Source organism: Panicum virgatum, chromosome 5K, assembly GCF_016808335.1.
Source record: "Panicum virgatum strain AP13 chromosome 5K, P.virgatum_v5, whole genome shotgun sequence".
NCBI lineage: Eukaryota > Viridiplantae > Streptophyta > Magnoliopsida > Poales > Poaceae > Panicum > Panicum virgatum.
In genome coordinates, this window is record NC_053140.1 from 13,305,206 (window position 1) to 13,376,159 (window position 70,954).

General features: G+C 48.5%; 3 protein-coding genes, 2 long non-coding RNA genes and 1 pseudogene across 7 annotated transcripts; 4 read left to right on the forward strand and 2 right to left on the reverse strand.

The window, feature by feature from the left end:
* Nucleotides 1-11,662: 11,662 nt before the first annotated feature.
* Nucleotides 11,663-12,231, reverse strand: LOC120706464. Its single transcript, XR_005688304.1, has 2 exons — nt 12,017-12,231; nt 11,663-11,941 (listed from the first exon to the last, which is right to left on the reverse strand). It is a non-coding gene; the product is annotated as an uncharacterized LOC120706464 (long non-coding RNA).
* A 1,338-nt stretch (nt 12,232-13,569) lies between these two features.
* On the forward strand, nt 13,570-16,962 carry LOC120706467 (annotated as a pseudogene).
* A 2,565-nt stretch (nt 16,963-19,527) lies between these two features.
* Nucleotides 19,528-21,659, forward strand: LOC120706468. The gene is made up of 5 exons (XR_005688307.1): nt 19,528-19,582; nt 19,664-19,757; nt 19,885-19,960; nt 20,129-20,554; nt 20,642-21,659. It is a non-coding gene; the product is annotated as an uncharacterized LOC120706468 (long non-coding RNA).
* Nucleotides 21,660-23,017: 1,358 nt separating this feature from the next.
* LOC120706465 lies at nt 23,018-29,451 on the reverse strand. 2 transcript variants are annotated; one of them, XR_005688305.1, is made up of 15 exons: nt 29,297-29,451; nt 28,090-28,341; nt 27,882-27,924; nt 27,296-27,322; nt 27,115-27,213; nt 26,540-26,730; nt 26,158-26,332; nt 25,959-26,078; nt 25,690-25,806; nt 24,745-24,765; nt 24,418-24,476; nt 24,169-24,259; nt 23,918-24,041; nt 23,406-23,419; nt 23,065-23,290 (listed from the first exon to the last, which is right to left on the reverse strand). XR_005688305.1 is itself a non-coding variant. In XM_039991125.1 (14 exons), exons 2-13 carry the CDS (start codon nt 28,326-28,328, stop codon nt 23,961-23,963), a joined length of 1,263 nt encoding a protein of 420 aa, XP_039847059.1. In that variant the 5' UTR covers nt 28,329-28,341; nt 29,297-29,451; the 3' UTR covers nt 23,018-23,419; nt 23,918-23,960. The 2 variants fall into 2 exon arrangements, 1 of the variants encoding a protein (XP_039847059.1); XM_039991125.1 differs by having other exon boundaries at nt 23,018-23,419.
* A 4,886-nt stretch (nt 29,452-34,337) lies between these two features.
* On the forward strand, nt 34,338-49,754 carry LOC120706466 (26S proteasome non-ATPase regulatory subunit 14 homolog). 2 transcript variants are annotated; one of them, XR_005688306.1, is made up of 7 exons: nt 34,338-34,579; nt 34,686-34,863; nt 36,211-36,292; nt 36,843-37,019; nt 37,105-37,272; nt 37,390-37,642; nt 49,629-49,754. XR_005688306.1 is itself a non-coding variant. In XM_039991126.1 (6 exons), the coding sequence occupies exons 1-6, from the start codon at nt 34,453-34,455 to the stop codon at nt 37,579-37,581; spliced, it is 924 nt and encodes a 307-aa protein (XP_039847060.1). In that variant the 5' UTR covers nt 34,338-34,452; the 3' UTR covers nt 37,582-37,768. The 2 variants fall into 2 exon arrangements, 1 of the variants encoding a protein (XP_039847060.1); XM_039991126.1 differs by lacking the exon at nt 49,629-49,754 and having other exon boundaries at nt 37,390-37,768.
* Nucleotides 49,755-56,512: 6,758 nt separating this feature from the next.
* Nucleotides 56,513-57,889, forward strand: LOC120710533 (the record flags this gene model as incomplete). The annotated part of the gene is made up of 2 exons (XM_039996195.1): nt 56,513-57,490; nt 57,677-57,889. Coding segments are annotated over exons 1-2 (1,182 nt in total), but the record flags the coding sequence as incomplete, so codon positions are not given.
* Between the last annotated feature and the right edge of the window lie 13,065 nt (nt 57,890-70,954).

Consider the following 70,954-nt stretch of genomic DNA (forward strand, 5'->3'; position numbering starts at 1 on the left):
GAATGCCTTACCCACGTTTGTACGAGCTATGGACAAAACCTTCTGTAATCTAATTAGAGATATTGTTGAGGTGTATGTTGATGACATTGTGGTCAAGACTAAGGTAGGGTCAACACTAGTTGAGGACCTGTCCCTCGTCTTCGACCATCTACGCGCCACGCGCACGAAGCTGAATCCCGAGAAGTGCATCTTCGGTGTCTCGGCAGGGAAGCTGCTGGGTTTCCTGATCTCACATCGAGACATCGAGGCAAACCCAGCCAAGATCAAGGCGATCGAGGTGATGAGGCCTCCTGGCCGCATCAAGGACATCCAGAAGCTTACTGGATCTCTCGCCGCTCTTAGCCGCTTCATATCGAGGCTGGCTGATAGGGCCCATCCCTTCTTCAAGCTATTGAGGAGGTCCGGTCCATTCTCTTGGACTGAAGAGGATGAACAAGCCTTTCAGGAGCTGAAGCAGCACCTCACCTCACTGCCAGTATTGGTGGCTCCAGAGCCAGGTGAGACGTTGTTTCTGTATCTTGCTGCGTTTGCAGAGGCGGTCAGCATGGTACTGGTCGCCGAGAGGACAGAGCAAGCTCACCAGGGGGACACCAGGGTCTCCCCGGCCAAGGATGGTGAGCCGGACCACGGACATGGGGTCCGGCGGCCACTCCTCTGTCTGAAGGTCCGGACCCCGGACAAGGGGGTCCGGAGGAGCCTCGTCCCAGTAGGAACCCAGAACCATTGGGGGCCCAAGGACCTGACGTGGTGGATAAAGGCGAACCGGACCCGGTCGCCAGGGTCCGGACCGTCCAGAAGCCGGTCTACTACGTCAGTGAAGTCCTCCATGAGGCGAAGGCCAGGTATCTTGAGACACATAAGCTTATCTATGCCATACTTATTGCGTCCAGGAAACTGCGCCACTACTTTCAGGCACACCGAGTTGTCGTAGTGACCTCTTACCCGCTAAGAGCGATCCTGCACAACTCCAACGCCACGGGCAACATCCCCAAGTGGGCAGCAGAGTTGGCTGAGTTCCATCTGGACTTCCAGCCTCGACATGCAGTCAAGAGCCAAATCCTGACTGATTTCATAGCGGAATGGACTCCTTCCCCAAGCAATTCTGGGGGTCCGGACTACAACACCGGACCCCCGGAGCCGGAAATCAGGACACCAGTCTTCACCGAGCCCCACTGGACACTCTTCTTCGACGGGTCCGTCCGCAAGAAATGGGCTGGAGCTGGTGTGGTCCTCATCGACCCAAATGGAGATCAGATGAAGTACATGGTGCACCTTGAGTTCAAGGCCACCAACAACATGGCGGAGTACGAAGCTCTGATCTTTGGCCCGACACAAGCCCTGTATCTAGGGGTCCGGCAGCATCTGGTGAAGGGGGACTCTCAGCTAATCATCAAGCAGGTCCGAAGGGATTGCAGCTGCAACAATCCCCATCTCGCGGCATACCTCATCCACGTGAGGTATGCCGCGAGATGGGGATTGTTCCCAGCTCGAGGACTTCGACGCCTTGGAACTGCAACATGTTCCCTGCGAACTCAACTCAGCAGCAGATGATCTCTCCTCGAGAGCATCAACTTGGGCATTCGTGCCCGAAGGCGTCTTCGAAAGACGGTTGCTGAGACCTACCGCCCAGCCTGCCGATCTGGGTGAAGGGGATCAAGCTAGCACCTCGAAGCTAGCGGTCCCGGCGGCATTCCACCTGTGGTGCCCGCCCTGGGTTGTGAGCTCTGTCGAGGATACTAGGACCTCATAGAGCCACTCCCACCTGCTCAGGGAAGTCCCGATGCATGGATCTCCGAGATCCCGGGCTACCTGAAAGACAACATCCTCCCTGATGACGATGTGTCCGCTGAGCGCATAGTACGATTGGCTAAACACTACGCGGTGGTAGAAGGGGATCTCTACCGCCGTGGCGCCAATGGTATCCTCATGCGGTGCATTTCCCAGGGAGAGGGCCGCGAGTTACTCGTGGAGATCCACGGAGGCGAGTGTGGAAGTCATTCCTCATCTCGCACTCTTGTTGGTAAGGCCTTTCGGCATGGCTTCTACTGGCCGACAGCACTCCAGGATGCGGCTGAGCTGGTAAAGTCCTGGAAAGCATGCCAGTTCCATGCAAAGCAAATACACACACCGGCTCAAACTCTGCAAATGATCCCGCCCTCATGGCCATTCGCCGTATGGGGAGTGGATATCCTGGGGCCGTTCCCCCGGGCCGTCGGCGGGTATCGTTTCCTCTACGTCGCCATCGACAAGTTCACAAAGTGGCCGGAGGTTACCCCTGTGGTGAATATCACTAAGAAATCAGCAGTCGCATTCCTCAAGTCCATTGTGTGCAGATTTGGTGTCCCAAACCGCATCATCGCGGACAACGGGACCCAATTCAAAAGCAGACTCTTCCAAGAGTATTGCGAGGACATCGGCATCCAGCTATGCTTTGCGTCCGTGGCACATCCCCGCAGCAATGGACAGGTTGAGAGAGCGAACGCAGAGATCCTCAGGGGACTCAAGACCCACACCTACAACTGCTTGAAGAAGCATGGTGCCAAATGGGTTGACGAGCTTCCGTGCGTACTGTGGGGCAACCGGACCACACCCACCCGAGCAACCGGGGAGACTCCATTCTTCCTGGTCTATAAGGCTGAAGCATGCCTTCCCCCAAAAATTCACCTGGGCCCACCACAGGTCCAGACTTTTGACGAGTCCATGCAGGACCAACTGCGGCGTGACAATGTGGACTTCATCGACGAACGAAGGTGGCGAGCAGCAATCCGAAATGCACGCTACAACCAGGCGCTCAGGCGCTATCATCAATGGTTCGTACACAGTAGGGAGCTCTGGGCTAGCGACCTCGTCCTGAGGCGGATCCTAAACCGAGCAGGGCTCCATAAACTCTCCCCCCAGCTGGGAGGGGCCCTTCAAGGTTACAGAAGTATGCTGGCCCGGATGCGTTCGCCTTGCCACAGAAGATGGAGTGCCGCTGCCCAACCCATGGAACATAGAGCATGTACGTAAGTTTTACACTTAGGCAGAGCAGGGAAATGAATTTTTCCTTTGTAATAAGAAAGAATTAACGTGCGGCCAGAGTGGTTGGGGTCTACCCTCGTAAACCCGGCCTCTGGCATCCATCGCACCGTCGGCTAGCATTAACGCGCGGCCCAGAGCGGTAGAGGTCCGCCCTCATAAACCCGGCCTCTGGCATCCATCGCGCAAGCCATGTATATCAAGTTGCAAAGGAAAGATTTGCCCCAGTCCTGTTTTTGTGTCAAAATTTTAGTTCGCTTTTTGAATCGCGAGATTTTACCTTTCTAACCCCCGCGCGGACTTCCACTCTGGTCGCTACAGCTAAGATCTGTATTGAGTTGCTGGACTGCCGTACAGGTCCGGACCATCTTGCTGCTGGGAGAGGGGTCCGGACCCCTAGGGACCTGTTGTGGAGAGGGGGTGATTGTTTCCTGGGGTGGTTCGGAGTCCTGTGTAGCCGCTTAGCCGGTTCCGTACCCAAAGCCTACACACTCCACCACCCTGTAACAAGTGCTCTAGTCTGGGGGCTGGTCTAGGATAGGTCCCGCGGGTCTGCTACTAAGCTGTGACTTTGAGTGGTACGCAGGTTAAGCCTTGACTGGTGGTAGCTAGCCTCAAATCATTGAGCCTACCTACCAGGGGGTCCCGGCATCCGCTTTAAGGCTTCATGTAGATCGAGGTCCAGTCTCTATGGTAGGCAGACTCAAAACAACTGAGCCTGTCTCGCAGGGGGTCCGAGGCGTTTGCTTTGAGCCAGACACAAAGGATCGATCTGAGCCAGACACCAAGGATCGATCCTGTATGCGTCAAATAGCTAAGTTGCAGTATCATTACTACCATACAAGCGAGTTTGAATCTCCTCTCTGTAGTTCTTCCTGCTACACAGGGAATAAGACGCTCGTTCGTTTTGCAATCTATGCTACACCTATCCCCAAGGGCGCTTGCTCAACCGCATACGGGGGTCCGGAGTGTCTTCTACGGCTCGGATGGCAGATAGGTCCAAACAACTGAACCTATCTGCCAGGGGGCCAGGGCGCCGGAGTGCTGCATACCGCAAACCAGCAATTGACAAACAGCTAAGTGGAAATTTTCCTATATTTAAAATTTCAACAAGTACAGTACAATGTTTTTTACATAACATGAAAAAACAAAACAAAAGTACAATGTCCAGCTCAGGAGTCTGCAGGCTCCCGCTTGAAGTAGACAGCGACGAAGTCGACGACGTCCTGCACGCCTTCCCGAGCAGCGGCCTCCGTCTCCGCCACTGGACCATCGACCACGGGCGCTAGCGAGATGTCCGGGTCGTGGCTCCGGAGGCAGGTCAGGATGTGCTCCGCCACCATCCGGATCAGCTCGCGGCCCTCGGCTTCAAGCTGGCCAGCAAGGACCGGCTCCAGACGCCGGAGCCTATCCGAAGCAGAGTTTAGCACTGGGAGAGCATCGGCAATCGAAGCTGGCGACTCCGCCACTTGGATTGGGCTCATTCCAAGTTGCACCAGCGCTAAGCTCGCTTCGCTCGCCCAGTCGACGATTCACTGGGCCCCTACGCGTTGGTCCTCCTGCAGCTTCCAGACCGCTTCCTAGACCGCCTCCTGCACCCGGGTGTCCAGCGCTGCCTTGGCCACCTCCACCTCGCGGGACCTCTCCTCGAGCTCGGCCTTCCTCTTCGCCGCCGACTCCTTCAGGGACTTGAGAGCATCGCGCTGGCGCTCAAGCTGGAGCTCCATGTTGGCGGTGAGGGATTCCCGCCTCGCAAGGGACTTCCTATCCTCCTCAAGCTCCAGCTCGGCAACAGCTTGCTTGCTGGCGGCCTCCTGCAGCTGCTCGCGCCATCCTTGCAGGGTCTCAAAGAGCTTGTCGAGCTCCTGCTTGCGGATCTCGAGACCCTGGCTGCGAGTCTCAACCTCGGACTACTGAGCCGCGAGGCGAGTCTCCAGCTCGGACCGCTGAGCTGCGAAGCTGACCACATCCTTGCCAAAAACCTCCTCCCACTGCGCCAGGGCCTTTTCCCGGCTCGCTACCGCAACCTCCCGGTCGAACACCTTTCGAAGATGTGCGCGCCTCCAGGCGGGTGTGCCAGTCACCGAGGCGCTGGCGCTCGCTCTCCAGAGCAGCCCAGTCCCGCCGGAAGGCCGTCTCGGTGGTAGAGGTCGCCTCCTCTATCGACTGCCGGATCCGGACTAACACCTGGGGGAGGGGAGCCGCTTCCTCTTCCGGGGGACCCTACAGGGGCCGCCTGCCGCAGACCTCCTCTAGCTCTTCCTCTGCCGCAGGGTGAGCAGTGGGGGAGGAGACGTCTGGTACAGGCGTCGGGACCTTAGGAGCCAAGGAGCTCACTGTTGCCGCACCTGCTGCCGTTGTGCTCGCCGTTGCCACGCCCGTCGCCGCTGCGCTCGCCGACGCCAAGTCCGGTGACGGCCCAACTGTCGCCGTAGCCGAGGCCTCAGGGGCCACCGCGTTTGGTATGGCTGCGCCTGACACTGGCGCATCTGCCGCCACCGCGTCGGGTGTGCCTGCGCCTGGCACTGGCGCATCCGCCGCCACCGCGTTGGGTGCGGCTGCGCCTGACACTGGCGCATCCGCCGCCGCTGTGTCGGGCGTAGCAGCGCCTGACGTTGGCGCACCCACCGCCGTCGTGTTGGGCGCTACCGGGTTGGCGGAAGCTGCTGCACCCGGGCTCCCCGCACCCGCCGAAGCTCCCACCGTTGCGTCGGGCGTTGCAGCGCTTGCTATTGGCGCACCCGCCGCCGCCGTGTTGGGCGCCATCGGGTTAGCGGAAACCGCTACACCCAGGCTCCCCGCACCGGCCGTCGCACCCGCCGTCGCCACCGAGGCCCCTGTCGCCTGGACCCCCACTGACGAGCCAGCGGCGGTGGAAGAACTGTTTGGGCGAGAAGTCTTGGCAAACAAACAGAAGAAGCTTTCAGCAAAAAGCGGAGCACCGAGAATAAAGGGATTGAATAGAATAACACTAACCCTGAAGCGCTAGGTCTCCAGCGTCCACGGAGGCACAACGACTGCTTCTGCTGCTCCCGTGGCGGCGACGGAGGCACAACCCGAGGCTGCTCCCGTGGCTGCCGCTGCTGCTATTGCCGCCGAGGGGAGGCATCTCTCGGCAGTGGTGGTGGCGACGCGGGCACCCCGGAGGTCCCGCAAGGGCCGGGGGCCCGGGAGCTACCCTGGCCCGCGTCCTCAGCGGTCCTCTGACGCTTCGCGGCGGACTCCATGACTGGGGTCCCGTCGCCCCGGTGCAACCTGCGCCGGCCTGCTTCTCCCGACGACGCGCCGGAGCTGCTCCGGGCCTGGCTGGGACCGCTTGTGGCGGCGCTACCGGCCACAGCCTGCTTGCCCTTGGCAGTGGGGCCGGACCCCGCGGTGCTCGGCACGGCTTGTTCCCCGACACACCAGGGATCCGGAGCCCACGGTTCGGGTCACCGCCAGTCTGGCGCGCCGCCAGCCCAACGTCGTCGAGGGTCGGCAGGGTGGCCAGCACCGCGGTCCTCAGGCGTGAGTCCCCGCAGAGGGGGACGACACCCTGAGGGAGGATCAGATGCTCCGGGAAGAAGATTTCCCCCGTCACTGCCCGCACCAGGACCTCCAGGGCTTCCTGGGTCAGGACGCTCCCCTCTCCACAGTGGGTCCTGCTGCAGTCGTTGAGGCCGGTGAAGCTCCAAGCAGGGCGCGGCCGCTGCTTCAGGGGGGCGATCCGGCGCTTCAAGAAGTCTCCGAGCACGTGCAGAGAGGTGAGGCCGCACTCCGCCTGCGACCGGATCTTGCTCAGCACGGAGTCGAAATCCGGCGGCAGGGACGGCTTGGCCCTCCAGGACAGACGGTCGGAGGCAGGCCCCCCGGTCGGCATGACCAGGCGCTCGTTGGCTTCGGTGGCGGCGATCACCCACTCCCGGCGCCACTCCTCCCACTTTCCGCCAATGAGTCCGGGGATGTACGGCGTCCGCAGGTCGCTTCTCGACTGGAAGTAGTACGCCCCCACTTCGTCTTTGCCCTTCCCGGACTTAACCAGGACGAAGAAGTGGCGGAAGAGGACGACGCAGGGCTGCACCCCCACGAACATCTCGCACAGGTGCACGAAGATGGCCGTCAGGAGGATGGAGTGCGGCGTGAGGTGTTGAAGCTGGAGGCCGAAATCTTCCAGCAGCAGTAGAAAGAATGAGGAGATCGGCAGCCCCAAGCCGGTGGAGATGTGCGAGATGAACAGCACAAACTCCCCGGCGAGCAGGTTGCCGAGGGGAAGCGAGCCTGTCCGAATCCCCCAAGCAGTCTCCTGTGCACTCCACCCAAGCAGGCGGCGCACTGTGTTCAGCTCCTCCTCAGTCTGGAAACGGCGGGGACAACCAAGGGATGCCATTTCGCTATGGAGGCGGGGAGCAATCTACGCAGGGAAGCAAGGTGTGAGGAGGCTCGAAGGCAAAGGGGCGCAAAGGTTGGAAGGAAGAAGGCGAATGCTTGAAAGTAACCGCGGTATGCGGTTCGTCCCTTTATGAAGCCTGACCCAACCGGCGCGCCCCGGAACCGTCGCTGGAACCCAAGCGACGCTCACTCCTGGTGTTGATCGCCCTGTCCGTGACTGGGGGGGGCCAGGCCCGCCTGTCAGGGAGGGCTGAGCTGACGTGCGCGCATCAAGCGCTGGCATGACCAAGCTTTTCGGGAACTGCGCCGGTGGTAAATATCCCGTTTACTCCAGCCGCAACAATGCCAAGTATCGCACGCGTGACTAGGTGAACCACTGTGCGTGGGGGCCACTAGTCAGTAAGCCGTTACGATGTGATGAGGCAGAGGAAAACCCGATAGTTGGTCAAAGCTGGACAAGACTCCTGCAGTAAGAGGCTCCAAGTTATACAGAGCCAAATCGCAGTAGTGGCCCCACCTGCGGGTTCGTCACCTCCCCCGAGGTGGGCCCGGGGGCTACTGTCGGTACCCTGTAGCAGGGATACCACTCTTATTGCAGCAAGGCAGGACTCGCGTAGCCATCAGTAGCTACGACATAAGGGGTGGAGCAACCGGGCTCTACAGGTCAGGCTCTTTCCTCACCAGGCCAACGGCCCCGGACCCGCTCCCCACTCTGGGAGAGGTCCGGTGACGCCACGTGTCCCTGAGGTGGGGAAGCTCCGAGCCAACAACCGAGGGCTCGGACCTCCCCGCACCCGCCGGACCTCCCGCGCACGTAGAACCAACATACCGCCGGAGGAGGGTCCGGAATCGCCACGTGACCCGCAGGCGCGGGCGCGAGTCTTCCGCTGGAAGACTCGCCCACCACCACATTCAATGCGGGTGGTTGAGGCGTGTTCTGCCGCCGCGGCACGCGGGGCAGCCTTTGCCAGGTCTCACTGTAGACCGCGTATTACCAAGGTACACAGTGCAGCCGCCTGCGCCGCATCCGCACAGAGCCCGTCTGGCGCATTAATTGGATACGAAGGCACGGCACTTTTCCATCATGCCGCCTACGCCGCAAGCTACACGGCCCGTTCAGCTCCGTGGCAGGTGACGCCGCAATCTACGCCTGGCGCCGTTTCGACAAGACAGCGCCTGGACATGCTGAACGGGGGATTCCAGGAGCAGGCAAGAAATCCAGGAATGAGATCCCCTTCGCCTGCGACGCCATAATGTATGAACTGCAGGTTATTTTATACTACACCGTTTGGGCCCACCTGTCGAGTACCCAACGGCCATGTACGCGCCTCCTTTGAGATATAAAAGGGAGGCGCTCGCTGTATACACAAAAACACACGGAGACGCACACTGGACTCAGCTCTGAGCTTTTCCAGACTCAAGCAATACAACATACAGTGGACGTAGGGTATTACGCTCCGGCGGCCTGAACCACTCTAAACCTGCCGTGTTCATCGAGTTTCTGAGCGAGATCGAACTAGTCCTAGCTAACACCCGAGTACTCACCCTCTGGGCTTAGGCGGGTGCATTCCGCCACCCGGCTGTGGTTTGCCACACCACGACATTGCGAGGTTGGCTACTGTTTAGGTATACCTGGAAACTCTGGATATACGTCCGGATTCTCCGGACTAGGGATCCCGGAAACTCAGGACATTGTGTCCGGAGAATCTGTGGTAAAACCCGGAGTCTCCGGTGGTTGGTTTTTTATTTTTATTATTTCAGCGAAAACTTGCAGGTTGCCTAATAAATCATAGAAAAATGATAAAAATACGAAGTTAGTTTTGTTAGATTGATTACGTCCGTATCTACAAGGGAAAAATGTTTATTCTTGCGAAATGTCCTTTTTGCCCATAGTAGAGTTTAAGTGGTGTTTAGACTCATTTAATTAGTTTCGGCAAATCTGTTAGTCCAAAAATTATGAAACCGAGGCAGTGGTTTAATTTAGGCCTGTGTAGTCCACGATACAAGTTTCCGGCCTAGAAAACATAGTTGAGGTGTTAGTGAATTCTTCATGTGTTGGTTTATTTGGAAATTAAAGAATAGTTTACAATTAAGAAGAATCAGGTTAAATTAAATTAGAGAGCTAAACCAGTGTTATATGACTTAGCTAGGGTTTATTTTTGGCCAGCCGGTCTGACCGGTGCTTGGACCAGTCTGACCGGTATGGGTCCGGAGACTCCGGCCATTTGTCCGGATACTCCGGGTTTGTAGTGGTTTAGCTACTCCGAGTTTATGTCCGAATATTTCGGGTTTGGGAGTCCGGATACTCCGAGAATACGTCCGGATACTCAGAGAATACGTCCGGATACTCCGGATTTTTGGTCTCGAGTCGCACACAGGCCAGACCGATCTGACCGGTATGGTATACCGATCATACCGGTAGTAGTAGGGCCGACAGTCGTAATTATATGAGAATCGTAGCGCTTATTCTCGGTCAATAGTTGCTTCGTGTTTGTAAAATTATATCCGCATTATTTATATGCATGTGCATTAATTAGCATTTCTTATGCATTCGTATAGAACACGTGGTGAGAACGTCGACTACAGATGGATCGTGAAGCTCAGGATCGGTGAAGCATGATTGAGAGGGAAATTCGTGAAGACCCGGCCCAATGGTCGGAAGGGCCCAAGGCTAGAAATAATATTATCACTGACTTAGTGTTATCCTCAGGCAAGCCCCGGTGTACATCCTACTATTTTAAATTATGTCACACATATATGTCTCTAATAATTGTGCATTAGATTTAGAAATTGTTTAAAACCTTAGTTGCATGACCTCTAGGTTTTCCTGGGGCTTATACTAGTATGAGTAGGTCGTTAGCACTGCTATGCTTAATAGGGCTCGTTAGAAGTCGCATGATAATTCTGTCACCCGCGAGATATAGGATGTCTTTATATTATAGTATATGAATCATTATATTCAAGATGGAAGGTATGGGATGGGAGACTTGATGGGGGAAGGTGTAGCCCCATCTGTGTTGATTAAGGACCGTTCCGTTATCGGCTGTGCTGATCGGGGATTGAACTGTACTAGCCGCATGCCGAGAGTAGGAGGTAGTCGAAACTGGTAAGCCGAGTACTGTTTTGCTTCGAAAGTACAGAACTTCTACCTACCCTTTAGGGCGAGTCGAGTGGCCTCAGAGAATTGGGATGCATATGTTTACTTTTGGTGGTCTCTCGTAAGGCTCGGCTGACTATATGTAGGTGGGGCGGTTCTGTAGTTCGAGACAGGGAGGGAAAAGGTTGGTGCATGAGGTCCGACGGGGCTTTTACGTGCCGTGTTGGTTAGGTCCACTTTGCAAGATTAAATCGGATCGATTCGCCGTGTCTCGCGGTTATGAGAGTCTTGATCTCTTGGTCACATCGTAGAAAGGAAATAGGATAAGAATGAGATGAGATGCAATGAGGACTGATATTATTTAATTAATGATTTGCTCACCTTACTTGTGGTAGCTTTGCAAATCCTAGATGGATAGTAAATTTATTGATATAACTGGAAGTTAAAATTGGAAAAATAAGAACTCACTTCTAGTGCTTTTTCTGCAAAAATCAACCACCAGCCAAAAAGCCTTGCATGTCTAGATATGTGGGCTAAGTTATACCCACGGGTCGGGTAAGTCTTGCTGAGTATTAGTTGTTCAGGGTTTATTGTTTACACTATTTTAGGTATAGGAGCTAACTGGGTTTCACATCGGTGGGCTCGATGTGGCGCCTTATCTTCACGTCTCAGTAGTTCACGACTTATTTAGTTTGTTTTGTTTATTCTTTTGTAAAAATACTCTGTAAGTTAGATTCTCTTCTGCTGCTATCTTCTCTTTTAGAAATTTTAAATTTTAAATTGTTTTGTAAAAGTCTTAATATTATTTACTATTTTTGTAAGATTTTATCATGCTGATACCTTCTGCGCTCGCCTTCGTGCGAGACTTCTGGTGTGTTTCGATCGGCCTGTGAGTTGAAAACAACCTGTTAAATTATACTTAATTAAACTAATATGCCTAATGGATTTAAATGATGGCGGTTACGTTTAATTAAGGGTTTTTTGCCCGAGGGACACTACGAAATGGTGCTTTTGTGTGCAACACACTTCACATTTTGATTTAGTCTTGCGGACACCTCAAAAATGTGGCTGTCTGAAACACACCATCCCCATTAAATTAGTCTTTTTCCAGCTTGAGGAGCTAGAGATTGCCTAGTAAAAAGACTAAAATGCCCATGACCATGTATAATACACCAAAACTAGGGACGCAAGGCCACTGGTCATCCTTGCAGTGCAATATATTCACATACATAATAATTTTTTACACCACGTAACATGTCACAAAATAATTAGTATGGAACAAGTGACCATCATGTCACAAAGCTTAATCTTAACATCTCAAATTACATTAATTTAGCATCAAAAGGCTTTACGCGGTTTGCTTGCACACAAAAGCATAATAATCAGAATTGCATAAGATGCTCCAGCGCCATTCTACCATGCACCTCGGCCTCCTCCATTGCAATTTTCTTAGCTCGACTATAGAAGATAACAAGGATTAGGAAAAATTAAAAAATCTGGATATTAGTCAAAAGAAAATGTGTACATATTTACCTCCGAGTTAGTGCTCCAGGACTACAGTTTAGGTCAAATGGGCTTGATGGTGTTGCTGGTGCATGTTGCAACCTAAGTGGTGTACATGGGCTGGGCATTACTTCTGTTATCACTTCCTTCATCTTCTTGGCCTTCTTTCTTTTAGATGTACTTGGACTAGGCCTAGCTGTTGCTTCCTTCTTCTTGGTTTTGTTTCTCTTAGATTTTGGTGGTGCTGGTGGAGCATCTGAGTCATACACAGTCTCATTGCAAGTCTTTTGCATGTGTCCTAACTGACCACATCTCTTGCATCTCTTCCTTTTCTTGGTGCCAACATACTCTGTTTCATCATTTTCACCCCAAGGATCATCTGCAGCCCTTTCCTCAGTGTCATAAGCAAGATAATTAGTAGGTCTTTCCTCGGTGTCATAACCAAGATAATTAGTAGGCCTTTCCTCAGTGTCATATAGCTGACTTGTTTTCATATCAACAATAGTAAGATCAGTAGCTGACTTGTTTTCATGACATGGCTGGTTAATCACGGAAACTACTAGAGGAAGCTTTCTGATGTCCCAGTACATATCAATTGCAGCAAGCAATGATGAGTCAGAATCAATATCCATATACTTGCATGCAACCTTGTCCCAAAAACTCACCGATAAACTTTGGATACTACCTCGCTTTATCTCGAGATCTATATCAGCATAGAAGTCCATCCATGAAATCGTATCCTTATCGCGAACCCAATTTTTATTCCAGGTAACATGATAAACTTGTGTACCATGCTCCTCATAGCCTGGTATGCGAATGGCAAGTATACAGGCTGCGTTACGGTCCATCCTAATGCAGGAAAATGCAAAAAGAAACTAAGACAAATCTAATATCACAGACTAGACCGTCAAAAAAATATAACAGACTAAATCGACCTAATGTAGGAAAATGCAAAAAGAAACTAAGACAAATCTAATATCACAGACTAAATCGAAACAAACAGGTCGTGCAAATCTATATCCCAAATTCACCTTTTTCTTTGAAACCTAGACCTGAAATCAAAGGAGGATGTGCAATAAGAAGGGTAATCTTACCCATCTGGAACCCATGACAGATCCAAATTTTTTGTTGGAGATCCCACACTGTATAGCCCGCCAACTCGACGAGGATTTGGGGATCGATTTGATGGCATCAGATCCTCCAAGATCAGGAGAATCGCTGCAGGTTAGTTGGTGGATTGGGGCGTCGGCATGCTCACCTTGTCCGTCACCTAGTGCGATGCGCAGGAGCAAACCAAAGACGCGGCGAAGCGCGGCAGCAGCCTACGAGCCAGAATGGCGGCGCAGCCCAGGAAATATAGCAAGGGCAGAATCGTCCATTTACAAGGCATGTACTCTGCAAATTCTTTTTTTAATGGGGCTGGTGCTGCAAATTCTTTTTTTAATGGGGCTGGTGTGTAACCAGCTAAACGCTACATTTAGGGTGTTCATCAGACAAAATTGAAGAGTGTAGTATGTTGTACACAAAACTGTATTTTGGGAGTGTCCTCTAGAAAAAAAAAACCCTTTAATTAAGCGTTTTAACTCGACCTGTTTTCACAGAACCCAAGCGCCGAAGCGAGAGCAGAGCGAGGCGAGGCGGCGGAAGCGGCGATGGAGCGGCTGCAGCGGATCTTCGGCGCCTCCGGGATGGGGCAGCCGCCGACGGACTCGCCGCTGCTCGACTCCTCCGAGCAGGTCTACATCTCCTCCCTCGCGCTCCTCAAGATGCTCAAGCACGGTGCGTGGATCTCCTCCCTCCCTCCCCCCAACCTCCCCTGTTGCCTAGGGTTAGGGTTCGTCTCCGCTCCCCCCACCCCCTCTCGGGCCTGACGCGCGGTTCCGGTCGCAGGGAGGGCGGGCGTGCCCATGGAGGTCATGGGCCTCATGCTCGGCGAGCTCGTCGACGTCTTTGCCATGCCGCAGAGCGGGACCGGGGTCAGCGTCGAGGCCGTCGACCACGTCTTCCAGACGAACATGCTTGACATGCTCAAGCAGACCGGCAGGTACGGTACTCCTGATGATTTTCTAAGTGGATTTGCAGTGTATGATTTGATTAAATTAGTCGATAAAATTGGGTAGGACCATGCTCTTGGACTGCACCAAGGTTAAGATATGCGCCTATTTGGATTAATGCGAGGTTGTTTTGCTGGTAGTGCGTAATAATTTTGAAAGTATCACCCGTATTGTAGCTCCTTATAAGGATTATAAGGAGGATAGGAAAATTTTCAGGATAACAATTGGCATGGGCAATATCATTATTCATAGTTATTTGGCAAGTACAAGTTACAAATTTCTTTAGGCAGCAGTAAATCCTCAATACTAAATAGGCCCAGAAGAAAAGATTTTACTTTTTCTTTGATAATAAGGAATGATTTTACTTTGGTTGTTGCTTAGCACAATGGAAATTGATAACTTACTGAGTTCATTTGTTTCTGATGTAAATATAGAGTAGATGATGTATATATCTTGATGTCTTGTTTAACCATGTAATTTTGTTCATTACAAGCTAATCCTAACAGGCTATTTAACAATGATGACGCCTACTCTATGGTTTCAATTATTGATGGACCTTTTGAATAAATGATTCAGAGATAGTTTTAGCGTTGTAGGAGTCAATTTTTTATCTGATCACAATCCTTCAAAATCTTCACACTAGAGCTTCACTAGAGTTAACGGGTTATGAAATATTGCTTCTATGTGCAACTTGAATTCATTTGGCAACCTTCAGCTGTGCGTTTGTTAAGGATTAATTGACTGAAAATTGCAATGGCCTGAATGGATTTAGCCATTATGTTAATGTGTTTCATAATGTTTTTAAAATGTATACCCTGCAGTGATTTTCTTGGTACACATTATTTGTGGTCACATCTTTAGTTTTTTCCCCATAGTGTTAAGATGCATAAATAGATTTATGGAATAATCAGAAAAATACTGTGTAAACATAACAGATCTTTTTGTTCATTCAAAGTTGCTTGCACATATGGGCCTAAGGAAGTTATTTGCTAATAATTTTTGGAAGTTGCCATCAAATCCATGGCATACTTTGTAACTTTAAAATGGAAAGTCTGTTATGTTGTAACCTGCTTGAGTTTTAGAATTATTATAACCAGCTAAATTTCTCGCTGACTTTCTAGATACATCAATTGCACACCTACCTTATTTAATTACGCAAACTGGGGGAGGGTGTTGTGGCACATATAGGTCCAACATTTTATATATCATAAATTTTGAATGACAATGCTCTGCATAAATGCTTTTTTTTTTCTTTGGTCAATTTACTCAATAGTGTTGATTTTATTCCGTTGTTCTGTAGGAAACAATTATGTTGACATTTTTTTTACCTTTTACAGACCAGAAATGGTTGTAGGCTGGTATCACTCACATCCTGGCTTCAGTTGCTGGCTCTCTGGAATTGATATCAATACTCAACAAGTCAACAGGTCTATGCATATGCCACCGTTCTTCTATGCAAAGGGGCGGGGGGTCTTTTCGCTTATACTCTGACAAATGAGATAACGGCTGTACTGCTGTAGTGTGTAGTCCCACTCTACTTTATGCCATTTCATTAAATACTGATAGATTGTGTTCTTTTGCTTCTACTTTCTTATCATATCAATTTCGGTACCTTCATTGCGAAGGTTCCATGTCCCCTTGAAAGTTGTGACTGGACCTTGTTGTCATTAAGTAGCATTCTCTGTGTGCTATGCATGTTTTCTTTAAAGAAAAAACTGGGGCATGGGGTAATATGATCTCAACTCGAGTTTTTCTTCTATTAACTAGTTTTGTACTTTTTGCATACTCTGTTTATATCTTATTCTTTCTCCATGATCTGGAGATAGGACTTCATAGGTAATGATATGATAAGTTTGCATAGAGCTGAACACTTTGCAATTTCACTTGCACCAAACTACTCGGCGCCTAAAATTTTTCCATATAAATGTGCAGAGTTTTGAAGCTTTGAATCCCAGAGCTGTTGCTGTTGTGATAGATCCATCCAGAGTGTGAAGGGGAAGGTGGTTATTGATGCATTCCGCCTCATTAATCCTCAGACCATGATGCTTGGCCAGGAGCCGCGGCAGACGACATCAAATGTTGGACACCTAAATAAGCCATCTATCCAGGTAAATATAAATAATATAGGGTTAATATGAATTTGATTTGTTCCTTTCTTATAAATAATTTGATCATATTTGTGTTTTTTTTCAGGCTCTTATCCATGGGCTGAACAGACACTACTACTCAATTGCAATCAATTACAGGAAAAACGAGCTCGAGGAGAAAATGTTAATGAACTTGCACAAAAAGAAATGGACTGATGGACTAATTTTGAAGAGGTTCGACACACACTCGAAAATCAACGAGCAGACTGTCCAGGTGTGTATAGCAGCTTCCATCAGTTGTATGGGGACAATTTTTCTTCTGTTGGTGCTTGAGACTTGATTATAATTTTTTTGTTTACTTATTATCCACAATGTGTCCTCTCTTGTCCAGGAAATGCTGAACCTAGCCATCAAGTACAAGGCAGTGCAAGAGGAGGATGAGCTGCCACCTGAGAAACTTGCCATAGTGAATGTGGGTCGGCAGGATGCAAAGAAGCATTTGGAAGAGCATATGTCGAATTTGATGTCGTCAAACATAGTTCAGACCCTAGGAACCATGCTTGACACGGTTGTCTTTTAGCCTACGACTATTGTTGTTCCAAACAATCTACACATACCCATTTTATTGAAGCCCCTGGCACATGGAATGAGCTTGACGTCAGATACATTTTGGTTATATGGTTTGTTTATGAATGCATTCTTCTGTAGCTTGCTGTTGTTAAACTTGTTGCTTTTTTTTTCTATCAAAGCATTAGGCTATTCTAATTATGTTTAGGCTGATGTATCATGTACGATGTCACTGTTCCTGGGGGGCTTATACAATGGGATTATAACCTGTGGTGTGGGCTGTGGCAGTTGGCTTGTTCAATTTTGATACTAGGTGAACTGACGCCAAGTTTGTCAGGTTAGCTTATTATTTGCCGACTTTTGAATTTGGATCTTTTGGTTGCAATCTTGAGGGCCACCTGTTCCAAAATGTGGCTTGTGCCACGGCTAGGGGTGGTAATGGGCCATGGCCCTAATGGTCTCTTCACAGCCCAATAAAGCCCTTAAAATTTTTAGTTCAAAAATACATATATTTATAGCCCGATCCTTTTAGGGTCCGATCCTTAGATTTTCTAGTTCAAAATGTTGGGCCCTTTACCACCCCTAGCCACGGCCCACGGAGGACGGCTTTGTGTGGACCCGAAGGCTGGCTCTCTTCTGGTTCTGGCCATCATGGGACCTTTTGGGCCTGATTGGTTCCTGCATGAGGCTGACTGGCTGAGCCAGGCTCCAAGGTGCAGCATCTTCGCCTCTCAAAAAAAAAAAGTGCAGCATCTTCGTGCACTCGTTTGTTTGGTTGCGCAGCTTGGCTCCTATGGTGCAAGTTATGCTTGTTTGGAAGCCTGCATCTCATGTTCAGCCTGGTTCAGATGATGAAAAATAGCAATCAAACCTGGCTCGTGGGATACGGGACCCATCTGCGTTTGTGCAGAGCCTAGCTTAGGCAAGCCTGCTTCAGCGCAGCCAGGATCAATGTTATCCTAAACGCTAAACGGTAAATAGTCGGTCACCTCCCGTTTAGCCCATTATTCAGGCAGGTGTTTAAATGGACAAAACGGCCGTTTAAATGGTCAAAACAACCGACTAAACGGAAACAGTGGACCACTATGTAGCATTTAAACGATGTGTAAACGGGCTACACGATCGTTTAGGCGAACAGTGGCCAGGATACGATGGTGCAAGCTAGGATGGCTCATCCTGAAAACCAATCAGACCCTTTCTGACCTCCGTTTTCCATCACTTACGGCTGGCAGGTCAGGTCTTTCGTCCTCCCCTTCTGATGGACACCAGGTCACAAATGTTGCATGGAAACCTTGAGTTATTTTTTCTAGGTAAAATAGGTGTTTTAGTCCTTCCATTTTGCCCCGTGGGTCCATCCCTAAACTATCAAATCAGCCAATCTATTTCCTCAACATTCGTTTTGGGTCAAACTCGTCCTTGTACTGGTGTAGCTCAGCAAAGTGCTAGAATTTAAAATTAGATTGTCAAATTTGAAATTTCAATACTAGAATTTAAGCTCTAAAATCCATTGGCTCAAGTTACTCCATTGACCGGGGAACTACATGTCCAAGTAAACTATACGGTGACATGTCGGTGGAAAATTGAAGAGGGTAGGAAGGAGGCAATTGTAGAAAGGATATTTTGAATTATTCTCGTGCGAATATAGAGAGCCACATCAGGACAAGGACGAGTTTCATCCGAAAATAAAACTTAAGGGACTAGATTGGCCAATTTAAAAGTTGAGGGACAAACTTGATCCTCGGGATAAAGTTGAGGGACGCAAACGCCTATTTTGCCTTTTTTATATTGAAAATACCAGAAGTGGGTAATTTATAAGCATATTTAGGAGTAGTTTGGGATATTTTATAATGTAGATGTAGGTAATCTAGATGCATATTTAAGAGCTACTTTATGTATTTTTATAATAGCAGAGTGAGTAATTTATGTATAATTCGAAGGATTACTTTAGATCATTTTTTATAATGGCATAAGTGGGTAATTAATATGAAGACTAGGGATCACTTTAGATTGTTTGTCGTAATAGCACTGTGGATAATTTATACATAAGTTTAGGGGGGCAAGTTACAACATTTTCATAATGGTGTGGTGATTATTTTCTTGAGAAGATGAGTAGATTTAATGGCCATTATTATCAATTATGAATAAAGTTTGTCAAATTGATTGTGAGATATTTATGATTTTTATGAGAATTTCATGAGTTTATCTTTTTTTCTAGTACATATTGTGAGGATTGACGTGAAGTTCTTGACAAGTACATATCAAGTCACCCTACTAAGGGTACCTCTGCCCCTCCTTATATACTTCGGAGTACATGGCAAGTGTTCTAGTCGAACTCGCCCTTGTACCAGAGCATAACTCATAAATATATATTTTAGATACTTGAGGAAGACCAACCAGATTCATTCTTTTTTTAATTTAGTACTTAAGCAGGGTTCGTACAATGTCTACTCTTGGTGCATTGAGTCTTATTTATATGTGCTATACATATGTAGCAACCTTGATTTGGATGCTGTTCGAATGTCGCCACGGGCTCCCAGCAGCAACTTGAAAAACAACAAGAAGAATTAACGAATCAATAGTCTGCTGTAATGTCCCGGATTTTTTCTGGAATGTTAAAAAGTCGAAAAATAGATCAACATTCATGATGGACTTCTTAATGGTCTGAGACATTCATGGTGCCCTTAGCTTTTTAGCTATCAGCTTGTTTCTTTATTTTTCTTCTATATTATACACAGTAAAAAATAAAATAATGTGTCGTTTTTGTAGTGGTATTGGATTCATACGTCTCTTCACTAACTACAATCAGGTTGATGGCAAATTATTCCTTGAAGCCGATCTCCAGAACAAGTTTATGGGGGTCACTGGAGTACGTGTGAACCATGATAGAGGTGGGTATCTGAATAATATTAATTCCAGCACACTTACATGGTCCAAATCAGTGCTTTTACTCAAATATTTTATGTCGACAGGTCGGTTTTAAGCGACTGGTGCATTACATCTTTAGCTCTGCAAATGGTCTCACTCATAATGTCCCACCAATCATATTCTACATGTGGTCATATTGTAATCTTCTTATTTGTCATGTTTGTTGTATATTCGCCACAGTTTACTATTGATTTATGAATCTCACCAAAGGTAATGCTGTAACTGCTATGAAATGATTTTAATTTTGGTTTCTCTGAATTTCTAGGCAATTGGTGTGTTCTACAATTTTTCTACAGGATGATGTGTGCTACGAAGAGTGCCTATATCTCCCTCAACACCAGGTAATGTTTGCTTTATTATTTCAGTCTGAATTCTTGCAGATTAAATCAAAACATTATCTTTTTCTGCTTTGGTCTAAAGTATATTTCCTGAATGAATATGCTTAATTGATTTTCTATAAGTAGTTTTCTCCGAAGTATTCAAGTGTTAAGTGACATAATTATTTGCAGTTTCTTCGAGGGAGGGCCTTCTGTAACCGGCGCTGCTCCCATGGCGGTGGTATTTTCTTGCATGTGTTGCAATCAGTCGCTAGAGTCCCCATCATTACAAGCTGCATTCTATGAACCTGAACCTTAATATTGAACGATCCAAATGTTGGAGGATTCAGTCCCGTTTTGGGCAAACTGAAACTCCATCTCGGTGGACATAATGAAAATTAGAACAAGCTCTAATGTTTGAGCCTATACTTAATAGTTCTGTTAGCGCTGCCAGGAAAAAGATATTGAACCTTACAACGTATCTGTTTGCACTAGGCATTTATCCCTGTACACATTGAACAAAGTCACTGGTACTTAGCAATCATAAATGCCAAGAAACGTGAGATACAAGTTATTGATTCATTGGGATTAGTGCATCGTGATGAACTAATATATGCAGTAAGTATTATACTTATATATATTCCCTATACTATCAGGCATTCAGGATTTTATTCTTATAAAGTGACCCTCACTGTTTTTTGACAGGTTCAGGGGGCTGCAGAGACAGATTGATATAGCATTAGGAGTTACAAAGGTTACAAAGATTGCAGGGTTCAAGTGGCCTGACCTAAAGGTTAAATCATGGCCTATTGGTGTACACAGAAGTTGAGGGAGAAGTATGGATGGATCTCGCCCAGAAATTTGGTGTACACAGAAAGTTGGCTTGCTAATTATTACTTTTTGACAGGCTTTCATTCTATGAGTTCCTCTAGTTGTTCTAGTGAATCTGGAGGCACATCTCAGTCTGAAAATATCATGGTTGTTGATGAGTCTAGTGATGATGATGATGATTTCATGGTAGCAATGGTTGCTTTGGATTGGATGGCATCAGGCAATTTGCACAGGAAGACAATACATAATTCTTCATTGCCTGTCATGACTGGATTACAATGGGTTGAGGTAACACTACAAAATCCAGTTGACTGTTATGACATGTTCAGAATGCGAAGGTTAGTTTTCTTAAGGCTTCATGACACCTTGGTACAGAATTATGGATTGAGATCAAGTAGAAGATATTGTAGCAAGGAAGCCTTAGGAATGTTTTTATGGGCTTGTGGTGCACATCAATCTTTTAGGCAATGCAGGAACAAATTTCGTCGATCATTAGAAATTGTTAGTAGAAAATTTACATAAGTTCTTGAATCCATTGTGAGACTAGCTTTTGATATTGTGAGGCCAAAAGATCCACAATTTGGTACAATCCATCCTAAACTGCAAGAGGCTAGATTCTGGCCGCATGTCGAAGATTGCATAGATGCAATAGATGGTACTCATATACCAATAACTGTGCCATTAAGTGACCAACCCAAGTACATTAGCCGCCATGGGTATGCCTCACAAAATGTGATGGCGGTATGTGACTTTGATATGCGGTTCATATTTGTTGTCACTAGTTGGCCTGGATCTGTTCATGACACTCGTGTATTATTGGATACGCTGCTCACATGCAAGGATCAATTTCCACATCCTCCTGATGGTAAGAACAAGCTACCCAAAAAAAAAATGGTAAGAACAAGCTACGGTGCAATTTATTTTTTGATCAATAATTCCTCATTGCTACATAACATGACATATATTCGATATGCAAGAAAATATTATCTTGTTGACTCTGGATACCCTAATAGAAAAGAATTTCTTGCACCCTACAACGGACAAAGGTATCATGTTTCTGAATGGCGTCATGGTCACCAACCAATGGGATTGAAAGAGGTGTTTAATCATGCACATTCATCTCTTAGAAATGTGATTGAGCGGTCATTTGGAGTTCTAAAGTTGAAATGGCGCATTCTCTTAAACTTGCCTAGTTATCCAGTTAACAAGCAGTCCAAAATTATAGTTGCTTGTATGGCCCTTCACAATTTCATCAGGGAAGCTGACTTAGAAGATCCGGATTTTGAATCAAACGTTCAAGATGATAGTCCTCGTCCAACTTATGATAACACAGATGATGGTGGTACTAGAGATGATGTTGATATTGCTATGGTTTCGTGATTTAGCTGTCTCCATCAGTTATGTACTCGTAGTTTAGAAATTAGTGCTGTTATATCTATTGGTATATTTGTGATATTAATCTATTTGATCTAACAGTAATATAATTATGTAGTCAAAATACCCAAAAAATATAAGAATTATTGAATTCTGCTCGTATTCAACAAAAAAAAGATATCATTAGTCTCAAGGGCATTTTTGACATTTTACCACTCAACCTAGAGAATCGACTGAAAATAATTAGGATTGTCAAACACCCAGCTTATCCAGACAGCCGATTCTCCAGATAGCCTTATCTTAGAATCCTGATTCTCAGAAAAGCGAGATCCAGAAAAGCGAAAACAAACAGAGCCATTGTCATGTCTTCATGGTGGTGTTGCACCAATTAGGCAATATTTTAAATTCTTGTATCAATAATGGATTAAGACAAGTTCTTATGGTGCATCGATAAGGGATTAAGACAAGTTCTTATGGTGGATCCGATATGATGTTCGCGCTTAACTATTATTAATGTTAGTTTTATTTTGTTTATTTCTATTGATCTGTTAATTATGTACTCACCAACACGTGATATATATATATTCTTGATATATTCTTGATCTGTCCACTTAGTTGAACTCTTACACCATGACTCAAAAGAAACTATGCATTGAATCCGTAGTTTCTATAGATAGTCTTGCTAACATGGCAGTATACATTATGTTCTTGTAGAGTTAATATACAAATTAGTTTCAAACACGTGCCCATAACCACTAGTGAGTCAAACAATTTGAACTTTGACTAAAGTTATAGAAAAAATAATAATCATCATCATATAAAATAAGTACCATTAGATGAGTTATAAATTATATTTCTATAATAAACTTAATGGTAGACATAAGCACTAATACTATTTACTATAAATTTGGCCACACTCGAGAGGAGCTAAGCAGTGTGATAAAAAAAAATCGTAGTAAGAACCAACACATTGTTGTCCGATGATGCCATCTCGAATATACAGTCTGTTTAAGGGAAAAGAAGCTACGAAAAGAACAGAAAATGAAAGAAAGCCAGTTGACATTGGATGTACAACAAGACATTCTGACATACTACAGAACAGAAAAAACTGCCTGAAACGTCTTCACATGATGCTCGCTCCGAGTCGCCCTGCAGGCACCAAACTTCTGAAACAATGCCCCAGAAAATGCAGCGAGCTCTTCCGAGGAACAAATTAACGCTAGCGCATCTCAGAAATGCGGGGCTGCTGAAGTATGGGGCGTACCTTCATGCCTGAAACTGCAGAAATACAACGAAATGAGTTGCTGAATGTGGTTTTAGGCTGCACTAGGTTTTCTTTTTTGAAAATCTTGGCAATCTAAAGGGTGGCAAAACCTTTGCTGCAAATTTTATTATAAGATCTTTTTTTTAAAAAAAAGTGCTCGCCTTGTTTGTTGTGTGGAAACCGGATTAAAAAAACACAAAATAGGAAGGGTGGACGACCCATCCGTACATCTGCAGGGTACAACAACCGAACAACTTATTAGAGTAGCATGTGCTAGTTTACAGGTTAGCTTTTTCAATCCAAGTGTACAGTTTTATCCCAATCCAGAGCTACATAACATAACCTGTTTAAGAGTCTGCAGTCATCTATTTGATGTTCAGTTTTTATCCAGTTTAACAAGTTATTTTTTTATCTTATATATATATACATGCAGCGGAAAATGGAAGATGCATTAAGGCTACACCAAACAAGAATTGCAGCATAACAAATATTCATAACAACAAAGAATGTACCTTTTGCCCTGAAGAAGGAAAGGGATTCCTCGCTTGCTGTCAACTAAGCTTTATCTGCATTGTCGTGCTCATCTGAATGCTCATTTTGCTTCTGGTAATGAAAATAAAGGAACTGAAGAACAATCTGTGAAACATAGTTAAGGGTCTCGGATGTACAGTAGTTCAGATATCTAATGCAGAATAGACACACTAGGATTAAAAAGTAGCTAGAAACAGCTTGATGCTGATAGGAGAACAGGTGACAAGGATACAAAAGAATCCAGTAAAACACATCCTCCAGCATCTACAAGCCAAGGCAGATTTGGTCTAAGTTTTGACCATTCCAGGCTATTTACAAGTATACTGCATTGGAAAAGAACCATGAGGACAGTACAACATGCCAGTAAGTTTCAGGATCACATCAGAAGAAAAGATGGATTGCTCATATTAGATTGGTGAGATACTATTGAAAAAATGGGATAAATATGTGAAAGTTGGGTTCATGAATCATGTGTGTTTACCTTCCTACGTATGTCGAATTCCCCAATAAAGCGAAGGTAAACATTAATGGATTGAGCCCCTGAACAGAATTGCAAGCCAAATTAGTTAACCATCATATGAAAAAAAACATACCAACTGACCTACCATAGCAGGTGACAATTGGATAAATTTATATAATTATCATTTTTTCACCTAACTTTATCTTGATGATTTGTATGTTTTTTTTTTATGATATGAAGTGTTAGTGAAATGCACAAAATTACAAACAGTATAAGAAAAGCTGGAGGTATCAGGTATCGCCTGCAGTAGCAACAAATTGGAGAATATAGGAGGTGAATCAAACTTGCCTCAGCATGGCCTCTTTGCATCTGCAGGGTAATAAAGACAGGTCAGAACATGGTGCGCTCATTCAGACAGAGACTTGCCTAATTTTAACTAGAACAGCTATCTATTGATAACAGGAAACCATTAAGAAAACAAGAAGATGTAAAATAGGAATGTAGGTGAATGATTGGCTAAGATTTCCTCACATAGACATTTTCCACCCATCATCCCAAAGAAGTACTCCCTCATCCCAAAATAAGTGTAGTTTTAGCATTCAAATTTTGTCCCATAAAGAGTGTAGTTTTAGCTTGTAATGAGATCCATGTAATTAGGCTAATCCCAATGGGTAGTTTCATTTTGTTGTTTCCAAGAGTGCCACATCAACAAAACACAAATGAAACCATATATGAAACTCACTCCACAATGCATTGTTTCATGTTTGCTAGGCTCTCATCGCATTTAATTCTATGTCTCATCAAGAGTTGGTAACCGTGCATACATGGTTTCATCTAGATGAAACTCATTTCATCTCCTCATTAATCTAGTGCCACATCATCTAAAATGGTGACATGGCACCCTATTTAATGTGCATGAAACTCTCATGAAACCCCCACTGGGAATGGCCTTAGAGCAATACCAAGTACCAAGAAAGCATTGTATAAGAAAACGCATAAAGCCAAACAAATATTCAGTATATATTACTTTTCTAGTTCCAATGTATATGCATTCATTGAGGATTCAGAAAACCAAATAAATAACACGGTTTTCAATCACTTTGCTAGAAGTAATTAGGGGTAACAAAGTCATTTCTTAGGATGAGTAATGTGTCTGAAATTTTCTAAAACACTTAATTTGAGACGGAGGGAGTACTGAACTAGCTATGGCACAGCCATCCTTAGTGCCGAAGATGTATTTTCCATAAAAAAATTATAACAGAAAAAGTTTTCAATTGTTTGTTGGTGACTCACATTTAAGAAAATCTGGGGCAGTCGTCCACCCATATAGATTATTGCCATTGCCCAACCAAGAAAGCTTCCAATTTCACTTCCACTGCCATGGCTGAGAGATGAATATCCTTGATCATCCTGCGACGCATGAACAAATTAATTAGTCATGTTAATTGTCATTCAAGTTACAGGTCTCTTAAATCAGTAAATATACTTGGTTCAAAATGCTTTGGATACCAGGTTCTGCCACAACCCACAAGTCTGAAACTGGAAAGCAAATATCAGCTCACCTTAAACAGTAAAAGCCTTCTTCCCACTGGTATGACAGTTCCACTTGGCACTTCCCTACGTGTGTTTCCAACTAAAATGTGCAAGAGACACATGCTGAACAGAAGACCCAGCCATGGTACCTGAATTTACATTGATTAAACACTTTTGTAGCTCCAACCTCAGGAAATAAAGTAAAAAGTTGGTCGCAGATTAACTTACCACTGAGAGGGCATTTTTCGTTCTAGTAGGTGATGCAGATTGTGCTGTAGTGATCTCACCAATTAAAGGTTCCCTATGGCCATTCGTTTGTGGAGGCGTCCTTGATGACTGACGACTATTGCCCAACCATGTACCAGCAGTTGGCACTGGACTCCTTGATAAAGATCTAGCTGACCTGTAAAATCAACTAAAAGTTAAACGCTCCTGATCAATTTGTGTCTATTTGCATATTTCTTAGTCGTCAAGTAATAGGAAAAAAACAGCAGCATCTAGCACAGTAGCCACTTAAGAGCATACTCCTTGGCCTATCAGTACAATACAAGTAAAGAAAAGAAATAATGCATCTAACATTGTTTGAATATTAGTAGCTCAAGAACATTACATATAGTAGTAGTCTGAGGTGGGGCTGCTTGGAGTATGGTATTGCTCGGCAAATTTCGTATTAACAGGAATAGGTGAGCTTAGAATAGAAATTGTAGCATCTGACTGGTGGTTGTTTCTGGATGCCCCACCATCCTTGGCACCCAAAAGCTTCTCACGTAATGAAGTATCCCCTCGCTGATGCTTCTGAGGCTGAAAATCGTAAGGATCCCCCAAAAAAAAAGAGAGAATTTATTTAGAAGACAGTAGTACAGTAGTAGTTAAAGTTCTGTGACAATATCAAGTGAATCTGGCCTAAAAAACAAATAAATATTCGCATTTTATTAAGAATAATCTAATAAGACAACTTGCAGCAATGTCCTACCAGAACGCCTCACAGCAATGAAGAGCACTAATAAACTACTAAGCTTATGGGTGAGACAATTTATGAATAAATGAATCCAAAAGTACAAGAAATATGTGGTTGCAGTGTTACAATTATTAACAGATTGTTGCATTATTTTCCCAATAATATATTAAAAAAGTTATCAATGCAAAGTGGATGCAGATTATCTACACAAATTTTGAGGTAGTCACCTTGCTGGTTGCCCTGGATTTCTTCGCTTCAAGATGGTGGTAGATGTGGCTATAGTATATCGTCTGTCCAGTTAGGACCACAGTAGTTATTGTATACAGCTGCATTACAAAAGCTAGGTTTAATCATTCATCTGCAGGAATCAAAATAATACAAGTCCAAAAACTTGGTATTATGCCTTACCAATGCCATGTAAAACTGGGTCGGCAGCTGCAACATAAATAAAATGAAAATATTAAAATAGACACATATTTCAAAAACCGAAGCTCCTGTGATCTCATGGATAGATTTCATCTCATCAAACAGGAAAAGGTTAGAGTATATAAATTCATAATAGAGCAACTTATTGGCAAGCAAACATCAGAGCAGTAGATGCCACATGATTACAGAGAACACAATAGATCTATTGGAACATGTCTTTTTCATACCTAGAATTGGAATTCTTGTCTAAGTGTCCCTATTTCATAGGACAACAGTATGCTAGTGCACAGATAATTGCAAATGTACAGTCTGAGCTTAATAATGCTGGTTCACGCCTTCAGGGAATAGCACAGGCTGGCAGAAATGAATGGAATAATCCCCATATGTAGGAATAATAACAGCTCATTACACTATACCAAATAATGATATCATAAATAATGAGAAACAGGTATTCTATCAAAGACAACTATTATTCATTAAATCAGATACAAAATCGTTAATGCCCTACAATATCGTGTCAAGTTATTGTTGAAGATGGCTCAGAAAAAGGACAAGAAACAGATCTTACAGTAGCAGGTTCGAGGAAGCAGCCAACAAGGTTAAACAAATCCCTGTACAATTATAGAAGAATAAGGACAATTAGACAGGGTACCTCACATAACATCGGTGTACAACTACAATTATCATGACAGAATATAATCGCATCCAAAGAACACAAGACATGTGAAACAACAATAATCACATCCGAGGAGCAGAAGACATGTGGAACAGCATACCCAACTATCCAGGTCATTAGAAAAGCGATAGAGAGCCCTTCTGTTGACTTCTGTCTGTAATTTGTTATTATCTGCGGCACCTCGGCGACGCCCCAGCTTATGACACTGATCAGCCCAAGTGCCAGGGCAGCACTGTCCTTCTGGCTGCACAAGCAGTACTTCAGGTAGGTTCGGGCCCATTCTGCGCAGTGCCGAGACGAGGGGCAGGTTGGAGGAGGTGTTCCACCGAAGACACCCATCTCTGCTCCAGACCTGAGGCACAAATTGCAGAAAAAAGGTGGAACAGTGAGCAAATGCTTCGTCAAATTGATCTTTACCAAGTATATACCACCCTTTGCACAGCAAACTTTTTCCCTACTACTTTCCTACTCCAAACGCCTCGAAAAAAATTGCCTGACTGTTTTGTCTTCTAACTCAACATAGGAATAAACAAACGTTTCAGCTCAGTTTTTCAAAAAAGGAACAAAGATTGCGCAAATTACAGCAACGTGCTCAACCAAACTGAATGATGAATAGGATCAACATTGAATCTACCGTCTGCGAGCGAATCTCTCGCGCGTTCCCGGAAAAGAGAAGGGAGAGTTTAGCTCCCCACAATCCACGTAGAGACAACGAGGCCGAGAAAAAGACAGAGAACCAACCGAAAAAAAAAAAGTTACATCCGGCGTTTGCAGAGGGATGCAGCAACACCGCGCATTTTTGAATTTATAAAGCCTGCAAATCCTATTGGTAAGGCGGCCTAGTGGTCCTCCTACAATACTCGTCGTTCTGCAAACTACCCACCCACTCAAACGGCTAAACACCGTGGACAAAATTCAAACTTCGTGTCTCCCCTCTCCTCATTTTTAATTCCCGGCTTCAAACTAGGCTGGACAAGGGTAATGATTGTCGCACGTCAAGAAACAGAACGCCACGCCTGAAGACCATAACCTCGATACTATGGCATGTCGAACCGACTCCCAGATTTGCGCGTTTTGAACAGACCGTCCATAAATATAAACAGAGAGGAACAAAAAGAATTCAAAACTGAGCGCACCCAATCGGGCTTAACCAGGCAAAAGGCGCCGCCACCCCCAACAACAAAAATCTCCGAATGCGGTAGAACCGACGGAGCAATCTCGCCGGCGGTGCGGGTCGAAGAAAAAGGCGACGTCTTGGCAAGAGGGGAAGGACGAACGAGGACGGGGAGGCACGGCGCCGTACGTACCGGGACGGGAAGGCGGAGCAGGGGGAGGAGGAGGAGCCGGTGCCAGGGCGGCTTTCCTTTCTCCGAGGCCGGGGAGTGGGGGTGCGCAGGGAGCTACAGAGCTAGGGGGGAGACGGGGGCGGGGGTCTGCGGGATGGGAAGGGCGGAATCGAAGCCGACGAGTCGGGGGGGCGCGATCTTTATTGCCCGCCAGCTGCCGCTCTTCCTCTTCCTCCCCCTCTCTTTGTGACTTCGCTTCGTGAAGTCAGAGAAGTTGGATCGCTCCTCTCCCTCGCGAGGCCCTTCTGTTTCGGCGGGTTGCGCCGCGTGGCCGCCTGCCGCTGGCTGGCCCCCGGCCCACGCCGCTGCGGCCGCTCGCTCGCGCCCGCCGGGCCACGTACGCGGCACGTAATCTCTGGGCGGGGCCCCGTGCGCCTTCCCGATGGCGTTGGCTTGAGGCGCCCACGGCTCTGCATGCCAGCCCGGTAGCACCAGCGGGGGTCCGTAAAAGGGGGCGTTTAGTTCCAAAAACAAAATTTTTTTGGGTGTCACATCAGCGTTTGACCAGATGTCGGGAGGGTTTTTCGAACACTAATTAAAAAACTAATTTCAGAACTCACTTGGAAACCGCAAGACGAATCTTTTGAGGCCTTTGACCGCATCATTAGCACATGTGGGTTACTGTAGCACTTATGTCTAATGATGCCCTAATTAGGCTCAAAAGATTCGTCTCGTCGTGTACATCCAAACTGTGTAATTAGTTTTGTTATTTAATTACATTTAGTGCTTCATACATGTGTTTAAAGGGGAGGTGAAAATTTTTGGGTGAAAATTTTTGAGAACTAAACGGGCCCTAAACAAACCAGTAGAAAAAACGGGTTGCTCTTTGTTGCTTGCATAGCATAACCAGTTCAAATTTGAAACCCCATGTTGACCAGGACGAACTGTCGGGCAGTCAAAGTAGATAGGGGTAAAGTGCCCGTCAAATCTGACTTAGATAATTTATAAGAGCCAAATTTTAAAAGAGTCGGACTAGAATTCTATACAATTTTAAATTAAAAGAAATTTAAGCGTCAAATTGAGTCAAATTGAATTGTGAAGTGATCATTTGAGCCATGATCTATTACCACCTCTAAAGAGTAAAGACAGGATCGAACCCGAACTGAACGTATCATCTACTTTTTGTCCCGTTGTCTTCCAAAACAAATGTTTACTGCAGTTCAGCGCGCCTTTCATCATTTTCCGTTTGTTTTGGATTCAGTAAAAAGATCGGTGGTGGAGCTACCTTAGACTCTGTTTAGTTCTAAAAACATTTGCACAGTATCCGTCACATCAAATATTCGAACAAATGCATACAACACTAAATACAATTGAAAAAACAACTATTTTTTTATACGAGATTAATCTAATAATGTTAATTAATTCATAATTGAATATTAATTGTCAAATAACAACGAAATGTATTACAATGCCAAAATCTAAACTTTTTCACCATCTAAACACTGCCTTAGCTCATCGGTCATCAGGCCTCGACAAATTCTACCAAATTCTGCAAGAGTGCTCGGTAGTGCTAGCTGCAGCTGTGGCTGCAGCAGGCTCTACAGTAAATAAATTTGATTGTACATCTTGTACTAGCTGCAGCTCAGCTGCAGTAAATAAATTTGACTGTACATCTTGTACTTAATGCAGTTGTAGCTGCAGCTAGCTGCAGCTGCACAGTCACAGCTGTAGATTAAGAGCAGCGCTAATAATGCAGCCCGACGATCGGCTGGGTACGCGCGCATGTGCCGGCTTCAGCGCCCACTGCAGCCTGCGAGCGGGCTGTTGCCTCCATCCAGACCCACGAGCAGTGATTAATCCGTCCGTTTCAGCCGGCGGTAACGGAGAGCTCACTTTCTTCTCTTTTCTCCTCTCTTTTCTCCCTATAGGATTTAGCCTGCTCTTAGCATGCTACAATACTTGCTCTAAATGAATTGATGTGAGCATATTCCTACGTTTATCTATCTATGTATTTGACCCCGCTGCCTCGATGAAGCCGATCCCGATGACGCGCTCGTCTGCCTCCCCCCGGCCGTGAAAAAGACACGAGGAAACAATCTTCCACCGTGCCTTTTTTTCTTTCTTTTTCAGGATGCATATGCCGATCAGTCTGCAGTCACAGCGACGTCGAAGTGACGGGCCGCCGGGCTCGACGATGTCGCCACTTTGCGAGACGGAGAGAGCAGAGAAGATAACTGATATTACCAGTGTCGGCTAGCCTAGCCGTGTCCTCACTCCTCTCACACCTAGTTATCCTAGTCATCCCTGCCCGCTGACGCGCCGCCGCAGGCAACAACGAGCTCGTCCGCAACGTCAGCGTCAGGGAAGCGTCGACGTGCCGCGGCGTCGCAGCGCGCGGCCGAAAGGACGAGCTGAGGCGGCGCCGTACTGCTCGGGAAGCTGGCACACATGCGCGCAGGTAGCCACGGGAACCTGGATGCATGCACGCGGACACCTCTGTGGGCTAAGATAAGTTTGGTTTTGCACGCTGGAAAGGACGATCCTATCCGACAAGATCAAGGCTTTCTGTTCCAGCCACTGGAATGTTTGTGGCCACCAAATATGTTCATCTCAAAGCAACTCCAGTAGGGAGAGCAAATAGGTTTTTATATAAAGATTTAGTCGGTGGACATCAAAAATTAATCTCCAGCAGAGGAAGCAAATAGGCTGCTATTTTGGTAGGCCTTCCAAATCCTCCCACCCACCAATTTGGTGATCCTCTATTTGGGCTGCCAATTGTGGGCATTCCAAATCTCTCCTCTAGCCCCCCAATTCCTGGTCGGGCCCAGTTGTCAGTTGAAAAAATAAAAATCCAGTTTACTCATCCTGCTGGAGTGAAGGTCCATATTTGGGTGAGTAAAATTTAGAAGTGGATTTCTAAATAAGTATTTGCTCACCCAAATTTAACCGTCCTAGAGTTGCTCTCAACCCGAATTCAGCGTGCCTGCGTACATGGTCTTAGCTTGGAGGATTTGAAACCCTATCTACTCACCACGAGAGGGAGAGGAACAACACGAGTCACTAATCACGCGCGTTAGAAATTAAAAGGGCCACCCCTAGTGAAAACGGCCACATGGGAGGGCGTGTATAGTAGACTGGTGCGCAAACTCACCAACTAGCGGTGTAAACTGGTGAACATGCATCTCGAACTCTTTTTAATTTAAATATATGTACTATTTGTTCAAAGTGAGATTCTATTTTTTTAAAAAAATAGTACAAATATTTGAACTAAAGAAGATTGGAGGTGCACATAAGAATCACTAATTTGCATCCCTATGACAAACCGATTCACTCAACATGAAACCAACCTTAGGCCTTGTTCAGTTACATGAAATTTATTTCGTAGGGAATGATGGATGAACAAGAGACTCATGATGGATTCAACAAGCGGACGAAATTTATTTCACACCGGAAACTAAATTGTAACAAATTAAATAGACATACTCATAATAGATACAACAAGAAACCGGGGTTGATTTCACACTCCTTGACTTTTGGATCGATTCTCGGCTCTTGTTGTAGCTAATGGAGTTATTGTGTTGCAATTAGTTTCCAGCCTGGAATAAATTCCGATCTTCTGTTATACCTATCATGAGTCTCATGTCTCTTGTTGTACCTGTCATTCCCGGTCGGAATAAATCCCAAACAAGGTCGAACTCAGCCGGCCGGCATCATCACGCTCGTTCACGAAAAATCATATAGCAGCTAGCACTACTGAGGCTCTGTTTGGAACCAATTTTTTTCAGAAGTCTCTATCACATCAAAAAAAATCTTACTATTTTATAGTATTAAATAAAATATGTTTATAAATGTTTTTTTGACAGCTGAGTGCTTTTTCGCGAGACGAATCTAATGAGCCTAATTAATTCATAATTTGCTACAGTGATGCTACAGTAACCATCCGCTAATCATAGATTAATATATCTCATTAGATTCGTCTCACAATTTAGCCCCAGGGTTCTGCAGTTAGTTTTATAATTAATTTTTATTTAATATTTTTAAATATTAAAAAAATTCCAAAGACTTAAAAAAAGTGCCTGGAACCAAACAACCCGTGAGCTCATTTCTCACGTGTGGTGTTCTTCCTGTGCGGCCGGCGGCCAAACACATCACCTTTTCGTCACTAGTAGCTCGGAAAAAGAAGCTAATTGCTTTCAGACGGCTGCGATTTGACGGGATCAAGATACGCTAGCTGCTGACAATAATGAGAGAAGAAAAATATGATTATTGTTCTTCACAAAGAGTAATGATAAGGACGGAGAAGAAATATGAATCAGCCCATCTGAGAGAGCATGCATATCCGTTCGCGCATCGAGAACGACGCCCATTTGGCACACACAGACACAGCACTACTGGTGCAGTGGTGCGGGCGTGCGGCTCTCACCTTTTTATTAGTGTGTGTGGATTGGGGATAACGTAAAGTAGCGCGGCTGCTATGCGGTGACATGGTGTAAAGGAAAACGACCAGACATGCCATCTGGGTTGCGTGTCTCCCCAATAATGCCATGTTACGAACAAACCAAAAGACTTCAAGAATTGCCTCTACCACAATGTTCCAGATTGCTTGGACCCAAGGGGCAGAAATAAAACAAATAGCTCCAGGTTGGTACTAGCTTTCCTTTTATTTTGAGTGGAGGTTGGTAGCTCCCTTTTTTATACAAGTAGGCTATGATCGAGTTTGTGGTTCAAAGAAAAGGAAGCGCAAAGCTGGTTGAAAACAACCATCATATCAATTTATCAAACTTGAATCATCCTGCATCCCTGCTCTTTTTTTAAAAAAATTCCTTCTGCCGCCTTCTTGCGTCACAGCAAATCTTGCTCTTGGACTTGTAGGACTTGCCGGGCAGCCCAATAGTTCAGCTTCAGCATCCGTGAGATCGGCCCGGTGTAGCCGGGCAAATGTGAGGCCCAATTTGTAGGGCAGCCCGGATTTTCTTCCTCCAATTCAATCCAGCCCACCCGACTCCGAAACTGGCCCAGCCCCGGGCACAAGCCGTGCGGTCGAAGAAAGAAATTAAAGCGGCGGCCGCGACCGCAAGCGAGCCCGAAGATTTTCTCACTAGTCGCGACCAGATCGAGCGGACGCGAACCCAGGCGCCGAAGCGAGAGCAGAGCGAGGCGAGGCGGCGGAAGCGGCGATGGAGCGGCTGCAGCGGATCTTCGGCGCCTCCGGGATGGGGCAGCCACCGACGGACTCGCCGCTGCTCGACTCCTCCGAGCAGGTCTACATCTCCTCCCTCGCGCTCCTCAAGATGCTCAAGCACGGTGCGTGGATCTCCTCCCTCTTCCCCCCAACCTCCCCTGCTGCCTAGGGTTAGGGTTCGTCTCCGCTTTCCCCCCTTTTGTGCCTGACGCGGGGTTCCGGTTGCAGGGAGGGCGGGCGTGCCCATGGAGGTCATGGGCCTCATGCTCGGCGAGTTCGTCGACGACTACACCGTCAGGGTCGTCGACGTCTTCGCCATGCCGCAGAGCGGGACCGGGGTCAGCGTCGAGGCCGTCGACCACGTCTTCCAGACGAACATGCTTGACATGCTCAAGCAAACCGGCAGGTACGGTACTCCCGATGATTTTCTGAATGGATCTGCAGTGTATGATTTGCTTAATTTAGTCTATAAAATTGGGTAGGACCATGCTCTTGGACTTCACCAAGGTTCACATATGCGTCTATTTGGATTAATGCGAGGTTGCTTTGCTGATACATAATCATTTTGAAAGTATCACCTGTATTGCAGCTCCTTATAAGGATTATAAGGGGTATAGGAAAATTTTCAGGATAACAATTGGCATGGGCAATGCCATTATTCATAGTTGTTTGGCGTTACAAGTTATGAATTTCTTTAGGCAGCAGTAAATCCTCATACTAAATAGGCCCAAAAGGAATGATTTTACTTTTTCTTTGATTAAAAGGAATGATTTTACTTTTATTGTTGCTTAGCACAATGGAAATCGACAACTTACTGAATTCATTTGTTTCTGATGTAAATATAAATATAGTGTAGATGATGTATATATCTTGATGTCTTGTTTAACCATGTAATTTTGTTCATTACAAGCTAATCCTACTAGGCTATAATGATGATGCCTACAAATTCTATGGTTTCAATCATGATTGACCGTCTGAATAAATGATTCAGAGATAGTTATAGTGTTCTGAATTCAATTTTTTATCTGATCATAATCCTTCAAAATCTTCACCCCAGAGCTTCACTAGAGTTAATGGGTTATGAAATATACAATGTTACTTCTATGTGCAACTTGAATTCATTTGGCAATCTTCAGCTGTGCAATTGTTGACAATTAATTGACTGAAAATTGCAATGGCCTGAATGGATTTAGCCATTGTGTTAATTTGTCTCATATTGTTGTTGAAATGTATACCCCTGTAGTGATTTTCTTGGTACACATTATTTGTGGTCACATCTTTAGTTTTTCCTCATATTGTTAAGATGCATAAATATATTTATGAAATAATCAGAAAAATACTGTGTAAACATAACAGATCTTTTTGTTCCTCCAAAGCTGCTTGCACATATGGGCCTAAAGGAAGTTATTTGCTAAGAATTTTTGGAAGTTGCCATCTCATCCATGGCTTACTTTGTAACCTTTAAATGGAAAGTCTTTTATGTTGTAAACTGCTTGAGTTCTAGAATTATTATAACCAGCTAAATTTCTCGCTGATCCTTGATACATCAATTGCACACCTACCTTTTTTTAATTACGCAAACTAGGGGAGGGTGTTGCGGCACATATAGGTCCAGCATCTTATATATCATAAATTTTGAATGACAATGCTCTACATAAATGCTTTTTTTCTTTGGTCAATTTACTCAATAGGGTTGATTTTATTCCGTTCTGTAGGAAACAATTATGTTGACATTTTTTTTTACCTTTTACAGACCAGAAATGGTTGTAGGCTGGTATCACTCACATCCTGGCTTCGGTTGCTGGCTCTCTGGAGTTGATATCAATACTCAACAGGTTTATGCATATACCACCTCTTTTCTATGCGGGGGAAGGGGGGGGGGGGGGTTCTTTTCGCTTATACTCTGACAAAATGAAATAACTGCTGTAGTCCCACTCTACTTTATGCCATTTCATTAAATACTGACAGATTGTGTTCTTTAGTAAATATGGATATAAATAAACTAATTGATCAACTGGAGGTACTAGCTTTTCTTTTGCTTCTACTTTCTTATCATTTCAATTTCAGTACCTTCATTGTGAAGGTTTCATGTCTCGAAAGTTGTCACTGGACCTTGTTGTCATTAAGTAGCATTCTCTGTGTGCTATGCATGTTTTCTTTAAAGAAAACAAAAATCTGGGCATGGGCTAATATGATCTCAACTCGAGTTTTTCTTCTATTTAGTTTTGTACTTTTTGCATACTTTGTTTATATCTTATTCTTTCTCCATGATCTGGAGATAGGAATTCATAGGTAGTGATATGATAAGTTTGCATAGAGCTGCACTTTCCAATTTCACTCGCACCATAGTACTCAGTGCCTAAAATTTTGTATATAAATGTGCAGAGTTTTGAAGCTTTGAATCCCAGGGCTGTCGCTGTTGTGATAGATCCCATCCAGAGTGTGAAGGGGAAGGTGGTTATTGATGCATTCCGCCTCATTAATCCTCAGACCATGATGCTTGGCCAGGAGCCACGGCAGACGACATCAAATGTTGGACACCTAAATAAGCCATCTATCCAGGTAAATATAAATAATATAGGGTTAATATGAATTTGATTTGTTTGTTTCTTACAAATAATTTGATCATATTTGTCTTTTTTTTCAGGCTCTTATCCATGGGCTGAACAGACACTACTACTCAATTGCAATCAATTACAGGAAAAACGAGCTTGAGGAGAAAATGTTGTTGAACTTGCACAAAAAGAAATGGACTGATGGACTAATTTTAAAAAGGTTTGACACACACTCGAAAACCAACGAGCAGACTGTCCAGGTGTGTACAGCATCTTCCATCAGTTGTATGGAGACAATTTTTCTTCTGTTGGTGCTTCATACTTGATTATATATTTTTTGGTTGCCTATTATCCACAATGTCTCCTCTCTTGTCCAGGAAATGCTGAACCTAGCCATCAAGTACAACAAGGCAGTGCAAGAGGAGGATGAGCTGCCACCTGAGAAACTTGCCATAGCGAATGTGGGGCGGCAGGATGCAAAGAAGCATTTGGAAGAGCATGTGTCAAATTTGATGTCATCAAACATAGTTCAGACCCTAGGAACCATGCTTGACACGGTTGTCTTTTAGCCTGCAACTATTGTTGTTCCAAACAATCGACACATACCCATTTTATTGAAGCCCCTGACACATGGAATGAGCTTGACGCCAGATACATTTTGGTTCTATGGTTTGTTTATGAATGCATTCTTCTGTAGCATGCTGTTAAACTTCTTGCATTTTCTATCAAAGCTTTAGGCTATTCTTATTATGTTTAGGCTGATGTGTCATGTAGGATGTCATTGTTATTGGGGGACTTATATAATGGGATTATGACCTGTGGTGTGGGCTGTGGCGGATGGCTTGTTCAATTTTGAAGCTAGCCTACTACAAGAATTCGAATGATTATTGATACGGGATAATGACCCGAACACAAATTAACATACACATCGCCACGTCGATCCACCTTGGAGATTGCTCGCCGTCGGCTGGAAGACAACACAAATTAAGAAATCCTAGTTGGAACATGAAAAAAATCAATCCAAATCCCAATTAGAACCCGGCAATCAATTATGGGGTTATGGTATGATATTAGGGGTCTTATGTAGATTTGGGTATAAATCAATACATTATGCGGTTACGGTATGATATTAGGGGTCTTATGTAGATTTGGGTAAAATTTATACCTGTAGTAACGCATGGGAACTATACTAGTTTATATAATCTACACAACCCCATACAACAAACATTTGTACACGCAAATCAATTTGCACCTCCAGGCTACACGGCGACTGATTGTAGCTTATGGTCCTTGCCATCCTGGGACGGTGGGACCTTTCCTGACATCCATTTTCCGTCACTTCAGGCCAGCATGTCAACTCCTTCGTCCTCCCCTTCTGATTGACACCAGGTCTTTACGGCGACACAAATCTTGCATGTAAACCTCGAGTTATTTTTTCTAGGAAAATAGGTATTTTTAGTCCTTCAATTTTGCCTATGGGTCAAGTTCATCCCTAAACTATCAAATCATCCAATCTAATCCGTCAACATTCATTTTGAGTTAAACTTGTCCTTATACTGGTGTAGCTCTGCAAAATGCTAGAATTTAATATTTGAATACTAGAACTTATATAAGTTCTAAAACCCGGTGGCTCAAGTTACTCCATTGACTAGGGAACTACATGTCCGAGTAAACTATACAGTGACACATCGGTGGAAATAATTGAGGAGGGTAGGAAGGAGGAAATTGTAAAAGGGATATTTCGAATTATTCTCATACTAATATAGAGAGCCACATCAGGATAAGGACGAGTTTCATCCAAAAATAAAAAGTTAAGAGACTAGATTGACCAATTTAAAAGTTGAGGGACGAACATGATCCTCGAGATAAAGTTGAGGGACGCAAATGCCTATTTTGCCGTTTCTCTATATTAAAAATACTAGAAGTGGCTAATTTAGAAGCATATTTAGGAGTAGTTTGGGATATTCTAATTTAACAATTCTACAAATAAAATATACAAAGGTAGCATTGGCATTAATTACTGATGATTAATTCTAAGAAAACAAAATTAGATGGGGTAGCTATAGTTTCAAATTTTGTTATTACATACATGTGAATAAAATTAAGTGGCTAAACACAAAGCAATCATGATGGCAAGGCAAAATCGATCAGTATCAATTGTTACTAAATTTCTAAGGGCAGGGGGATCAGATTACTCACGCGAAACGTACAAGCTTGCACCGGCAAACAGCAGTAGTCCTCCACGGCAGCCGGCTGGCCGCCGGCGGGCGGATCGCGACCTCGCGAGCAGGCCCGTTTTTGGCCCAGCGCAAGTGGCCCAACCGCACCGGGCCCCCAAAATTTTGGGGCCCCCATCTGTAGTTCACCTTAGGGCTTAGGCCCAACAACTGAAGCCCATGCTCCACTCTTAAGTCTTCAACCTGCCTCCAATCTAGTCCGTGAGTCCGCTGGCGCGTGACGCCATGACCGTGATTCCCGTCTCCGCGAGTCGCCTGACGCCCCAAGACCGCAAGTCCGCGACCTCGAGAACAAGAAGCTGAGAAGCCATCCGGCGGAAACAACGAGAACGAGAAGCAGGAGATTGGTCTCTTGTCGCGAATCGCGATCTCGCCATCTCGTATCTCCGATTCTCTTCTCCGTCTTAGGGTCAAGTTTGCTTACAGCACTAAAATAATTTGGGTAATATTTAGGATTCCACACACATACTTCTTGTATGACATTTATTTACACCAATCCAAAGTAGCTTTTTGAGTCAATCTAGGTAAGTTTTGTTTGTCTTTGGTTGAGCTAAAATGGTATAAAGTTTGTAGATTGTATCCATGACATGCATTAGAAACTGCAAAAACCATATATATGTTAGGATTTAAAAAACTGTCAGAAAACAAAGAGAAGCGGCCTTACGAGAATTTGAAACATGCGGGTCGTAGTTCATAAATCATAATTGGCCATTCTTCAATCTTTCATCAGCCAATTCTTTAACCTTAGGCTTATTACAGAATTTTGCATGTCGTGCAAAGTCATACAATGACTGCAGGAAACAAATTCCGAGAATCATGAGCAACACGTACTACTTACTATACAGTAATATATTCAGAAAAAATTGAGCAAGGCAGTATATTGTATTATGATACTCCCTCCGTTCCAAATTATAAGTCATTCCAGGAATCTTGGAGAGTCAAACCATCTCAAAGTTTGACAAAAAATATAGAGAGAAATATAAAGATTTATGACATCAAATAGGTACAATATGAAAATATAGCTAACAAAGAATCTAATAATACTTAATTGGTATCATAAATGTTATTATCTTGTCATATAAATTTGGTCAAACTTAAAAAAATTTGACTCTTTAAGATTTTTGGAATGACTTATAATTTGGAACGGAAGGAGTAATATATTTAACGACCAACCGAGATATATTTGGAAATCCTAGATTTGGAACATTGTAAACTTTTGTACTCTTTGTATATGCACGAAGACGTGGGTTCATCTATTTGTAAATTGTAATGACGATTAGGGTTCGGGGTTCCTTAACCCTAAAGATATGTTGTATGGTAGGAAGCTTCACACCTAAGTTCTCTTGTTGCGACCAAGCATATGAAAAACCAGAGAATATGCTAGCTGCATTATCACTACTATAAATAATTCGTAGAAAGTCAGAAGCTTAAATCTTTGTAAAGCATAAAATAACAAGTAGGCGTACACACGCAACATCCTCACGCGCCTATTTAACCCCTCCCACTCTCTCTCTGATCGCGATCCAAGAAGCAAACGGAAGAAAGCTAGCCGTGAGTTTGCCAAGGGTTTCTTCCAAAAGGGATCAATCTGCCATGGGTTCCCGCTACGAGGTGGAGGTTACCGTGGGCTCGGGGCAGGACCTCAAGAACGTCAACTGGCGCAACGGCGACCTCAAGCCCTACGTCGTGCTCTGGGTCGACGACGGCCCCAAGTGCTCCACCGGCGTCGACCACCACGACGGCGAGAACCCCGAATGGCGGGACGAGAAGCTCGTCGTCCGGGTGCCGCCCTCCACCGCCCGCCGGTAGCGGCTCTCGCGACCCGTACCACGCCGCCGCCGCCCCGCCGCCGCCGGCCTACTACGGCCAGCAGCCACCGCAGGCCGCGCCGCCGGTGGGGTACCCGGCGTACGCTCCTTCTGCTCCGGCGTACGCGGCCGCGGCGCCGCCAGTGGTTGTTGCGGCCGCTGCTCCACAGAAGGGCAACCATTCGGGGATGGGGATGGGAACAGGTCTGGCGGTGGGTGCAGCGGCCGGGATGCTAGGCGGGTTGGCGCTTGCAGGAGGAGCTAACTATCTGGGGGAAAGGTTCGATGGCGGCTGCTGCAGCGACGACGACGACGACTACTATTAAAACAGAGACGGAAGGTGACGGCCGGCGGCGTGGCATGGGCATGGCCCATGGGAAGGAGGAACGATCGAACAACAACAGGTTGAGAAGGGATTGAAATAAGTGGGACTCCAAATAAAGCAAAATGGATAAAAAATTTCAACTTTATTAGCGTTCTGTTTAACCGCAGCCGTGTTTGTATTTTGATTTGCTTGTAGTACAATCTATCTGAAATTCTGAATTGATGAATCACCTCAAAAGTTTTCTTAGTTGCATTCAATCTAACTTTCAGCCTAGTTACGTTTTGACTTTTGAAGGAGGAAATGCTAATTTCAGACCGCGCGCGAGCGGCGCGCGTTCACGCCCTCGCCTGCGCACATCCTTCACCAGGCAGCAACGAATCCCATACCGTGGCACCGTGCAGGCCGGCAGGCCCTCACCCAAATCCCCTTCCAAACAAACGCCGCCGCTAGCTGCAGGCTGCAGCGTGCAGAACTGCAGCCTCTCCTCCTTCCTCACGACTTGAGCTGAGGACAAATCGCGCCATCGCTCCGGTGGCGCCTCCACCCCGTTTGGATTGAGATGCATGACCGGGTTAGGATACTATAACGCGGTTTTCAATTAGAACTGTTATAAATAATTAGCCGCAATAATATTATTTCTCATTACTGATAATATATCCAAACTTTTATAAATGAATATTTATTTGGGGACCAAGAGTATATGTTAATCATTTTTTTAAAGGGTTGGATATCGTGGTTTTAAATGGCGGGACAGTGTCTCTTAGAGCAGGTACAATAATGGGCTTATAGCCAAACAAGTCATCACTTTTGCTGATGTGAGAGAGAAGGAAGGAGAGAGATGATAGCTTGACTCTCATGCAAGCAACGAAGCACGAGCTCCTAGATAGATGTGGGTCCAAGTAGAAGTGGATGTGAGAGTGAATAGAAAAGAGAATGTAAAGTATGAATTAAGACATTGTAGGTTTAAAATTTGTCCTCAAATGTAAGACATCCTAAATTCTTTGAATAGAAAATCATGCTAATCTCCTTGGTTTTGGTGCTAGTTTTGTAAAGAAATCAATTGATGGTGGGCTAGGGCAGTAAAAAAGGTATGCTAATCTCCTGTTTTTGGTGAATGCATGATAAAAAAAGATATATTAATGAGGGGTACATGCGTTTTTTCTCTACCTTCATAATATGTCTTAAAAAACTTAGGATGCCCTACATTTGAGGATAGATGGAGTATCTTGTAGACAAACAAAAAGACTGCTTATTGTATAACTTCGCTCTTATACTTTGGCTTATAGCCAAGTATTTAGCTTTATTATTAACCATGCTTTTACTGGTGGAGACAGAGTGATTGCGGAGATGATGTAACTGTAGCGGAGGATTGTGATTGCTGCTGGTGTCGGGTGGTACATCAAACCTAGACTACGCATGCCAGTTCATTGTGACGTGTGTGGATATGTGTGTTAGTCAACTCTTCGCAGGTATTCTAGATAAAAAAAGAAAACAAAAAAATGTGGGATTAACCGTACACGTCAGCCCCATCTTGGAAGAGCCAACTTCTGCGCTCACTCCGATCCACCGTCTTCACGAGCTGATCTCAAGCATTGATACATGCTAAAGCAGAATATTGGAATGTTGCCAAAAAGGTCTGACCCGGGCAGTGGCGAAACTGGAAAGAAATTTAAAGGGACTGAACAAATTCTGATAATATTTGTAGGTACAAGAATTTGGCAATTTGCACTAATATTTATTGGCCGCGCGCGCTAATATGCACCAACTAGTCACGATATATATTATTTAATCATGCAATAACAATTCACAAAGAAAAATAGGAGTGTGAGTCAATATATCTTGTTCATTTTAGTTTTGTCTTGGTTTCCTACAAAGGTAATGTCTAATTTAAATAAAAATCTATTCTATTCTGCGATACGAAGTCAACAATATTTACAGAGCTTATCGTATCAAGAATAATAGATTTAAATTGGAGAAGTATGGATAGAAGTAATGACTGTGATGGTTAATGCGATCGCATTAGTGAAGCAGGTGGGTTTGTCGTTGCCGTACAATCTTGGTTGTGGCGGCTTGGTTTCTTGTCGTGGATCCACACGATGCCGATCGTGAGATGTGAGTCCGCCTAGCACCTTCCACTAAGACACCAATCAGCTGTGACTAGTGAGCAGCCATATACGGAGAACGGAGAAAGCTTGTGGGGCTAGAGATCAGGATGGATTATTGTGGACTTTTGAGCAACCAAATGATATTGTAAGCTTTTGTTGTGGACTGAAATGTGTTAAGATTAAGATATACTCAAAACAAGTAAAAATTGAGCTTAGATTAAAAAGTACTTAAAGAAAATTATATTGCTAGGCCCCAGTTTTGCCACTCTGGACCGGGGCATCGTAACCACAGTTCGGCAGCTGCTCATTGAATTTTTGTTCTGTTTAACGTCTCTAATCTGGATACAGCTCCGTACACGATTACACGAACGTGGCCAGCGGCGGCGTGTAGTCGTGCAGGAACCCCGACCATTGAGATGGTCGATCAGATGGCCTTGTCGATCAAAGAGACCACCAGTGATTTTTAGAACCTCGCGGTGCGGGAGAAGTACTACATCCGTTTTAAATTGTAGTTCGTTCGACTTTCTTACCTTAAATTTAACTACTCATTTTATTCAAAAAATTTATGCAAACATTATCAAATTTAAATTATTTTTGAAGATCTTATATTGATAAAGCAATCCATAACAAAAGAAGTGATATTTTGTACAAATTTTTAAATAAGACGAGAAACTTAGAGTTAAAAAAATCAAACGACCTATAATTTGAAATGTAACGAGCAACAATTAGCATGTAGAAGTATAATAGTGCGCCTTGATCCTGTCGCTGTCGTTCCTGAATGTCAAGCTTGAGTGCCTTGAAGCTAGGGCCTGCAGGTCTCACCGTACCCGTTCAGCCTGCAAAGCTCTCTGCATGTCGTTCATAAAATCGTAAACAACACACGGAATCTGCAATGCAATGCCATCGACCAGAGAAGTGTCACGACCCAAACTTGCTAATCATGCTTAAAATTTAAACAACGTCATCATGAGCATCATTAAGACATAATGGAGCATTATGTGCATGTGTGGTTTGATTTAAATTCAAATGTGTGTATGTTTGAATATGTGTGTGTGAAGGAAGTTCAATTTCTACTATGCAACTTGGCCTCCAAAAATTTTACATAAATACTAGATTTCAAATGTCGATTTAAAAATATTTTTGCAGGATTTTATGACCTTTGAATCGAGCCACGAAACCCTTGGAAAATTCAGAAATGGCTGAATTTTTCTTTTTGCTGTGACCAATCTGCAAAAGCTTTTCGAATGATTCTTGTTGAAAAATGTTCTTATTGATTTTATCTTCCTCTAAAAAAAGTTTTGTGAATTTTTGAGCCCGGTAACACCTCCGTTTTGATTTTCAAACTTCGACCGTTTCTTTGCCTCGCTGCGCCGCCCCGACTGCCTCCGTCCTCACCGTACGTAGTCGGGGTAAGCCTCGCCACCTCCCAGAACGCGCCATGCCCCTGCTCCCCGGCCCCACTTCGCCGTGTCGCCCTTCCGCCGCCGCCCGCCGTCGCCGCGCACTACGCGCATGCACGTGCGCCCCGCTCCGCCTCGTCCTGGTCGCGCCTTGGCGCGGGCAAGGCCAGCGCCTTGCCTACCCGGCCTGGTGGCTGCCTGCCCATGGGGCCCGCCTGTCAGCGGCCCACGCTGGCCCTGTTGTGTGGATCTAGCCTTTTATTGAGTTTATGTTATGCTGTGATCTTGTAAAATATGTGTAAATTTGTGTAGACCTCGGAAAAATATGAAAATTATTTTGTAGGGTTAATAATGCTCATATCTACTCTAAAAAAATGTTGTTTTGTATGTTATCTTGATTTAGATTTATTTATGATTTAATGTTGAAAAAAGAAGTTAAATGCTGAGTTAATTGTGTACTGCTCTAAAAATTCCAAACTAAATTTTGTTAGGTTGCATGTGAAATTCTCTTTCCATTAGTATGACTTGTTATAAGGTTTGTCTGCTGTTTGTTAAGGTTTTAATGTGTTTACATATGCTCTGTCCGAAATGTTGTCTATTGCATAAATAATTTCTGGAAAGTTGTAAAATGTCAAAACCACATTTGTTAGCTTTGTTTTCTTGTGTATTTCCTTTGTAAATTTTATGAAAATTGTTTGAACTCCTTTGCATGTCCTTTTTTATTTATCTTGTTTAGAGTGGCTGAAAATTGTTACATTTATGGTTGATTCCAGAAAAATGTTTTTGCTGCAAATCCAAGTTTCATGGGTTCCTTATAATGTTCCCTGCATACTCAATTTAATTTATGGTTTGTGCTTGTTGTGATAGTCCTTTTCTTAATTCTCGCTTTAGTTCCTCGCTCGCACGTTAATTAGTAATCGGTTGTCATCGCATGTGTTACTTTTGTGCATCATCGCATATGTGCCATTCATTCTTCATGTCATGTCACCCTTGCATAATCTATGGCATCATTCTAATGCATACATCTCATTCATGCATTATAGTGACCGAAACGCCGGAGAACGAGACCGTTGAGCCCGCCAAGTCCGTTGAACCCGAGTTTGGTGTCGAGTTCCTTGTTGAGCCAGAAGAAAACCAAGGCAAGAAGCTAAGCATGACCCCTTGTACCTATTTAAATTGATGCAATTTAGTTATCTCATTTGGGTATTATTGGGTTATATATATAGTATATTATGTATTGCATTCTTGTATCTACTTTTATGCATTTATCTTCCCTTGATTATTTATCCTTGTTCTTGTCACTTTTTAGTTAATGAATTACTTAACTTACTTAGATGCTTAGCCATGCTTAGAGTATCATGTCACTTTATAGGAAAGTATGGTCAAGAGTCATCACACTTATCCGGTTATCCATGCTCGCACTTGTTGAGCCTTGTGGACCTAGGTGACTCTCTGCGCAAGCTAGGTGTACCCTCAACGGTTGAGCCATGTTGGGAACGGTTGTCGCAAGTACTCCCTCATCCAATGTGATCGGTCGGGTGAGCCGTATGGTTCTTGCGTCGTGTGGGTAAAGAAGTACACTCTTGCAAGATTTAAATCAATTCGAATTGCCGCGCTCTCGGTTATGAGCAAGCTCTTTATCTCATGAATTCTTTGTAGCAAGTATCGTTTATGGTGGTATATATTTCACGGCTTTTTATAGTCAATTACTTGGTTTAATCTTAGTCAATTAAAACTTGAGTTGTGGGTTGGGCAAGAATAAATAATTTTACTAGAGAGCTAGATGTTGGTTAGAGAGTTCATACTTGTGCAATAATCACTTAACCTTAAAGCCTCGTTTGAGCCTCTTGCATGATCCTTGTTTATTTATTTTGCGTAAGACTTGCGAATACCTTTTGTACTCATGTTGCTTTCTAAACTAAGTTGAGGTGAGCCGGAGTTTGTTTTTGGCCACTTCTACTCCGCCGATCCTAGTGTGGGGGAGGAGTAGGATCTTGTGGTGGTGATGGCACCCTTGAGCAAGACGCCGTTATTTTTGTTGTATTTATTGTTTCCGCTGCGAGATGAGTTCTTGGGAGATCATGACAAATACTAAACTTTATTATTCACGTCTCTTTCATTTGAACCAAATTTGAATTAGATTGTTGAATCTTTTATTTTCAGATTTGGACCCTTCTATGTTGAACTTGTAATAATTTAAATGTTGTATTGCTTTATGTTTAAAATTGTTCTCTATGATCTTTTGGTGATATACCCTTGTAAATGGTACGTGCGCTTAATCCTGGGCATGTGACAAGCACGTAACGGGACTAACGGATTTGATGTCATTTTAGGCGAATGTCATGTCAGTCGATGGAGTTGTGATAGCTCTAATTTAATAGTTGATGACCAACAGTTTGCTTAAAGCGGGTCCAATTTGACGGTTCTTAGCAGAAGCTTCCTACATCTGGCATCCTACCTGATTGGACACGAGATCAAGAGAGTAACTTCCTAAAGAATCAAATATAATACTGCCGAGAGTGAACTCGCTCTAAGTACGGCACTACTAGACAATTTATGATAAGATCGAGCGGAACTGTACAGCAGTACAGCTAGCGTAGCCTCACTATTTTTATATAGTCAACGATTTCGTTCAAAGCTAGGAGCAGCGAGCATTCAAGGGTTGTTCGTTCATGAATACTGTATGTTCGCATGCGAAACCTGAGATTCGCAAAGATTACTTGACCAGGATGCATTATGACGCTAAAATACATACCTAGATGGCGCAGGCGACCTCCAGTCTAGTTAGCAAGGTTAATGGTTAATAACACAACCGATTGCTGGATGTTAGAATCATTGCTGTCTATATCTCTTATCCTATTTGTATAGTATTTAGTTATTCGCTATTAATATATTATCCATTTATTTCTCTCACAGCAGAGTTTTTTATTATGCTTATGTCGACACCCGCGATAAACTTACCGCCCGCTTCTTCTCTCTCGTTTCTTTTATTCCCCAACTCAACATTCAAGCTGATTAAACAGCCTGTTATCTATAAAACTTATATAGTTGGTCCCCACTACAAACCATTAACTTCTATTTCTCTCAACTCATATTGCGCCACATCATCAAGAAAACTGTGTACATTCGATCTTAAGTTCAAGATTAATCATGACTGTTGATTCATCATTCTAGCTTATATTTTTTCACCTTCTATTCTCCACTCAAAATAAATGTTCACTCTGCTTTAATTTTCATGTCTTTCTATCTCCCTACCCTATAGCAAGTGCTCCACTCAAATAAATAATCACAAAACCATGTACTTTTTTTCCACCAGCTCGCGGCAATCAATATAATCAAGCCCGAAAGTTGCACGTCAATTATTCACAATCACACATATATTGTCATGCATGCATGTAGAAAGCAAAGCAAACCAAACAAAATCATAATTAGCTTACACATGAACATCACATCACACTATTCTTATACTAATTTTATTTGTGCGCATAGTACACACATCTTCTGTGCTCCACTCAAAATAAATAATCACTTTGATTTAATTCTCATGTCTTTTTATCTCCTTTCCTTACAACAAATGCTCCACTCAAAATAAATTGATTCTCATGTCTTTCTTTCTCCTTGCCCTATGTCAAGTGCTCGGTTCAAAATAAACTATCACAATAGCAACAAAATAGATCGTCGGGGTTGAGAACCATCCACCTTTCCAACTCTCTAATCAAGATGATTTTACACTATAAATTTTCAAATTTAACCAAAATTATGCGAGCTTTTCTTTATTAGGAAAAATCTATTATTTTTTTAATTTTTAGCAAACTCAATCCGAATGCTTATTTGTCTTACTGCATATTCTCTATAACATTTTATTTAAAAAATTAATGTAATTTTTATTATAATTTATCGAAAAACTCTTTTAAATTCTACACCAACGCGCTAAGCATCAGCCAGTTATCGTTACTCAAGCGCCTGCCATCGGTCCACCCAGCAGACACCATATTCGTCCGCGCGGCGCGCTTTTGAACCGAGAGCGACCCCGGGCCTCGCGCCCACGTCTGGCCGTTCGTGCAGAGGAAAGAAGGTGAGCAGAGGAAGAAAAAGGCCGGTGATGGCCCCATGCACCTCCCCAAGCGAAGCAACATGCACGAGCAGACACGCCACGCCTCAGCTTCACCAATCATAATCATCGATTACGCACCGCCCACACGTACTTCCTCCGTCCCAAAATACTAGCCATCATAGGATTTAAAATATCTCGAAAAATAAATCACTCTACCCTATTTTTTTTAAAAGTATGCATACAAGAATAATTAGTACAAAAAAATAATATATAGGAGCAAACATGATCATTTTATCTTCTTCATAATTTGTCAAAGAATTCCTAGGATGACTAGTTTTACAGGACAGAGGAAGTACACAACATCTCCTTTTTTTTTTCTTTCCTATGCTCGTCACCTTCTTCTTCCTCCGATCCATTTCATAAATCGCAACAGATCTAGCTAGTGGCACAGATTCAGAGCCAACACAGGAGAACACTAGCGTGTGCAGCAGAAAGAGCCGCCCCTCAATCCCGGTCAGACCGGTTTTGTTGGGAGGCCGGCGAGAATTTGACGAACGCTCATCCGGCAAAGGCGAATCTAACTGTGAACTAACCATGGTGCACCGCTTAAAGGTAATACAATTTTTAATCGAAATACATGGCGTATTTGGATCTTGCTAGTAGTAAAAACAAATTTACCCCTGACACATGGAATGAGCTTGACGCCAGATACATTTTGGTTCTATGGTTTGTTTATGAATGCATTCTTCTGTAGCATGCTGTTAAACTTCTTGCATTTTCTATCAAAGCTTTAGGCTATTCTTATTATGTTTAGGCTGATGTGTCATGTAGGATGTCATTGTTATTGGGGGACTTATATAATGGGATTATGACCTGTGGTGTGGGCTGTGGCGGATGGCTTGTTCAATTTTGAAGCTAGCCTACTACAAGAATTCGAATGATTATTGATACGGGATAATGACCCGAACACAAATTAACATACACATCGCCACGTCGATCCACCTTGGAGATTGCTCGCCGTCGGCTGGAAGACAACACAAATTAAGAAATCCTAGTTGGAACATGAAAAAATCAATCCAAATCCCAATTAGAACCCGGCAATCAATTATGGGGTTATGGTATGATATTAGGGGTCTTATGTAGATTTGGGTATAAATCAATACATTATGCGGTTACGGTATGATATTAGGGGTCTTATGTAGATTTGGGTAAAATTTATACCCGTAGTAACGCATGGGAACTATACTAGTTTATATAATCTACACAACCCCATACACCAAACATTTGTACACGCAAATCAATTTGCACCACCAGGCTACACGGCGACTGACTTGTAGCTTATGGTCCTTGCCATCCTGGGACGGTGGGACCTTTCCTGACATCCATTTTCCGTCACTTCAGGCCAGCATGTCAACTTGTCGGGTGCCACAATTAGGGACACCCTAATTGGAGTACTAAGATCGCTTTTAAAACACGAATACCTGTTAAGGCAACTGGGCCCACGAAGGCCCCCGGCCTCCTTCCAAATCCGGAAAAAAAGGAAAGGACTCAAAGAAGCCCAGCATTTGGCCCATTCGCACCCCTCTCAGGCCCACCGAACAATCTCCGCCCCGCTCGAGGGTAGCGGATCTACCCTCGGGCGGGTCACTCATCTCCGCCTCGCTCGAGGGCTCCCCTCGGGACCCTCGACCGCGCAATCGTATTTCCGCCTCGCTCGAGGACGGCGGACCTGCCCTCGAGCGGGTGGCCAGTCTCCGCCTCGCTCGAGGACAGCGGGCCTGCCCTCGAGCGGGTGGCCAATCTCCGCCTCGCTCGAGGCCATCTCTCGGCACAAGGGACAAATGGCCCCGCCGCCCAACTGACCGACGTACAAAGGCATTAAAGGCCAGCTACTCCGCCACGGCTCAAAGGACGGGCGGCGTCAGACTGCCACTCCCGCAGTGGATGTGACCGGCGTCCCGTCCACTGACCCCGGTCACCGCTCTGCCACCCCAGCCGCTGTAGCAGCACTGTGGAGCATTCAACGCGGTACAAGACAAGTTGGCGCCGCCCCCGTTACTGTCACGCCGACATCAACCATCCGAACACACCTCCCCCTGGGGAAGGGGTCTGGCGATGTCATGCGCCCTTCCGAGAGGAGCACTCTGCATGCGCGGGCGGGACCCCGGACCTCCCTCTTGTGGGGTCCGGGACTTCCACGCGCCCCCGGACCTTCTAGTGTGCATGCCCGCACTCCGACCGGGGGGTCCGGGACCGTCCCTCGCCATTACTACCGCCGGGACACTACAGGACGATCGCCGCCATCTCCACGGGACCAAGGACGAAATCTGGGATGACAGCGACGTGCGCCGCCTTCCCACAGTACACTTCCTACAGTGTTCGGCCACTGTACCCGCGATTCAGGGGAAAACGACGACTTCCACGCCCCTACACTCATGTACACCGCCCCTCCTTACAACTATAAAAGGAGGGGGTGGGCTTCCTTTTGCTCAGGCTGATCGACTACCTCCAATCAAAGGTTGGAAGTAAGTTCTCTGAACTCCCCCTCAGAGAACTCTCAGCACGACTGAGCACTCATCTCAACCAACTCCACCTCTAGCAGAGACTTGGGAGCTTCTCTCCCTCTCTCGCCTTGCTTGTATCCCCTACTACGAGCACTTCGGGTGCAAGATAATACAGTGCCCTCGCACACCCCCTTTGCTGGACGTACGGCCCTGCGGCCGGAACCAGGATAAACCGTGCGTTACTGTGATTGCCTCTTGCATCATCATCTGGGACGAGAAAACACGCAGCATTTACTAGTTGGGATCCAGGCCCCCGGGTCAGGACACCGACAGTTGGCGCGCCAGGTAGGGGGCCGCGTGACATTTTTCTCTCTTTTTTCCCATTTGATCTCCAGGAATGGCGAGCGGATCCAACCCATACCCTATGGGTGTTTCGGATCCGTTCCCAGCGGGACGCGTGGTCTCGTTCGGGAGTCTCGAGTTCAGGGCAACCGGCAACGGTTACATCATGCAGCTCCTCTCCTCCGAACGCAACCTCATCGCCCCGACTTCGCCAGCCCGGCGCAACAGGCGCTCGGGTCAGCGTTCACGACAAGCACGCGCGGGGCGGCGTCGTGCGGCCCGCCACAGCTCCCCCAAGTGGGTCGAGGCTGGCGTGTCGCAACTCAGCATCACGGCCAATGGGGCAACCGTTTCATCATCGCGTGCCTCGGCGTCATCTGCGCCAGTGCCATCGCCTGCGGCAGCACTAGTGCCTCCCAGGGGGGACTCGACTTCGGCGTCGCCCTTCCCCTTCGGGATGCGCAACGCTGCCGCCCGCGCCTCGTCAACCATCGCTGACTTCATCGAGCATGAGGATCTGCCGGGTCATCATCTTCGGTCGACTCGCAGCCTCATCGCGTCATCCCCTGACGAATCCTACCCCGAGACGGCGAGCTCGATCGCCGATGACGTCGACTTCTTCATGAACAACTTCACGGCCGAGGAGGCCGAGGACTACTCCGGGGTCCGCGACCCCGACGCCCTCCGCGAGTTCCAGCTGGCGGCGGCCTACAGCCTCACCTGCTCCGAGGACTCCAGCGAGGAGGATTTCGATCCTTCCAGGGAATGCTTCATGGCGGACCTCGCGGACGAGCAAGACGACAATGCTCCAGCCAACGACAAGGACGGCGGGGCGGACGTACGGGCAAAGCAACCGGCGGTCCCGCCTGCAGCCCCTTCCTCGTCAAGTTCAGTGGCGCGACAAGCTCAACTGGCGCAGCTCAACGAGCTTCAAGCCAAGCTCGACGAGCAGCGTCGACAAACCCAGGAGCTACGCGCCGCACTCGAGCAGCAGCGTACCGTGCCTGGTGCACATGCCTAGGCTGCGGGACGTGTTGCCCGCGAGCGCATCCTTGCCGACGACAACGTCGACAAATCCCCGGAACTGAAGACGGCGGGCGAAAAGCTCGTCGCTGCGGCTTACCTTCTCCAAGCTATGCCCGAGCCATCGACACCCTCGGGCCGCAACCTGCGCCGCGAGGCACAGGAGCTCATCGAGCAAGCTGCCGTGCAGCAGGCCGAGAGTTCTGCGTCTCGCATGCGCTCGAAGGCCCCGGAGCAGTGTGATGGGACTGCGCACTAGGACCGTGAGGTTTCTGTGCACACACCCCCAGCGGGGAGGGGCAAGGCAGCCGTAGTGCCCGCTGCGAGGGCACCCTCGGTGCGCGAGCGCATCGGGAGAGTTCCCGTAAGGGAGCGAATCCGCGACACTCGCGGACACGCCGGCGACGGCGACGCCCGCAACGTCATCGACGGCAGGAGGTACACCCCTCGACGGGGTGGACGCTTCGACCCCGAGCACGACAGGGGTGAGTCACCGGAGCCCCCGGGCACCCGGGTGTTCAGCCGGGAGATTCGAACCGCGCCTTTTCCCCCGCGCTTCCGACAACCCAACACCCTCGTCAAATACTCGGGCGAGACTGATCCTGCAGTCTGGCTTAACGACTACCGCCTAGCATGCCAGCTAGGCGGCGCGACGGAGATTGCGGCTATCATCCGCAACCTTCCTCTCCATCTTGCTGACGCCACACGAACGTGGCTCGAGCACCTGCCTGCGGGCCAGATCCACGACTGGGCCGACTTGGTCCACATCTTCGTGGGCAATTTCCAGGGCACGTACGTGCGCCCTGGGAACTCCTGGGACCTCAAAGGGTGTCGTCAGAAGCCCCGCGAATCCCTGCGTGACTACGTGCGACGCTTCTCCAAGCAGTGCACCGAGCTCCCCAGCGTCACCCACGTCGAGGTCATTAACGCTTTCCTCGAGGGTACGACGTGCAGGAATCTGGTGCATGAGCTCGCGAGAAGCCGACCCGTTAATACCAACGAGTTGTTCGACGCTGCCACCAACTTCGCCGCCGGCGAGGAGGCTGTTGGTGCCATCTTCGACGACAAATTGAGCAAGTGCAAGGACGATGCGCCCGCGGAGGGCGGCAGCGTCAAGCCCAACACCCCCGCCAAGAAATTGAAGCGGGGGAGGAAGGGAAAGAAGCCGGTCCCACCAAACCAACGTGAGTCGGGGCGGGCGGAGGACTCTGAGGAGGCCTTCGCTGCCGCCCCAGACCGCAAAGGTCCTCGAGGCCCCCCTCGAGGTGGCGGTGGCCAGTTCGACGACATGCTTAAGAAACCGTGCCCTTATCACAAGGGGCCGGTCAACCATACCCTCGAGCAGTGCGAAATGCTCAAGAGGTACTATAACCGCGTCGCACATCGCGACGAAGACAAGAAGAAGGATGCGGGCGACAAAGGTGGAGATGACGAGTTCCCCCCAGTGGAGAACGCCTTCTTCATCTTTGGAGGAGCAACGACGAATATGACTTGTCGGCAGCGCAAGCGCGAGCGCCGCGAGGTCTTCTCCGTCACCAAAGCCACGCCATCCTACCTCGACTGGTCGAAGGATACCATTGCCTTTGGCCGCGAGGACCACCCCGACTACGTCCCGCATCCAGGACGGTACCCGCTCGTTGTCGACCCCATCATCGGCAACACTCGCTTCTCCAAGGTGCTCATGGACGGAGGCAGCGGCCTCAACATCATGTACGCCCCAACCTTGGAGCTCATGGGGATCGGACTAGACAAGCTTCGCCCCAGCAAGTCGCCATTTCATGGCGTTGCGCCGGGGGAAGCGAGTCCAACCCCTCGGCCAGATCGATCTGCCTGTGTGCTTCGGCACAGCAGCCAACTTCCGCAAGGAGGTACTCACTTTCGAGGTGGTGGGATTTCGAGGGTCCTATCATGCCATCCTCGGTCGTCCTTGCTATGCCAAGTTTATGGCCGTCCCCAACTACACCTACCTCAAGCTCAAAATGCCGGGTCCAAAGGACGTCATCACCATTGGCTCTTCGTTCGAGCACGCCTACGAGTGCGACGTTGAGTGCGTTGAGCGCGCGGAAGCTCAAGCGGAGGACGAGGCCCTCGCAGCCACCCTCGACAAAATGGCGAGCGAGGCCTTAGACTCCACGCACCGACACGCCGGGAGCTTCGAGCCCGCCGAGGGCATCCAGAAAGTACCCCTCGACCCAAGCCACTCCGACGACAAGGTGTTGCAGATCAGCGCCACCCTCGACGACAAATAGGAAGTGGTGCTCGTCGATTTCCTCCGCGCCAACGCAGATATCTTTGCGTGGAGTCCCACGGACATGCCTGGCATACCGCGGGAGGTCGCCGAGCACTCCCTTCATGTCCGACCCAACTCCAAGCCGGTGAAGCAGCGCCTAAGATGCTTCGACGAGCTCAAGCGCCGGGCGATCGGCGAGGAGTTGTAGAAACATCTGGCGGCCGGATTCATCAAAGAGGTATTCCATCCCGAGTGGCTAGCTAATCCAGTATTAGTGAAGAAAAAGAGTGGGAGCTGGAGGATGTGTGTAGACTACACTAGTTTAAATAAGACATGTCCGAAGGTTCCCTTTCCTTTGCCACGAATCGATCAGATTGTAGACACTACTGCGGGATGTGAGCTCTTGTCCTTTCTTGATGCTTACTCCGGTTACCACCAAATCAAGATGAACGTGTCCGACCAGCTCGCGACTTCTTTTATCACACCTTTCGGCATGTACTGCTACGTTACGATGCCTTTTGGCCTCAGAAACGCCGGAGCCACCTATCAACGGTGTATGCTCCACGTTTTCGGAGACCATCTCGGGCGCAGCGTAGAAGCATATGTCGACGATATCGTTGTGAAATCCAGGAAGGCGGACGACCTGGTTGCTGATCTCAGGATCGCATTCGATTGCCTACGAGCCAAAGGGGTAAAACTCAACCCCGAGAAGTGCGTATTCGGGGTGCCTCGAGGCATGCTCTTGGGTTTCGTTGTCTCCTAGCGGGGCATCGAACCCAACCCTGACAAAGTCTCGGCCATCACTCGGATGGGACCGATCCGAGACTTGAAGGGGGTACAGAGGGTCATGGGATGCCTAGCGTCCCTTAGCCATTTTATCTCGCGTCTCAGCGAGAAAGGCTTACCCCTGTACCGACTCTTGAGGAAAGCCGAGCGCTTCACGTGGACCCCCGAAGCTCAAGAAGCCCTCGAAAGGCTGAAGGCATCGCTCACTCGAGCTCCCATTCTCACACCGCCTACGGACGGCGAGCCCCTCTATCTGTACGTAGCCGCGACGACCCAAGTGGTCAGCGCGGTGATCGTGGTCGAAAGACAAGGAGGAGGGCCATGCTCTGCCCGTCCAACGACCAGTGTATTACATCAGCGAGGTGTTGTCTGAAACTAAGACACGCTATCCACAGATTCAAAAGCTGCTCTACGCAGTGGTTTTGGCTCGGCGCAAGCTGCGCCACTACTTCGAGGCTCACCCCGTCACCGTGGTCTCATCTTTCCCCTTGGGAGAGATAGCTCGCAACCGGGAAGCCGAGGGTAGAATTGCCAAATGGTCTGTGGAGCTGATGGGGGAAACACTCACTTACGCCCGTCGCAAGGCGATCAAGTCCCAAATCTTGGCCGACTTCGTGGCCGAGTGGACGGACACTCAGCTACCCCCATCGCAAATCCAGGGCGAATGCTGGACTATGTACTTCGACGGGTCGGTGATGAAAACCGGCGCCGGTGCCGGCCTCCTCTTCATCTCACCCCTCGGCGAACACATACGGTACGTAATCCGGTTGCATTTCCCCGCTTCGAACAACATGGCGGAGTATGAGGCCCTCCTTGGTGGCCTCCGCATTGCCATCGAACTTGGCGTCAAATGCCTCGACATACGCGGGGACTCTCAACTTGTCGTCGATCAAGTCATGAAGGAGTCTAGCTGTCACGACCCGAAGATGGAGGCGTACTGCAACGCAGTACGCCGCCTCGAGGACAAGTTCGACGGCCTTGAGCTCAATCATGTCCCGCGCAAGTATAACGAGGACGCCGACGAACTGGCCAAGATAGCTTCAGGGCGGACCACCGTCCCCCCGAACGTCTTCGCTCGCGACATCTCCAAGCCTTCCGCCGAATTCAAGGACCCGCCGGAGCCGGGCCCCTCGTCCACCGGGTCCCCCGGCGGGAACCCCCCGGCGGACGGGGTCGAGCCCATGGACATTGACTTTGGGACCACCTCCGTGGACGAGGCCGAAGCAATGGAAGTCGACGAGGCCCCCGCTTCGCGAGACTGGCGCGTCCAGTATCTAGACTGGATGATTCGAGGGAACCTACCCCCGGACCGCGCTCAGGCGCGACGTCTCGCCAGGCGGGCCAAGTCCTTCGTTCTAATCGACAACGAGCTACACAAGCGTGGCCCCTCGGGTGTCCTGCAACGTTGCATTCCCATCCCCGAGGGCAAGGAGCTGATCCGCGACATCCATGCTGGCATCTGCGGCCACCACGCCGCGCCACGCACCCTCGTGTGTAACGCGTTTCGCCAAGGCTTTTACTGGCCCACCGCAGTCGCCGACGCCACTGACGTCGTGCGGACTTGCGAGGGTTGCCAGTTCTACGCCCGAAAAACACACCTCCCGGCCCATGCTCTGCAGACCATCCCCGTCACGTGGCCGTTCGCCGTGTGGGGGCTGGACCTCGTCGGTCCGTTGAAGAGGGCGCCCGGGGGCTTCACCCACCTGCTGGTGGCGGTCGACAAGTTCTCCAAATGGATCGAGGCTCGACCCATCGGCAAGATCAAATCCGAGCAAGCAGTCCAATTCTTCACCAACATCGTCTTCAGGTTCGGGGTCCCGAACTCGATCATCACCGACAACGGCACCCAGTTCACAGGCAAGAAGTTCTTGGCGTTCTGCGACAGTTTCCACATACGTGTGGACTGGTCAGCTGTGGCACATCCACAGACGAACGGGCAAGTGGAGCGTGCCAATGGCATGATCCTCCAAGGACTAAAGCCGAGGATCTTCAACAAGCTGAACAAATTCGGCCGAAGGTGGCTCACAGAGCTACCCTCGGTCATCTGGAGCCTGAGGACGACCCCGAGCAGAGCTACGGGTTTCTCTCCGTTCTTCCTCGTCTATGGTGCCGAGGCTATCCTCCCCACTGACTTGGAGTACGGATCGCCGAGGCTCAAGGCGTATCAAGAGCAACGAAACCAGCGAGCTCGCGAAGACTCGCTGGACCAGGTGGACGAAGCTCGAGACACGGCGCTCCTCCACTCTGCGCGCTACCAGCAGTCTTTGCGAAGGTATCAAGCGCAGAGGGTCCGGCGCCGAGACCTCAACGAAGGGGACTTGGTGCTAAGGCTTCGACAGGACAACAAGGGCCGCCACAAGCTCTCACCTCCATGGGAAAGACCGTACATAATAGCCGAGGTGCTCAAACCCGGCACGTACAAGCTGGCCAACGAAAAAGGCGAAGTCCTCACCAACGCTTGGAATATACAACAGCTACGTCGTTTCTATCCTTAGCATTTCAAGCTATTTCTATATTGTTCGCAATCGCATTTTCAATTTCCCGAAATAATAAGAAAGCATGCTTCACTTATCGCTTTTTGGGAACCTTCCCGACCCTCGAGGGCTCGGGCGCGCACGAACATTGAGGTACGCTCGGCTTTACCCTCGGCAAAGCCGAGCCTCCCTCGGGGGCTACTACGGGGGGAACCCCCGAACGTCCCCAAAAAGTCGCCAATGTTTTTTCGAAATATTTCCGTCTCGATCCTAAGCTTCTCGTATCCTTGGAAAAACGGATGCGAGGTGTAAGCAACTACGGTACGGGGCTGGCCGAGTCGTGGGGCCGCCTACGCCTCCGGGATACGGCACCCCCCTCACCACCCTACGCCTACGTTGCTTATGAATGCGAACTTCCTCGCAGATGTTTATCTAAGTCGCATACGAAGAACACGGAAATAAAGTAAAGGAACACAGGCTCGATCACACAAGGCCTCGACGGGCCACACATTCAAATTACAAGAACAAATCTCTTATATTCATAAAGTGTGATTACAAGGCACGACTATGATAAACACTAATCTATCTACAATGGGCTTCAAGGCCCAACTGTCCTACAGGCTACCATCCCCCCCTTGCGGGTCTTCAGGGGCGTCGAACTCGGCGATGGGAGGGATGTCCGCCTCGAGCTTCTCGGCAAGGATGGTGGCGAACTCCTCCACGGCCGCGTCGGCTTCATCCATGATGGCCGATGCGGCGTCCGCGTCAGCATCATCCGGCACGACGTACCCCGACGACACCCTCTGGAGATCCATGAGGTAATGCGTCGAGGCCACGGCGAGAGCCCGCAGGACACCGAGGCGGAAGGTGCTCTTGGCGTGTTCGGCAATCCGGCCGCCTAGCGCGCGCAGGCGGCTGATCACCGAACTGCCCGAGACGGCACCCTCCCCCTCGAGCTCTTGACACACACTCACGGCGGTCTGCTCCAGTTCAGCAAACTCTATCTGTGCCGCCGTGAGTGCGGTATGGACCGCTTCCTTCGCCGCGGTCTCGTCCGCCACCTTCTGCCTCAGCTCTGAGCAAAGGAAAACAACGTCAGTTACGAAAGGTAACAAATCAACGAAAAATCGAAGGTACTCACCCGCCATGTTCTTCTGCGCTTCCTCCCTCTGGGTACGGGCGGCCTCTTCGAGCGAGGACAAGGAGGCTTCCTTTTCTCTAAGGACGGCCCCCATGTTCTGGAGGGCCACCTCCTTCCCCTCGAGGGCTTCGCCCTTTTCCCGGAGCACCCCGGTGAGCTCGATCACGGCCACCTCTTTATGGAGGAGCTCGCCCTTCTGCTGCTCGAGCGCCGCACTGAGGCGCTGCAGCTCAGCGCTCTGCCCCTCCGCCTCGCGAGCCCTCTCCTCGAGCGCCGTCCGAAGGTGCTGCAGCTCGGCAGCTTGTGCCTCGGCCTCTTGGGCCTTCTCCTCCGCTGCCGCCCTCTGGACGTCCCGCTCACCAGCAGCCCGCGCCAGCTCCTCCTCCAGCGCCCGCTGACGCGCTCCCAGATCGGCCATTTTTGTGTTGGCGTCGATGTTTTTGAGCACCAGCTCGGCGTTGTGTTGCCCGAGCTGGCTCATCTGGGAGTATAGCCGGTTCATCTCAACGCTCTTCTCGCGCGAGATTTCCCTCAGCTGCTGCAAAGAGGGACGGCGTGGGTGAAGACGCGCAAAAAGTTAAAACCAATCCGAGCGATTTCAGGGGGAAATGCTTACCTGGCTGACCTGGTAATCCGCATTCTGATGAAGCTGATAGGCGCGGTCGAGGGCCTGCAAGATCTCGCGCCCAACGCCCATCTGCTTGTTCCAGGCCCCCTCCTCCTCCTCCTGCTCCTTGCGAAGGAACTCTGAGGGGACACCGGACGGGACGATCACCCCGAGGTGGCTCCCCTCGGACGCCCCCGCTTCGAGCACGCCGGCGCTGGCCGACGCGAACTCGGCGATGTGTGCGGCGGCCTTCGCCGTAGCCGCGGGGTCGATATCCATCGAGTCCCCGTACTCCTCGCTGCTGTCTGGCAGCTCCACCACCGCCGTAGCGCCCTCCTGCGCCGTGGGTACGGGCACTATCGCGGCGGTACCCTCGTCCCGGGCCTCGGTGGGCTCCGAGATGGGGGCTCCTTCTACCGCTGGCGCCTCTTGCGCCATGTCTTCCGCGAGGCCCTCGCCCTCGGCCCTCGAGGGCTCGAAGACGAGGGTCTCCTCCGCAGTTTGGCCGGCAGGGTGCTCCTGCGCGCCCCCGCCAGTTTCTCCTTCTATGTCCGGTCGGGCAGCGATATCTGCGTCGCCCTGACCGGCCTCAACATCAATGACCGCTTGGGCGGCGCCACCGGCACCGCCCTGGCCGGTCTCCTCGGCATCGGCCGCTTGAGCAGCCGCCTCGGCGCCACGGTGGCCGGCGTCACTCAGACCGGCGTCACCCTCCTCCCGGGCTTGCTGCGCCGCCTGGGCCCCTCGGGCCACTGCCTCCCGTAGCCTAGCGGCCGCCGCCTCGAGATCCAAGGCGGGCGGGGGCTGCGGCGCCGTGTGCGGAGTGCTACGAGCCCCGGTCTTGAGAGCCTTGGCCGGGGCAAGCCGCACTGCGTCCTTGGGAACGGCCCCGGGGCTGGAAATCAAGAGACGCGAGTTGAGCAGGATCGAGAAACCCACCAGATACGCAACGAAAAACGAAATCCAAAATACTTACCCAGATCGAGCACTCATGCTCCGCTTCCTCGTGGCGCTCCTTCGAGCCCGAGCCATCGAGCCGTCCCTCGAAGACTGCCCCGACGGCGCCCCCCTCGTGTCGGCCCGGCGGCTCGAGGCTGCCAGCACGGACGACTCTTCTCCCGCCGCAGCCTCGGTGCCACGGATCCGCACCTTGGGCGCGGGCGTCTCCTCGGCGGCCGCCGACGGGGATGACTCCCGCACCGCAGCCTCGAGGGAGGGGTTCGCCAATGACCCCTCTGCGGCCCTCGGCTCCTCTGGCGCCACGGTCGTTCCCTCTTCATCATCCCAAAGGTAGAACGGTGGGGGGCTCGCGCCCTCCCCGTCCCCCCTCGGAGCGTGGTCCTCGGCGTCCGAGGCCTCCTCCTCGTCCTCCTCCGAGGACTCAGGTGTGGCGGGCTGCGGCTTCCCCTCCGCCCGAGCGAGCTGGCGCGCCTTGTCATGCGCCGCCTTCCTTTTCCTCTTCCTCTCGGCCTTTGCCTCCGCCGCGTCCTTTCACCTCTTCATCTTCTCCGCATGGAGGCGATTGATCAGGCGCTGTTCTGGGACCGGGGGCCTCGAGGTGCCGCATCTCAAACCCTGTACAACACACCCGAGATGGGGTCAGGAAAGGGGAACTACACGATGCACGACGAGTTCGAAGCCTAAACTCACCAGGGAAATATACCCCGGCTCGGGGCGCATCTTGATCCTCCAAAGATCCGCGGGATCTTGGGGAAACTCCGCCACCGCATACTTCGCCCTCCGGGCGGCGTTGGTGTGGGAGAGAAGCTTGCTCGATGTCCTCGAGCCCTCGACCTTGCTCCCGGGGATGAGCCGGTAAATCGGCAGGGCCCTCTCCACAAGAGGGATCACCCTCTGCCGGTGAAAGTTCGCGATGACGTTCGCCGCTGTCAATCCCTTCCTCGCCAAACGCGCCAGCGCATCGGTGAGGCCCTCGAGCCTGGCTTGTTGGGCTGGGGACGACACCCCCCAGTCCCACTTCGCCGGACGCTCCCGAAGAACCTTGTTAGTAAACGCCGGGAGAGCGCCGCTGAAGTTTCGAAGGTAGAACCACCCTCGGCTCCACCCGGAGTTGTTTGTCGTCATCTTGCTTGTGATGTAAAGGTTCCGCCGGTTCGGGCGGACGTGGAGCGTCAAGCCACCGGCGCGCGCGAACCGCCTTGGCTGGTTCCGCGCGTTCTCGACGAAGAGCTCGCCGCGGAACAGGTGGATCCAGAGATCCCAGTGGACGTCGATGCCGAGGTACCCCTCGCAGACGGCGACGAAGACCGCCGCCTGCGAGATGGAGTTGGGGCTGAAATTGTGCAGCTCCACTCCGTAGTACTCGCACAGCGCCCTCATAAACTTGCTGGCGGGGACGCCGAAGCCCCGTTCGTGGAGGCGCACGAAGCTCACGACATAGCCCTGCGGGGGCTTCGGCTCAGACTCGTCCGGGTGCGGGGAAATCCACGCCGGCGCCCCCGTGTCGGAGTTCCGCGGCAGCAGCCGTTCGGCGACCAGCTGCTCCAGCACCGCGACGGTGGCGGAGGACTTCCCCCATGGCAAGGGCTCCTGGATGTCCGACATCTCCGAGAGTCGAGGGGGGATGGAAAAAGGAAGGCTCCGAAATGGCTAAGTCTCTTCCTCTCTCTTTCTCTTTCTCCTTTCTCCTTCTCGCTCTAGGCTATGGGTTCAGGAGGCGACGGAGGCGGAGAAGGCGAAACAGGATGAAGGCAAATGGCCAGGTGAACCCAAAATGCCCACTTTCTCTTCGTATTTATTCACCGAGTCGGGCGCGTCTGTAGCCACGGCCCAAATCTACCGCATTGAATGCGGTAGATTTCGCTATCGCTGACGGGTGGGCCCCACGACCGCGGAGTCTCCCACGCGCGCACGCCCGATAAATGTGGCACGGTAACTGGCAGGCGCGACGCGACTGTTGCGCTATCCCATCCGTCAGCCGCCGCCCACTCCGCTTCGTCTGCCCGAGGCTGCCGCCTGAAAAGGCGCGCCCACGCCGTGCCGCACAAATGTGCCGCACAAATCGGGCCACGCCACCCGCTACCAGCGGAAGACCCGCGCACGCGCCTGGCTCGGGACTCTGCGACGTTTTCAGATCACAACGGAATATTCCTTCATGGGGTCTCTTTGCCCTCGAAGGAATCGCATTTCGAGGCCTTACTGATCAGGGGATCGAAGCCTGGCCCTTCAGGGGGTTCGACAGGCGCCCCAGATCACCAGAGTCAGGGACTGTAGGGATGTGCCATACAAGCTACCCTCGAATGCGGAGTTCGAGACATCCTACGCAGTGTTCAAGGCCAGTCGAGGGTGCCTAGAAGGGGGATCCCATCGAGGGAGAGTGTCGAGCCCTCGGACCCTATCGAATGGGTCCGAGCCCCGCCTAGTGAACCCTCGCAAGTGCTTTACAGGACGTGTCTACAGACCACGAGCCGACCCCTGTCGAACAGGGCACGGACGTCCGCTTGAACAACCCGCTAATAGCTCACAGAAGCAGCCATGGCTCGCGGCCCGGGCATGGGTAGCATGGTGCGCTTCACCCCTCCTCCCTGCGGAAGGGCGACGAGGGTCGTAATCGAAGTCGAGGACTCCCCTGAACGCCTTCACACGGGCCTGGGCTCGGGGGCTCCTCGCACACCACGGTTCAAAACCACACCCTCGAATAAATCGACAACCATCACTTATGAAGCTCCACGCGTAAACCGAACCCACCGCTATTAGCGTACGTCCCCCTAACGGCTAAAGCTGAACGCCAGATCGCCGTACCAGCACTAAGAGCGCCGAGGCCGGCTGAAAAAGTGCCGATGCCGGCTGAAAAAGACGCTGGACGGCCATCCCAGTAGAGCTACCCAGCGGGACAACGCTTATAGCCCGTGGACGAGCACAAACTCTCCTCCAAGGCCTCGGGGGCTACACCCGCGGGTGCGCTGACGCGCCCCCGCGAAGGTGACTTCACACATATTCGAGGGTCGTGACTCTCTATACACCCCTATACCCTCGGTAATCCTCCCCGCAGAGGAGAAAGGGGACTTTATTGCTCAAATGCAAGTAAAGATTACAAAGGGTCACCGGCGCGAAGCCATCGAAAGATACAAACACATTGCCACCTACGTGGCAATTTTCCCTGTCTTGGGGAGGAGCGAGCGACGAAGAAAGGCACCAAGCCCCTAGCTGACGCAGCGGCGAGGCTGCTAGGGATGCGAGAAGCGGTCCCCAGACCTCACGGGTCCAGCGGGACGCTCTCCTCGCAAGCCTTCTTCTAGCGTCTCCTCCACCGGAGACCACGCGGGGGGTCAAGCTGGCGGACAGCGCCCTCCGCACCGTCTCCCCGAGAGCAACCTTGTCGCTGGGGGGGGACGATGCGAAAAACAGCCGCCGGACCTGGCGCTAGCGCCCCGGTCAGGCGCTTCCATCCCCCTTCAGGCTAGGGGACATCGCAGGAGCAGGACCCCACGGGCCCAATGCTCTTCTGCTGATCCCACTGAAGCTGAGGGATGGTGCGCACACCCACTCCGGTCTTCCCCTACCGCTCGCAAGCATTCTTCTAGCGCCAAAAGCCTAAAAAAGCTAGTCCACCCCATCTGGGGGTCGGTCACAAGAAGGCAAGGGAAACATTACAAGATTTAGGCAGGGTTGGAAGAAAGGGTTAGGAGGCTGGAGAAGAAAGGGAAACCCCACGACCTCTATTTATAGCTGTGCCGGGCACCAAGCTCCAAACTCGTCGGAAAGCAGAGGCTTGTGTCGCCCGTGACGACACGGCACTCCACGGGCAAAAGATGCCCTCGGTCACCACGCCGAGACGCGACCGGATGAAATAAAGCAGAGCTGAGCCCCCGGATGCTAAGCGGTGCAGCATCGGCCCTGGCCGGATGCCCTCGAACGGCGCGCCGTAAAGCAACCAGGAACGCTGGGGCCAAGGCCCTACGTACGGGACAGCACGATGGGAGCACCAGCTTCCAAGCAACGGGTGCCACCGTCGCCCTGGCCCCCCTCAGTGCGCGGACACGTCTTGTCCTTTACACAAACAAACGAAGAGGCGCGCGCCTCGAAGTACTCCCCCCACGGGCGTACTATCCCGACCGGCGTGTTGTCACATCCGCCGGGCCCGCGCTCAGGCGCGCCCGGCAGGTGCACGACTTTGACTAAACACGTCAAGGGGAAATCGCGGAAACACCCTTTGGCCGAATCCATCAACTCGACCAAAGCCTCGGGGGCTACTGTCGGGTGCCACAATTAGGGACACCCTAATTGGGGTACTAAGATCGCTTTTAAAACACGAATACCTGTTAAGGCAACTGGGCCCACGAAGGCCCCCGGCCTCCTTCCAAATCTGGAAGAAAGGAAAGGACTCAAAGAAGCCCAGCATTTGACCCATTCGCACCCCTCTCAGGCCCACCGAACAATCTCCGCCCCGCTCGAGGGTAGCGGATCTACCCTCGGGCAGGTCACTCATCTCCGCCTCGCTCGAGGGCTCCCCTCGGGACCCTCGACCGCGCAATCGCATTTCCGCCTCGCTCGAGGACGGCGGACCTGCCCTCGAGCGGGTGGCCAGTCTCCGCCTCGCTCGAGGACAGCGGGCCTGCCCTCGAGCGGGTGGCCAATCTCCGCCTCGCTCGAGGCCATCTCTCGGCACAAGGGACAAATGGCCCTGCCGCCCAACTGACCGCCGTACAAAGGCATTAAAGGCCAGCTACTCCGCCACGGCTCAAAGGACGGGCGGCGTCAGACTGCCACTCCCGCAGTGGATGTGACCGGCGTCCCGTCCACTGACCCCGGTCACCGCTCTGCCACCCCAGCCGCTGTAGCAGCACTGTGGAGCATTCAACGCGGTACAAGACAAGTTGGCGCCGCCCCCGTTACTGTCACGCCGACATCAACCATCCGAACACACCTCCCCCTGGGGAAGGGGTCTGGCGATGTCATGCGCCCTTCCGAGAGGAGCACTCTGCATGCGCGGGCGGGACCCCGGACCTCCCTCTTGTGGGGTCCGGGACTTCCACGCGCCCCCGGACCTTCTAGTGTGCACGCCCGCACTCCGACCGGGGGGGTTCGGGACCGTCCCTCGCCATTACTACCGCCGGGACACTGCAGGACGACCGCCGCCATCTCCACGGGACCAAGGACAAAATCTGGGATGACAGCGACGTGCGCCGCCTTCCCACAGTACACTTCCTACAATGTTCGACCACTGTACCCGCGATTCAGGGGAAAACGACGACTTCCACGCCCCTACACTCATGTACACCGCCCCTCCTTACAACTATAAAAGGAGGGGGTGGGCTTCCTTTTGCTCAGGCTGATCGACTACCTCCAATCAAAGGTTGGAAGTAAGTTCTCTGAACTCCCCCTCAGAGAACTCTCAGCACGACGGAGCACTCATCTCAACCAACTCTACCTCTAGCAGAGACTTGGGAGCTTCTCTCCCTCTCTCGCCTCGCTTGTATCCCCTACTACGAGCACTTCGGGTGCAAGATAATACAGTGCCCTCGCACACCCCCTTTGCTGGACGTACGGCCCTGCGGCCGGAACTAGGATAAACCGTGCGTTACTGTGATTGCCTCTTGCATCATCATCTGGGACGAGAAAACACGCAGCATTTACTAGTTGGGATCCAGGCCCCCGGGTCAGGACACCGACACAACTCCTTCGTCCTCCCCTTCTGATTGACACCAGGTCTTTACGGCAACACAAATCTTGCATGTAAACCTCGAGTTATTTTTTCTAGGAAAATAGGTATTTTTAGTCCTTCAATTTTGCCTATGGGTCAAGTTCATCCCTAAACTATCAAATCATCCAATCTAATCCGTCAACATTCATTTTGAGTTAAACTTGTCCTTATACTGGTGTAGCTCTGCAAAATGCTAGAATTTAAAATTTGAATACTAGAACTTATATAAGTTCTAAAACCCGGTGGCTCAAGTTACTCCATTGACTAGGGAACTACATGTCCGAGTAAACTATACAGTGACACATCGGTGGAAATAATTGAGGAGGGTAGGAAGGAGGAAATTGTAAAAGGGATATTTCGAATTATTCTCATACTAATATAGAGAGCCACATCAGGATAAGGACGAGTTTCATCCAAAAAATAAAAGTTAAGAGACTAGATTGGCCAATTTAAAAGTTGAGGGACGAACATGATCCTCGAGATAAAGTTGAGGGACGCAAATGCCTATTTTGCCGTTTCTCTATATTAAAAATACCAGAAGTGGTTAATTTAGAAGCATATTTAGGAGTAGTTTGGGATATTCTAATTTAACAATTCTACAAATAAAATATACAAAGGCAGCATTAGCATTAATTACTGATGATTAATTCTAAGAAAACAAAATTAGATAGGGTAGCTACAGTTTCAAATTTTGTTATTACATACATGTGAATAAAATTAAGTGGCCAAACACAAAGCAATCATGATGGCAAGGCAAAATCGATCGGTATCAATTGTTACTAGATTTCTAAGGGCAGGGGGATCAGATTACTCACGCGAAACGTACAAGCTTGCACCGGCAAACAGAAGTAGTCCTCCACGGCAGCCGGCTGGCCGCCGGCGGGCGGATCGCGACCTCGCGAGCAGGCCCGTTTTTGGCCCAGCGCAAGTGGCCCAACCGCACCGGGCCCCCAAAATTTTGGGGCCCCTATCTGTAGTTCACCTTAGGGCTTAGGCCCAACAACTGAAGCCCATGCTCCACTCTTACCGTGTGTTTGGTTGGAGGGTTGGGGCGAACCCAGATGGGCCGGACCCGTTTTTTGGCTGTTTGGTTGAGGGTTGAGTGAGGGATGAGTCGAACCCCTAGGGAATATACCCCTAATATGCGGGTTGGCTACGTCTGCCATATTTCGAGGGACGGAGCGGCTCCCATGGTTTCGTCACGCTGCGTCATTTTCGTCTCTTCGCGAACGCAACGCAGACTCCGGCGATTCCGTCTCCTCTGCTTGCGGCGGCGGCGGGGCGGAGCAGGGCGGAGGGGAGGAGCAGGGCGGCGGCTCGCGCCCAGGGCCTCTCCGGTGGCGGAGCTCGCGCCGGCTGCAGCACGCCCTCGCGGCAGAGCTCGCCCGCGGCGGATCTCGCCCTAGGGCGGAGCTCCGAGTGGAACTCGCGCCGGCTGCAGCTCCAGGGCGCCGGAACGGGCGGATGTCGCGGCGCGATGTGAGGAGCCGCTCCAGGGCGGAGCTCGCGGACGGGCGGATCTCGCGGCCGGCGGTGCCCCGCGTCCGCCCGCCATGGCGCCGCCGTGGAGGAAGGAGGGCCGCGAGCGCCGCGTCCGCCCGACATGGCCCCGCGACGGCGCCTCTCTGCTCCTGCTGTTGCTCGCCGGCTGCGGATCTCGCCCAGCCGGATGTCGCGCCGGCGGCGGAGCCCGCCCAGGCCGAGCGCGCGCAGGCGGCGGAGCCCCGCGTCCGCCCGCGTTTGCCTGAGGATAAGATCGAAAAAAATAAAAAAAGAGGGAATGGTGGGAAAGAAAAGGGAAGGATGAGAATTTGACCGGTAGGGTCCATTGGTGACAGATGGGACCCCCACTAACGGTGTTATTTTGCCATCCATCTCAGATTTTTAATTCCTTCATCCAAACAGAAGTTGGAGCAAACACATCCCTAACCCAAAAATATAAACCAAACATAAGAAGAATTGGAGCCGTCCCCAGAACAAGGGTCGGAGCCACTCCAACCCACCCATCCTGCAACCAAACACACGGTTAAGTCTTCAACCTGCCTCCAATCTAGTCCGTGAGTCCGCTGGCGCATGACGCCATGACCGTGTTTCCCGTCTCCGCGAGTCGCCTGACGCCCCAAGACCGCAAGTCCGCGACCTCGAGAACAAGAAGCTGAGAAGCCATCCGGCGGAAACAACGAGAACGAGAAGCAGGAGCTTGGCCTCTTGTCGCGAATCGCGATCTCGCCATCTCGTATCTCCGATTCTCTTCTCCGTCTTCGAGACTCCAGTCCAAGTTCGACAACGCCGACGGACAACCAGGCACTTAGCCATCGGCAATTGGAATTGGAAGTCAGGTATTTGTTTACCCTAATTGGCTAATTCTCATGACAGTTTTTTATTGAAGTTAAGAAGATATCGGTAAGCAATGTTCACCCTTTCCTTTGGCATTAATGATTATATTAGTTCTTATTTCTTAATAATGCAAAACAAATGCAATTATACTATGGAATCCAAATACATTTTGGTTATTTAGTTTTGCAAATTTCTCGTGCAAACTAACATCTCCGTGCAAACTATGGAAATTTCAATCTGAGTTATTGGATCAACTTCCAAGGAGTATGAAAAGTTGGGTAATTTTACAATCTGGACACACCCATGGATTGGATAATCACACTTTTGTAAATCCCCCCTCCCACATCTCTGCGTCTCTCCCCTTGGATACTGATCTGATGGTTCAGATTGAAGTTTTTATAGTTTGTACAGAGAGATTAGTTTGCACAAAAAAGTTAAGTATGGAGCCCAATTTTTGGTTCTGCACCTGGGGGCTCCAAAATATTAATACGGCCCGGCTCGCGAGAAACCGACTGAGATGAGGCGATGATTCAACTTTGGTAGTTTTCTTTTTCTTTTACATACATGTGCTGGACTGGACCGAGCTGGGCCATAGGTGGCCCACCTGGCATACCCTTTGGCTCTGCCTCCTCTGGTCGAGAAACATCCTATAAAGTTGACCGAGGGAGTAGCACAGAGATGATTGGACCAAAGATCAGAAGGACTCTGCTTCGATCAAGCCGCATAATGGGAAAATGGATGCGTGTGGGTATGTAGCACAAGTTGGACGGAGAAGGTAAACAATTTATACAATATAGGCACATATGTTGATGCTGGACAGACAAGGTGCACATTACTGTATATACAATAGGCTTCATTAAGAAACCAATGAATGGTTAGGAAAACCGGTACATCTATCCACGTGCATCAGCAAGCTGGAAGGAGCATCTCATGCTTGATAAGAGTCCTAGAAAAATTTCAAATCTCAATTGGTAAACGTGCATGCACGTTCCATCAGATCTGTGGCGCGTTTGACTAATGAGATCTAGATCACATAGCACAAAAGTTATGTTCAAACTTCTTACATAGTCACATGAATGCCATATATTGCCTAATCTACAGTAAGGGTCTGGAATAAATGTGGATAGATTAGTAAAATGCATCAAAGACTAGCTATTCCCCCCAAGTTCAAAATACATATTTTAACCAATGCTTCCCACTATATTCAAAATACATGCCATTCTATAGCTTCTATGCATCTTTTATCTACATACTTCTAGGAAATTTTAATCCATCGCTGCCTTCTTCACCTTCATTAGTTTCATCATCATCAATTATAACTTATTATTGTGAAAGGCAAGAGCTTCGGTAGCACCTGAGGTTCTGGGTTCGACTCCCCATGAGAGCAAATATTCTGGGATTTAACGGCGTTGTACATTCAGTGTCAGGCGACGTTCCTGTCGACAGCGAGGCGCATGTGGTGACTTCGTCAATCTCGAGAATTTGCCGGCTCAGTCTTCAAAGATGCTCATAAGGGTAGGGTTTACGTATGTGTGTTCATAGGGGTGTGAGTATGCGTGCGTTGTGAGTGTCAGAGTTGTACTGTGTGATCTCAAAAAAATTTATAACTTATTATTAGCCTGCATGTCTTTCTTCAAGTGGGCTGCACCTAAGCAACCACATGCACCCATCAATTATTTGGCACTTTTCCAAAGGAAATAGTGAGGGTAGTTTTGCACCTAAAGAACAGAGTAGACATGCATGCATATACTCCCTCCATCCACAAATATAAGTTTTTTAGGGCATTGAAACGGCCGCCGATATGCTATTTTGATCAATAATATTTATAAAAATAAAATCTTTCAAATAGAAAGAGATACACAATAGTTGGTTCATGATGAATCTAGTAACAGTAGTTTTCTATTG

Coding starts and splice junctions, on each gene's coding strand:
- LOC120706465 (XM_039991125.1), bottom strand. CDS start 28,328: ATGGGTGTCTTCGGTGGAACACCTCCTCCAACCTGCCCCTCGTCTCGG. Junction 26,731..27,114: donor AATCCAGGGCAACCAGCAAG/GTGACTACCTCA, acceptor TACGATTTTCAG/CCTCAGAAGCATCAGCGAGG. Junction 26,079..26,157: donor CGAAAAATGCCCTCTCAGTG/GTAAGTTAATCT, acceptor ATGTAAATTCAG/GTACCATGGCTGGGTCTTCT.
- LOC120706466 (XM_039991126.1), top strand. CDS start 34,453: ATGGAGCGGCTGCAGCGGATCTTCGGCGCCTCCGGGATGGGGCAGCCA. Junction 34,580..34,685: donor CCTCAAGATGCTCAAGCACG/GTGCGTGGATCT, acceptor TTCCGGTTGCAG/GGAGGGCGGGCGTGCCCATG. Junction 34,864..36,210: donor ATGCTCAAGCAAACCGGCAG/GTACGGTACTCC, acceptor TACCTTTTACAG/ACCAGAAATGGTTGTAGGCT.